Source organism: Solanum lycopersicum, chromosome 1, assembly GCF_036512215.1.
Source record: "Solanum lycopersicum chromosome 1, SLM_r2.1".
NCBI classification, from domain to species: Eukaryota; Viridiplantae; Streptophyta; class Magnoliopsida; order Solanales; family Solanaceae; genus Solanum; species Solanum lycopersicum.
The window spans coordinates 59,543,459-59,615,547 of record NC_090800.1 but is presented as its reverse complement, the minus strand read 5'-3'; the positions used below and the strand labels follow the sequence as shown (position 1 = coordinate 59,615,547).

At 33.1% G+C, this 72,089-nt stretch overlaps 2 protein-coding genes across 2 annotated transcripts; one reads left to right on the top strand and one right to left on the bottom strand.

Annotated features, from left to right (window-relative positions):
* Positions 1 to 29,290: 29,290 nt before the first annotated feature.
* Positions 29,291 to 30,443, bottom strand: LOC101243634 (uncharacterized). Its single transcript, XM_004229064.1, has 3 exons — positions 30,252 to 30,443; positions 29,989 to 30,186; positions 29,291 to 29,428 (listed from the first exon to the last, which is right to left on the bottom strand). Exons 1-3 carry the CDS (start codon positions 30,441 to 30,443, stop codon positions 29,291 to 29,293), a joined length of 528 nt encoding a protein of 175 aa, XP_004229112.1.
* Positions 30,444 to 55,129: 24,686 nt separating this feature from the next.
* Positions 55,130 to 61,983, top strand: LOC104646718 (uncharacterized). The gene is made up of 5 exons (XM_010321036.4): positions 55,130 to 55,256; positions 57,253 to 58,567; positions 58,633 to 58,757; positions 59,657 to 59,692; positions 60,183 to 61,983. The coding sequence occupies exons 2-5, from the start codon at positions 58,415 to 58,417 to the stop codon at positions 60,238 to 60,240; spliced, it is 372 nt and encodes a 123-aa protein (XP_010319338.1). The 5' UTR covers positions 55,130 to 55,256; positions 57,253 to 58,414; the 3' UTR covers positions 60,241 to 61,983.
* The last annotated feature ends 10,106 nt before the right edge of the window (positions 61,984 to 72,089 follow it).

Sequence of the window (72,089 nt, the reverse complement as noted above, 5' to 3'; positions counted from 1 at the left end):
TATTAAACTATTGGACTAGTTTATTCTTTTTAATACTATTCAGTGCACTGGAAAAATACTTCTGGAATAGCATACAGGGAGTTGATTCTGGGTATTGAAAATCATTGGTATTGCCTTTGACTTTAACTCCAGTTATTATTGTAAATTCATCTATACCAAATTTCAGGATACACTTATTCGCATGTCTAATATGCAACACATTAGAGTTGCCTTATTCCAACTCTAACAAAAGCAAGCACTTAGTGATTTGTCCTGAAAATTACATTTAGTAATATCTAAAAAGGGTCCAAAAATTGTAGCCCTAAACAGTTAGAATACATCTCCGTTATAGTGTCTTGAAAATCGTTCAGAAAATTGTTGCTAAAATTGACAACAAACCTTATGGGATTTGTTGGTATCTTTTTTATCTTGTACTTGAGTGGCTGCAATTTGAAAAAAATACAATTTTTAATGATATTGAATATGCATACTAAATAAAACAACAAATCCCTTTGTGATACATGATACCAGTTTTCAAAGATTCATGATACATAAAAAAATATCTGATACGCATTTAATTCATTTATCATTTAATCTACTAAACACTATAACACATTATAACGATATGTATCAAACGTACTATATCTTCAAAACAATTTAAGGAAGAATAAAAAAGACATACCCTAAGAAATGTGGGTCTGACAATAACAGTTGTTGATATTTTTCTCTTTTTTGGGGGTATTTTTGCAACCTTTCATTTAGAAAATTACGAAATATCTTTGTTTGGCTCCTTCCTCAAATTCAAAGATCATGAGAAGAATTTTTTCTATTTTCTTCCTAATCTTCATCATCAGAATCATATATCCTTCAAGTCGTAACATGATCCATATATATGAGAGAAGATAATGATGAATAAGAGTAATAAACTGAGAGGATTTCGGCGTACGTGCAGATGTAATTATTTCGTACAGACGGAGGTAGTTGATGTTTGGAAATTTCCGTGTTGTGGAACTTGGTAGCTATGAGGGTTATTTGGGTAATTTGACAATGCAGCTTGGTAACTTGATTGAGCATTTGGGTAATTTGGCAATGGATCTTGGTAACTTGGATGATTTGGTGGTGGAGTTTGGTAATTTGGTTTGACATGGTAAGGATTTTGTGGAGTTAAATGGTAGGTTTTGGATTGTAAAGGCTTTCGAACATTGAGACCAACACGCCTCTTTGATTTTTGACTCGATTAAAATGATTTAGAGGAAAACATCTTCATATTTCCTCGTTAATGTTTCTGGGGATTCATCTTGGGAAGCCATTTAGACTATTTTTCCGGTCCTAAGACCATCTTCAATACCTTCACCAATTTTGACTATCTCACTGAACTTTCCTCCTAGAATGAGCAACATTCTATGTAGTACTCTATCTCTTGAATGCGCACGAAGACTTCAATAATCTCTCTCTTAGTCACGGGAGAACTAAACCTTGCAGCTTATGGTAGGAATACTCTTGATAGGTTTCAGTAGAATTTTGTTAGATCTCTCCACAGAGTATTGATCGGGAATAAATTCTACATTATAACAAAAAATTTCAATAAAATCTTTAGCCAAAGCGTTCCAACTTGGTCACTGCTTGATTTTTTTAGAAATAAACCATTCCAAAGCTTTTCCTTTTAGACTTCGACAAAAAAGCCGCATTAACAAAGCTTCATCTTTCCCCACTCCAACAAGTTGATCACTATAAGCCCTCAAATGAGACAAAGGATTTTCAACTCCACTAAAAGTGTCAAATTTTTTGTACTTCAAAATCTTCTAGAAGTTCCAAATGTAGATGATGATTCAAATCTTCATAGTTCAACCCACAACATTTGAGGTGTTTTAAAATACTTATAGAATTCATAACTTCCTCTGTGATGCTTTGCTCACTCTTTCTTTTTATAACCTTCCACTCTTTCTCTTTCTTCTCACAGTGATCTGGTTTAAAAGGTATGGTAAATTGAGGGTATGATTCTGATGATGTTGGAACATGGAAAGCAACTTTTTGAGGTATGGGTTGAGTGGTAGGTGGATTTTGGACAATTTGCTGGAGTGGAAAAAAATTATGGATAATGTTGGTATTTGAATTTTTCAGGAGTAGGTAACCTTTGGTGTGAGGAGCTACTATGATGTGGATTAGGGATGGTTAAATCAATGATGGGAGGGTTTGAAATGGTATCAGTGGTTGAAATGTTTGGAAAACGTTCGGATGTTGGATCCGAAGTGGGAAATTAGAGTGAAGGTCTTTCATTTGTGGAGCAGGAGTATTGGAAATGATGGTCAAATTCATCAAATCTCGGGTCTTATTCATTTCAACCCTCATTTTAGCAATCTGCTTTAAAATAATTATGCAATTAACTTGTTTTGTTCAGCAATGGCAGGGTCATTCACAATAATTCCATTCAAATCAGTATTCTCGTTGTTTTAACCATTTTTTCTTTGCCTTTTGACAAACATTGGTCGAAGAAGGAATCTTTGGGGTCTTTGGACCTTGTGAAGTATGGTTGTTCAACCATTTTCTCAATACAAATCAGTTTTGATTACCCGACAAAGAAAAACAACTCGAGGAAAAATGTGTTTATCTGTGTCGATGATAAGTAATAATAAAATATCACACCCTTTATTGTAAACACATAAGAGTTGCTTCATTTGAAGATAAATCAGCTCACATATATAGACAAATGACTAAATAGACATGAATTTGTCTATTTATTTTGAGCCTACGGAATCATAAATGTCGACTTGAGTCGAGACAAAGTCGATTGGATATTTCATTATTGTAATTCTAATTTTTGATTGAGATGTATCTCTAATTTCATTGTAAGAATTGGAAAATATATATAATTCTAAAAAATAGGGATCGAACCTTGAAAGGCTGCCTACGTATCTCACAAAAGAGAATTCAGGTCCTTTATAGTTCGACACACTTAATTTTTTTTCACTTTGACACGATGAGTCTTTTTTCTAATACGATTGTAATAATCGAAAAAATGAAGTTAAAATTTTGTCGTGAAACTAAAGACTCGAAAAGTGTTTGGACGCACTTTCAATAGTGACTTAATATTTGTGCTTAAGGGTTCTAGAAACAATTCAAAGAAGAGTGAGCTAGAATACCTCCAAATATAGCAATATATTAAAACAAGTCGTTATAGCGTATTAACAAATATTATGCATTCTAAACAGATACGTGACACTTTTGTGCCAAGGATAGGCCTAATTTGAGGGATGAATACGTAATTTGAAACATTCTGTTGTCCCAGAATCCCATGTTGACACCCAATTTTGACTAACCTTTAACCATTATTAAGAATACTATTTGATTAAATATGTATTTCAAAATTTAGTTAAAGTTTAGAATTTAGTCGATTTTACTTGAAAAAAATATATATTTTAGTATGTTTACATAATAAAATTATCGTAAATATTATTAAAATATTTTAAAATTATTAATGAATTTCAAATGTTTTAAAATTTAAATGATTTTCAATTATACAAAAAAATATTTTAATGTATGTGGTATTTTTTTATTAAATAGTAATTCCTATACTTTCCTTAAAATTATTTAAATTCTAGCCTATTCTATTATAATTTCTTTCAATGCTAGTCACTCCAATCAAATTTTATTTCAATCATAACCCCTCTTTCATTTCAATTTAATTGCAATTGTAGCCATTACATATTCAATCCAATCTGATTTCAATACATCTCATCTTTTAATCTCATCCATCTATTTTATTAATCGAATCTTAACCCTTCATCTCTTATTTAATCAACGGTTGAGATCAAATCCTTCTTTTTCCTATTTTGAACTATTAAAGATCTAAACCTAAGAAGATTAACATTTTTTTTCATCCTCTCTTTCTTCCCCTATGCTCCAGCGCCCGCCCAACCATTCTCCTCCCCTTCCCCTTCATTCTCTCCATTTTTCCGACGAGATAGCCACTGGCGAGGATGGCACTCGGCGTTCGTCTCTCTACCTTCTCCTTTTCTCCTTCTCTTCCCCTCTCTCCAGCCAACACCCCTCTCTCGCGTCATTTCTCTTCTTTCTCCCAGCCCCTCTCCCTCCTGTCTCTAAATCAGAGTGTCGCCGCCCCTCCCTATCTCTGTGTGCTCTGGCGAAGACGCCACCATTAGAGGCGGCGACTCTCCACTCCCCTCTTCCCTTCTCTCTCTTCGTCTCTCTCTCTCTCTCTCTCTCTTCCCCGCATTTCTTTCCAGTGAAGGCTGCTGGTGGCAGCCGCCGGACAGTTCGGAAACCGCCTCTCGTCTTTTTCTCCTTCACTCTCCGGCCTCTCTCCTTCTTCTCGTTTTCCTCTTCTCCTCTCTTCCCCCTCCGTTTCTTCTCTCTCCCCTTGCTTCTTCTCTTTTATCTTCTTCCTTTTCGCAGGGAACTAGCCAGCTGCGGCCCACCAGCAGCCCGACGAGGAGACGCAGCTCCGACCAAGCGATATCCGGCAAAGTAAAAGGTTTGGATCAATTTGAAAACAGATTTCTTCAGATCCGTCTCCGGTATTTTTTGAATCTATTACTCCCTCCGTTCTTCTTATTTTAAGAGATTCATATTTGTGTATGTATTATGATTTCTTATTATTGTTTTGTTATTCTTTATGATGTTGAAGTAATATACAACTGCTTATGATTTTGGAGTGGTAGCTCGTTGAACCTGCACTACGATACGACTGCTTCTACTGCAAAGTTTACCGATACACTGCAATATATGTCCGTTAGTATTCAAATTTAATTGCTCACAATTTTTTTGTCCCTTAATTGATAATTTGTCTACCTAGCTTAACTGTAGGGTAGATTGTTTTGGCAATTAATCTAATTGATTTGAAGTGTAACTATAGCAAAGTGCGATTGTTGTTTATCTTATTTTTCCTCTTGTTTTTTAAATATAAATAAATATTGCTTTTCCTTATGAAGTGTAGACATATAACAAGCATTATGTTATGAAACCTTCTGTTATTATGGTATGTTTAATTAGTATTTATTTGCATAGATTGTCTTTTTTTAATTGATTCAATTTGCTTTTTAATTGATTCTTCTCTTTTTATTAAGCAAAATATATATTACTTTTCCTAATTCATTCTTATTTGTTAGTATTGGGTAACTTAATAATAATTTAAAATTTGATTTTAACTCTTCTTTATTTAAGGAAAAATATTTTTACTTTATTCTTACTAGTTTATTTTTGGTAATGAAACATTTTAAATATTTTCTGATTTTTGGCTTTCCTTGGAAATAAGGAAATAGTATATTCATTGCTTAATTTATTTATTTTCCTTATATGTTTCCCGTCTTCTACTATATAAATAGACCCCTTTTTATCCTTTTGCGCATATTTACATGTTGAGAAGGACTCACATTCTCTCAACTGACACTAAACTCATTAATTCTCTCTCTCAACACAAGAACTAGACTCCTCACTCTCTCATTGCTCTCTTGTTACTCTTAAAAATAAATTAAGATTCTGGTAAAATATTCAAGTGCTATTATTTGCTACTTTGCTACTTTGCTTTTGTTTGAATAAAAATTGGATCAACTTGTTCTCATTGCTACTATTTTCTTCTTAACCGGTTAGTATTCTTAAATAACATTTTACTATTAGTCAGCCCTCTATTATTTTTAATTTTTTTATTTTGCATTTATTATTATTGTTGTGAGGAAGCACTCCTTATCTTTCCCCTATGTGTGTTGATATGTCTATGCCTATGTTTTGTCCTTTTTATTTCTTACGTGTGTTGTTTATAAATGTACATATGAGAGTAATTGGTTACTATGAATATTTTACATATTACAATCATTCTTCCATTGTATACGTGTTACCTTACTTATTCTAGCAGGTTTTGGACTTAAAGTTCAAGATGAGGAAGAGTGCCCTAAAAGAAATTTCGGACCAATCTTTGTTTATTTTAATATTGTATATTTTCTTCCGTTATTACAATATGTGTGTAATTCTAAACCAACTCTTACATGTGAAGAAATTTGGGGGATCACCTAGGGAGGGGGGATTATCTGTTAATCATTTTTTATTGCAAACTTGTTTGTGTTTAAAAGCATGCCTATAACTTCATAATTTGTGTGATAAATGTTTATGTAATAAAATAAATTTTAGATCTAACCAAATCAAAAATAAATAAAAATAAAGCAAATCATATTCGCTCAATCATTTAATTAATTTTTCCAATTAATGTTGAAGTTAATTCTATCCAATTTGGCATGTTGTGCATTCATATATCATTTGGAGTTAGAAATAGGCCTATAGGTCTTATTTAAATGTGTTGATTATTAAATCACTTAGATATCATGTTTAACTAATTTTAGCATGTTCATAATTGAGTTGTTTTTTTACTTTGTCATTTTAGTATGTTAAACACCTAGAGATCATGTCAATAGACTTGTATATTTTTCAGCATATCAATAACTAAAATAAAATTCGTTGTGCATATTTTTTGACCTTTTGTTAAAAAATATAAATAATACCTATTGATTTATTGCATCTAATAAATTTAATATCTCTTAACATTATTTCTGCATTAATAAATAAATTTGCTATTACAAAATGCTGCAAATTATCTAATTTTTGCATGTTAAACATCGTTTAGAATAATTTCCCTTACTCATTACATTTTGCTACTGCTTCTTTTCTGAAAAATAATTTTCTGAAATAATTTTTTTGCCTAAATAAATAAAATTTGTTATCCTAAGTTTTATTTTGCATTAATAATTAAATTCTCTATTGTTTTAAAAATATGTGTATGTGAATCATACTCTTTGTTACTTGAAAATAAAATAAAAAATCTTTTATGTCACTAATAATCGCTCACTCTAATTTTAGTTCAACACTAAAATGCAATTTATGTCATATTTCTTGCCTTCATAATTAATCTTTTCTTTGTTACTATCACTTTGTATGCTCACGATCTTAGCATGAGATCTTTCACCATTATGTGTTATTTTGCAAAGCATGTCTATTTAAAATTTAGAGGCCAAAATGATGACCGTCTTGTCTTCCTTGTGTGTTTGACTTGGTGTCTAGGAGGGCCTTATATTCTATTTTGTCTAAACCCGCCCTTTAAGAGTCCAATGCCTCTAGGACAATAAAGTTGGGAAGATTAGGCACCTCTTAGGTACGTTATGCATGTTGTGGTTGGGTAGGGGTAGTTGGCCCTACAGAGATGATGACATCGACTTAGGTTTGAAAGAAAAACTTTGGTTTTGTCTTTCCCTATACGGCGGCCTATCAAAAAATAAAAGAAAAGTCGAGTGCTGATAAAAAAAAGTCTCTCAGAGTCTCCCTTCCTTTTTATCCCTTCACTTGTTTGTTTTAAATTATATTTATTTGGGGTAGATTACAATAAAAATAAAAAAATTTATTTGCTTATTTATTTGTCACTTTTCTATCCTCTTGCTTATCTCTTTATTAATTGTTTAGTATATCTATTTTATTATTATCACTTAGTCTCGCATGTTTAAATATTAATTAAGATAATAATGAGCTATTTGATTCAACTTGTTGCTATATCACCCAGTCTCACATGTTAGATTTAATAAAAATGATTTTAATTGTTAATATCTACTATCACCTAGTCTTTATTAATTAATTGGTCAAAATAATAAAATGGTCTCATGTTTTAGACTTCTTATCACCTAGAAAGCATGCTATTTAAATAAACTAATAAATGAAGATACATTGATTGCTACTTATAACCCCCACATAGATTGCATGAGATACGGCCGAGACCCACATTTGTGGACCTTAAGGGATGCCTAACACCTTCCTCTTAAGTTAATTTGAACCCTTACCCTGATCTCTGGTTCGTTGACCTTAGCTAGACTTAGTTAGGCTAGATAGGTGCCCCAACGCGCCTTAATTCGTTTGGTGGCAACTCCAAACTCAAAATCTCAAAAGAGTTGTTAGGTCGTGCACAAAACTCGTTTTTACGAAAAATGGGGCGCGACACCACAAGTTTATATAAACTTTATGAATAAAGCTGAACAGGAATACACAATAGGGAAAATGGGATACAAAATAATTAGTCGCACGCAGGGGTATGACCCTAAACAATGCCCTAAAGAAAGATCCTTCTTCTTTCTTGATTTCGTGTCATCTCTGGGTACCAATTTCTTTGGATGGACTAGTAGTTTGTGACATTATTTGTTCAACTAGAATAAACTATAACCTAATACTTACCCCATGGGACAATGATTTTTCCAAACTACGTATACATCCCTCATATTTAACGACATAAGTATGAACATTCGTTTAGGTCATGGGTTGTTTTTAACTCAAGGTGGTATCTCTAATGGGCCCAACACACCTAGGGTGTTGGGTCATCTTGGTTCAATGCACTTAAAGGAATTTGGTTTAAGCACTACGCTAGTTGACTAAGAGGGGCTTTTGAAAGACCAGAAACCCAAGTGGACAACTTAGACTGGAACTCACGACAATCATTGAACGCATCACATACAAATAAATTATCGATCATTTCGGAAAAGGTTTGAGTATAAAAAATTTGCTTTCAATTTCACAAAATTGTCCTTTAATATACTATACGTATAACATAAAAACCATAAAATACAATGACAATTATAGTAGTTTAAACAAATTAAGCACAAACAAACAATTCAGCAATTAATAACAATTAATACAATAGTCAAATCTTATGGTTAGAACTTAAATAAGTCCCGAACAAAATCGTCACTTCTGTTTTACTCAAAAAAAAATAAAAGAAAGGAAATATGACTAGGGTTTCAGAAAAATCGATTAAATTTAGTGTTGAAAAGAAATCGAATTTCCAAAAGGACAGAGTCACCACTTCAGTTTTAAGTAAAATTCAAGAAAAATCATAAGTTTTCAAAAGGACTTAAACAGATAAAAATCAATTTGAAAAATGGGTTCGAATTTCACTGTACAATTTGAGGAGGTGTTAGGCCCTCGAAATGTCCGCTAACTAGCGATTGATTCACGATTTGACTAAAATGACTTTTCAAGTAACTTTCTAAATATAACTAAGTTGAAAAAAAAAAGGAAAACAATTTTTAGTTGTTACTTTTAGGGGAAAGATGACATAATTCTTATAAAGACAAAATAAATCATATGTAACTGAATATAAATGAAAAAGTAAATAATATATATTTTAAAAATAAGAAAGGCTATCTTGACGGACTTAATTGAATTAAACCATAAAAAAACAAATAAAGTTAGCTAATCAATAACATTGAATAATAATAATAAGGAAAGAAGAAATAATTGGACTTGAATCCAAATGAATTGGGCTTTGGCCCACCTGTCCTGAAGTGTAAAATGATTGTTAATATCATGGGTTTGGCCCATTTTGAACTCTCCTTCGTCCTTCTAGATTTCAAGAGAGATTTGAGCAGATTTTCATCAAAAAAATCCACTGCTGAAATTCCAGGACGTTGAAGGAATAACATTGGTAGCTATTGGGTCATTGTTGGTGAGCTAGAGTTGGGTCGGGTATGGGAAAAAGAGTGGAATAGGATTTTGATTTAATTGCTGGATTATTACAGACTGCAAGAAAAGTTGCTAGAAGAGTTAGAGAAAAGGCACAAAATTTGGCCATTTGATGAGTTTAAGATGAATTGATTAGGTTTGAATAAATAATAGCCCCAAAAAAATTTCAATCATAAATAAATCGAATTCAATCGATGAATTTATCAAAACTTCATCAAGACGGATTAATATAAACTAATTAATGACCTTCTTGATAACGAAATAAAATAATTAACTTAATTATAAACTAAATAATTTAAAATATAAACTATTATATATCTAGAAGAATTAACGAAATATTTGATTAAAACAAATATTTTTGAGACTATTTTTTGATATTCATAAAATATGTTGATTAGTGAATACATATATATTTATGTAAAACATATGTATTATCTAAAAGTTATAAAAAGTGACAAAAGTATTTTATATAATTTGCAAACTTTATATGTTTTCTTAAAATTTTATAAAACTAATTATTTTAAATCCTTTGAAATTGAAGAAGCTTGAAATGATTAATTTATATTGTGGAGGTCCAAAATTAGGTGTCAGCAAAGTGAATTTTCGCAATTGTAGGTTAGTAAATTATTTTTCTTTTTTATCATGTCTACAACCACGAATATCCACTTTGAAATCCAGCCCCGAAAAAGCTATGAAAGTCTAGCCTCGAAATGAAGGAAAAGTTGTGAAATCATAACTATCATGATCTGAAATCGTAAACATAATAAAATAGGAAAAGAGTTTTACTAACCTAAAACCACGAATATCCACTTTGAAACCCAACCCCAATAAAACTATGAAACCCTAGCTGCGAAATGAGGGGAAAATTCTGAAAGCCTAACTATCATGCTTTGAAATCGTAAATATAATAAAATAAGAAAAAACGTTTTACTAATCTACAACCACGAATATCAACTTTGAAACCCAACCCCAATAAAGCTATGGAACATAGCTGCGAAATGACGATAAAGTGTCAAATCCTAACTATCATTCTTTGAAATCATAAACATAATAAAATAAGAAAAAAATATTTAATAACCTACAATAACGCATATCCACTTTGAAACTCAGCTCTAAAGAAAGATATGAACCCTATCCGCGAAATGAGGAGAAAGTTGTGAAATCTTAACTATCATACTTTGAAATCATAAACATAATAAAACAAGAAAAAAGATGTACTAACCTACGACCATTAATATCCACTTTGAAACAGAGTGATGACTGCATGATTTGGACAAATTTAGGGCAGTATTTTGATAGATTTAGTGTCCCTTGAATGTATATTTTGTCTCAGTAACTGATGAAACGCCATGAGTTTCAAGTATTTGGATGTGAAGACAAAGCATAGACACTATTGGACAAAAATAAATAAGGCGACTAAAACAACGTTGAAATGAAGGCCTGAAGATCGCCTAATCTATAAGTCCAGTCGCCGAATTGCCTTGATCCCGCCTAATATTCCAATGAGCTTAGTCCTGAAGGAGAAAATCACTTTGGCGGTGGAAAAGAGCAGTCTGCATGTCTCCGAACAATTTTACCAAGCAGTACTATATCGCTTAATGATCCAGAATGCAATATTAAAGGCAAAAGCAAAACATTGATGGAATATACCAAAGGGTGGATCGTCGAGTTGGCTGGTGATCCTGACTAACTGCATCGAGTTATACTTCGCAGCATAAATTTTTGAAAACTGTAAGTACTCATTGAGATTTGTAGCTTAGTATCAAATTTTTGATCTAGACATTGAGTATTCAGATAGATAATTGTAATTTTATTTCTTAGAGATTTTGGGAGACATTGTTCTTGTGATTTGAACGTTTCAAGGTTTATAACTTCAGGAAATTGCAACTGGGTATTGAAGAATCTTTATCCTAGACATGTAATAAAGTCATTCTCTATCGTATCGAATTGATGGAAACACTTTTCGGTATCAATTTCTATCTCTTTACCATGCCTAGCTAAAACCCTAATTCATGGGGAATAATTATGTGAATATGAATTGAATTTATTGTTGTGTCTTGCTAATTAATAGATAAGTTGTTGTTTAAATGTTATTCATTCAGTAGTTTTGTATGAACTTAATGGGATTATAGTTGCAAATATGATTTCTTCTTCGTGTCTTTGGCTTGCTCAAGAAAGAGGTGTTAAGACCAAAACTACTGAATCAATAGCCGGTGGTTATTGGGTTGTCATGGGTTAGCGAGAGAGAGTGAGTCCTAAACCTTGTCCCATACATTTTAGCTTGAGAGAGTAAATGGGCTAAGGTGAATGTTGGAGATAATTTTGGCTTATCGGTGTTTGAGATAAACCAATTTGACTCGAGGTAAATTGCTCGAGAGAGAATTCACCCCCACTAAAGACTAGCTTAGTTACAAATTTACAACGGTGTACTATCAATAACATGTACCTAGTTGTTTATATTAGCTCATATTCATATCACATCCCAAGAATCTCGTTTCCACATTTATATCTCTATTTTTGTTGTTTTAGCTTGATAAGTAACTACAACCCCCCCCCCCCTTTTGATAATAGACACTTGTGTCGCCCCTTGAATTTATTATGTTTTATTCATAAATGTCTTTTAGCTATGACTAACTTAAATTGATTTGTACTTGACAGTTAATTATAGAAAACCACTCCCTATGGGAATGATCACAACCCTTGATTGGGTTATATTACTACTCCTGATCGTTGGTACTCAAACCGGAAGTAGTGTTTTAATAATCGTGAAAAAATCAAAAATAGTGTCTCTACCATGGAGTGGTGTTAGTTGAGAATTGTTAGCTAAGTAGAAGTTTTCTTCTTGTTATTTATAGGGATACTTACCTTATTTTTAGTTTTGTATTTCTATGTGTTGTTGTTTTTAAGCAGATATTTTGAACATGGGTGATGAAATTAATATCCAGGCGACTAAGCCTGATCGGAAAATGTAAAGGGACCCCTCTTTGGTCCACCATTAACCCATTTAGATAAATTGGCTAAGAAAACACTAGAGGTAGAAATACAGTGCATTAGAAAATAGGAGGTACATACCCCCTTAAGATCTACGGACAATGAGAGTAGACGTGTCAAGTATACGTTGTTGATCATTGTCTAAAAGCTCAATGAGCAAGATAGAGTGCTAGTAGAGATAAAGGAGAATGCTGAAGTGCTAAATCAGATGGTTGACTCTCTCTCCAGATCCATCCACCTAATTGAAACACTCATGGGTCACATGTTCCCTCATCTCTACCCAACTAAGCAAGAGGGTTCACCTAGTGGCATCAAGGTCGACCCTAAGAATAGAACATGAATGAGGACGTGCATCATGCGAGAATGTTATTAAGGTTCTTCTTGGGAGGAAACCCAAGGTTTTATAGCTTTCAATTTTTATGTTAGAATAATGGTGTGTTGATTGTACAGGTTAAATTGTGGAAAGTTTTGAAAAGTGTAGGTTGGCGAATCGCTAAAATTGTTGGCGATCCCGACCTACTCCATTATTTTGAACCTTACTATAATTAAAGGTCCTGTAAAACTCCGCGAGGTAAGTAATTATTCGGCGGGTCACTAAATGGATAAGAGACCTAGACTAACGTCATCAAAATGGATAAAAATGGACGGTTTATCAAAACCCCGTGGTTTAAACTTCCAACTCATTCGCTTTTCCTAATTTTTCAACCTCTCAAACTCTTATCCGCATATTATCCTCCATATCTCATGCATTATTTAAGTATTTTAGTTTTTGAAGTTGTGTTCGGAGTGGACTACAGTGTACCCTAGCATTTTTATATTTTGTATTTAGCATCAAAGGTTAGTTTTTCGAACCCTAAGATATTTTTATGAATTTCGAAATAATTTGCAAATGATTATATTGTGTTTCTGTGTGCTAGGACTCTCTAATTTGATTAAAATATTTAACTATTAGTTGTATCTCTTAAATCTTATCGTAATGCATTTAATGTGTGAACCCCCATCTTGTCGTGTTTTATATTTGGTTAGATTTTGTGGAGTTGTGCTTGCTTGTCATGTAACGTAGTTGGGTGAATTTTGTGTAGCCCTTATTTTTACCAAACAATGTAATTTTCCCAATGATAGAAATGATTACATCATTTTAAAGTGTAAAAATCATCAATTAGCCAAATTTGGCAAAACCGGGGGAAGTTTTAAGTATTTCGGGGTATGGGGTGTTATAAGTCTTGTGCAAATTTGACTAGTGTATGGTTTGATTTTTTTTCGTAATTGTGGAGTTGAATTGGAAAAGATAAGTTGAAACCATGAACTTCAGGTCATTTGGAGAGCTGGGTGAGCTCGCAGAACCACTCGATGGTTTGCCTAATATACCCATCTCACTTATAAGTTCATGTTGTATGTGTTGCTTGCCTCTGTAACTTTTGGCGAGAAACCTAATGTCACTGAAGGCACTCGGCGACTCACCAAAAGTCTTCTCCGTCGCCTTTTGATGTGCACTCCTGAACCATTTTGCCACTGTAACTTTTAGCGGGCTATCCCTTCCTCGCCTAAAGGTATCGGCGATCCACCAAATGGACCTTAGTTTGCCAACTTGTCATAGTATTTGAGTCAATCCTTTTGGCGAGCCCGATTTAGATTGCCAAGTCCTTTTGCAACTGCTTTTCAGTAAATGTGATTAACTTATTCCTAATTTTTTCTTAATATTTTTTAGGAATTGTGAGGACAAACATAGATGAGCCACCCCATAAAAGAGTACTGGGTATCACAATAAATGAAGGATGACCAAATCCTCCAAGAAAAGGAAGTGAAGAACCACCACCAGGTGACAAAGTAAAGGCAAAAAGTCCCATGAATGATAGGTCTACTGCTATCCCTCAGACTAATTTATTGGAGACTAACAATGACCAGCTGCTACGACCCCGGCATTCTGAGATCCGGGCTAGATCTCATTCCACATCTACCAGAGCCTCTACAGTTCCCACACCACCACACTCAGTGCCAGCCCAAGCACCTTTTGTGGCTCTTGTGCCCCCTGTGGTGCCTCCACCTATGCTCCTTAGCCGGTTGAAGTGTGATGGGCTATGAACTATTTTTAAGGAGAAACAGTTATGGACAGAAGGCCTTTCAGGAAAATACTCCAATGTAAGAGACAACTCAACTTCCATAGATTGGGGTACTTTACCAGGCACCGAGGCACTTATATTCCTTCATGAGTCTAAGAATTTTATACGTCATATGGTGATTCGGTCCCAAAGAGAAAAAATAAGGCGAGTGAGTTCAAATTGGTTAAGTTTGTCCTGGTGGATGATAGGAAGTTCAATGCAATAGTGAGTACATCAACTTCTTACATGAGAGATTGCATGACTTCGACTACCCCAACCTAACTACCACTAAAACTTCATTGGATTAACTTAAGGGCTGGCTGGCCCCTCATTTCAGACACCGCCCCGAGGTAGATCGAGGCGGGAGTCCTAATTGAGAAGAGAGACTTGAGTGTAGCTGCGTTATTGGTATAGATTTATCAGCAACTTAATTATACCATCTCAAAATAAGTCTGCTTTTCGTCTTCCCAAGTAAGCATGTCTAGGGTCAATTATTTCTTGGAAGAGAATTCTATGGGGGTTCTTATTTAGCAAGAGATGGTCATAAGGGCCAAACAGATTCAGACACCATGTCATTCCCGATATTGATCATGGAGCTAACATCTGGCATATTGAGGTCGAGTATTCTAGAGAAGAGGGTGATAGCAGAAGGAAAACCTCGATGGATACATCTCTGGAGGTAGATGTTGATGATTGAAGATACCATAGTAGCTACAGTGAATCCCCTCCGTGCTTCTATTAATGATCTAACTTCTAGGGTCAAAACTTGTGAAAGAAGTTAAAGGGACACTTTTGAGGTTTCGACTTTGAAAGTCAAGGTAGAAGACATGAGGAATGTTGTATCCTATCCGACGTCTACAAAATTTACTTCATTACTGGAGGCTGCAATTGATTTAGTTGTCCAGAGACTTCAAAGATTCCTTTAGCCACAACCGAAGAGATACATAGGGAGGAGGCTACAGTTGATGGGTCGGATACTGAAACCGATGAGAGGTAGATAGAGATACGGGAGAAGAGCATATACAGAGACTGACCGGACCATAAGAAGGCTGAGAAAGTTGTATATAGAAACCTGCTGAGACAGAGGAGAATGTGGTGATGCGGTTGTGCGGGCTTTCCTAGCAGATACAATTTTGTTGTATCTAGTAGATCTCGTACTTCTAAGGTGACTCCGGGCACTGATGCCTAGAAAGATGGAGCGAATGATTAGACATGATCCTCTCTTTACCTCCTTCTCTGTCTTACTTAATTTCATTTTTTGGATACTTTTCTTTCATTTTCACTTCAGAACAAATGATTTTAATTTGTGGTGGGGTGAGGACCTCATTTTGTGTGAATATTGATGTTTGATGTTGTTGAAATATTTGGGTCATTATGCCTAAATTGTGTTTTATACTGCTTTTTGTGGATGTTTGAGCTTGTGGCTCCTTATGCTTTAATTGTAAATGATTTGATCTATCCGAAAAATTTTAGCCACCTCTTGTACGTACTTGAATTTGGATCTTCTTTGGAATTTTTGAGTCTCGATTTTGATCAATATCGATGACTTGGATAGTGCTCACAATCAAAAGAACATGAATGTGAAGCTACGATGAGGCCAAGTAAAGTTGTATAGCAATATGGGAACTTTTTGCATTTCGTTGTGATTAGCCAAGTATCAAATTGAGTTTCTTGTGATGAACATTGCACAATAGCAAAAGTGTGAGTCTTGTTTGACTTTGATGTCAATGCCTTATCGGATAAGTTTACAAGGAACCATGCATGATGACACCTATAATTTTTCCTATTGGTTTGGTTGACTAAGTGGTGTTATCTCATGATATGATCTTTGGCAAATTTGAAGAGTGTGAAAAAATTTGAAACATACCTCTTTAGTGGCCTACCTTGTGAGTGTGTGAACCTCTTTTGAACACCCCTTGAGTCTCACCTTTCTTTGGAAGAAACTTGAGAAACACATGACCTTTCTTAATCCACTACTTATAATCCTCTTGATTTGTGGTTGGTTGAATAGACAACTTAGGCCACAAGCCTAAGTTAGGGGTGTGATGAAAAGAGAAGGCAAGTCAAGAAGTACAAGAAAATCCTCCTTTAACCCATCGTGTTGAAAATAATAGAACCCCTACATACAAAAAAAGAAAGAGGAAAAGAGAAGAAAAGAATGAAAAAGAAAGACAAGAAATAAAATTATGTAAATGCCAATCCATCTAAAGTGAATAATGGGATGAGTTATGAGCACGAAAGGAAATGATGAAATAAGAGGAAAGAGAGTATTGTGAGCACCACATTTCATGAGGATAAAAGTCACTGAACCTAAATGACCATACCTTTACACTCAGCCCCATTACAAGCCTCTTGAGTGAGCTGAAACAAAGGTCGATTGGAAAATGCTGGCAAACCTATGTGTTAATTAATTAATTGTGTTCATCTTTGTGAGTGTGAGCATTATATTTGATACCAGAACCATTCTGTGAAGAAATAGAATCATTCTTTATGTAAGGGCATTTGATCACTTCCGTTGAGCTTGAACTTACAATTGAAGCAAGTATCATGAACTAAAAAATCTTTGATAATGATGTGTCACAACTTGACTCGTTGAGTACAAAATTGATCCTTGCATGATTAATTTCAGTCTTGTTGTGTATACTCATGGTTGAGTCTTGTATATCACTATTTGAGATATTCTTTTGGAATTGTTGAACTTGGGTTTTACTTGAGGACAAGCAAAAGTTTAAGTTAGGGGTGTTGATGAGTCCACGATTAGAATTCATTTAGGGCTATATTTTTATAGATTTAGTATCCTCAAATGCATATTTTGTCTCAATAGTTAATGAGAAGCCTTGTGTTTCAGGTATTTGAATGTGGAGACCAAGCATGGAAACTTTTGGGCGAAAAGGAACAAGGCTGCTGAAAGAAAGAAGAAATGAAGGCCTGAAGATCCCCAAATCCCTTAGGCGAGTCACCAAATGGCCTTGATCTGGCCTAATATTCCACTGTGTTGAGCTCTGAAGGATAAAAATTTGGCGGTGGAAAAGAACAGTCGGCATGTCGCCCAACAATGTTTTTATATCGCCCAATGATCCATAACGCGAAGATATTGAAAGCAAAAGCAAAACGACGATAGAATATACTAAAGGGTGGATCGCCGAGTTGGTCAGTGATCCCGACTAACTGCCGAGTGATCCCTCGCAACACAAATTTTTGAAAATTATGAATACTCGTTGAGATTTGTAGCTTATTATTCGGTTATTAATCTAGAATTAGAGTATTCAGATAGATAATTATAATTTTAGTTCTAAGAGTTTTGGGGAGACATTGTTCTTGAGCTTTGATATTTAAAGGTTTCCAACTCCAAGAAATTGGAAGTAGTATTGAAGAATCTTCATCCTTGAAGTGTGTAAAGAAACTTCCTATCATACTCGATTGATAGAAACACTTTTCGGTATCGATTTCTATCTCTTTACCATGCCTAGCTAAAACACCAATTCTTGGGGTGTGATTTTGTGAATATGGGTTGAATTTACTTTGAGTCTTGCTAATTAATAGTTACTTTGTTGTTTCAATGTAATTTGGTTCAGTAGTTGTGTATGAACTTAATGGGATTAGTTGCAAATTAAATGTGATTTCATCTTCGTGTCTTTGTCTTGATCGAGAGAGAGGTCTTACGACCAAAACTAGTGAATTGATAGCCGCTGGTTATTGAGTTGTCATGGGTTCAGCTTGAGAGAGTGAGTCCTAAACTCTCTCCCACACATTTAGATCGGGAGAGTGAATGGACTAAGATGAAAGATAAGCATAACTACGACTTATCGGTGTTCGATAGAAACCAACTTGATTAGGGGTAAATTGCTCGAGAGAGAATTTACCCTACTAAAGTCTAGCTTATGTAAATTTACAACAAATTATTATCAATTGCATGTGCCCTATTGTTATTTTAGCTCATATTTCTATCACATCCCAAGAATCCCATCTCCATATTCGTATCTCTATTTTGTTGTTTTAGTTGATAAGTAACTACAAACCCCCCTTTTTGATAATTGACACTTATGTCACCCCTTGAATTTTTTATGTTTTTATTCCTAAATGTCTTTTAGCTATTACTAACTTGAACTGATTTCTACTTGGCTGTTAGTTTTCGAAAACCGCTCCTTGTGGGAACAATCCCAGCCCTTAGTTAGGTTATATTACTACTCTTGATCGTTGGCACTTGAACTAGAAGTAGTGTTTTGATATCGTGAAAACATCACTTAGCCTTGAAGAAAGCTATGAAACCCTACCCACGGAATGAGGGAAACGATGTGAAATCCTAACTATCGTGCTTTGAAATCGTAAACATAATAAAATAAGAAAATACCTTTACTAACATACAATTTTTGAAAATTCACTTTGAAACCCAACAACGAAGAAAATTGTGAAACCCTAGCCGTTAAATGAGGGAGAAGGGGTCAAATCGTTTATGGAAAATAATTAAATGAGGAGAGAAAAAAGAGTAATTAGGATTTAGGGATTTAGTCTATGTGACAGTAGAATCATATTGGCATGTAATGTGGCATCCACATGGCATTTAACAATTTTCGTTAATAAGAAGGGTATTTTTGACCTGATAGTTTGACAGGAAGATAGTTTTGAGTCGAAATATAATTTAAGAATAAGAATGAGCTATTTCGAATAGTTTAAGGGTATTTTTGAACCTTCTTTGTTTAGTCTATGTGGCAGTGGGTACCCTATTGACATGCAATGTGACATTCAGATGACATTTAACAACTTCCATTAATAATAAGGACATCTTTTACCCAATAGTTTGATAGAAAGGATAGTTTTAAGACGAAATATAGTTTAATGGTAAATATAATCTATTTTGTATAGTTTAAGGGTATTTTGACCCTTTTCCAAAATGAAATTTATAAATTTGTAAATTAAGTAAAAGGTATTAGAAGTCACAATAATTGATAATTCATAAACTTGTTTGAATCTCGAAATCTGAAGTGTATCACATAGATTGAAACAAATAGCATACTAATTTCAACCAATTGAGCACGTCTAGCATATTAAGGTGTTTTGTGGGAGTAGAATACAATTCTTCAAGGTAGTGTTTTTGAAGGCCTGCAAAGATCCTTTCCCAAATGTAGTTGTAAGTCAAAAAGGGTAGAATGTAAGTCCATGTCTTGGCACGAAAGCCAAGAACCGCGTTTTCAATAATCTCATTGTCAAACATACTGTTATTTCACCTGCATTGCCAAACAAACCCTCAATGACCCCCTCAATGACAAAAGTTATATACTTTTAAATAAATCTGTGTCAGCCAACATATTCATCTTGACTTACTGTGTGAACTCAACACCACAACATGCTTTGCTATCATATTATATTAGATTAAGGAAAAATAGAAACACAAGAGACAGTGAAAGGTCAAAGAATTTGTCCCTAGCCTTCAAATGAGAATCAAATGCAATACATTATTATTTTACTTACTGCATAAGGATTTATTGTGTGTATATATATATATATATATATATATATATATATATATATATATATATATATATATATATAATATATATATATATGTATGTATGTATGTATTTATGTATGTATATAGAGATGAAACATGCTGAGCATATATAGTCTGAAACTATAACTAATACTTTTGCATATTATGTCATTCATCAATGTATCTATATATTTTTAAAAAATGAAGATGACTTTGGTCAATTTGAAACACCAGACAGCTAGAGAATATTCAGCAGAAATCAATTAATAATAAAAGCTGCACTTACCATATTTCTAGCTAAGAACAACCGCCAGACAACCACACATAGCAAAGAATCGAGACCCCGATGCTTGTCTCAATTTAGTCGGAACTTCAACGTAAACAACAAGATATTTTTTCAAAAATTTGTCTTGCCTCGCCCTATCCTGCTAAGACACTTAAATTATCATTTTTCTAATTTCATATTCAAACTATTAAGAGTGTGAATTTCATACATATACCATTACTTATTAAGTTTGAAAAACGCACCTCAATATTGTGTAATATTCTCTCTTTTATTTGACAAAACCTTGACATATGACATTTCACATAAAAAAAAATATTTCACATCGATAAAAATTAAATAACAAACTATTAATATTAATTAAAAAATAAAAATTAATTTATTACTATCCAAAAAAGTACAATTATAATTATTTTCCTTACCCCACCGTCCCACTCCACCACCTGCCCCACCTCCCACCCCCACCGCCCATCCACCCACTCATTCCCCCAAAAAATTTGATATTATATTATTTTACGAAAAATAATAAAAATTCTACTTATGAATTTTTTTTATTTTTGTACCGAATATAACAATTGATTTTTTTTAGAAAAAAAAAGTTTGGTCACATTTTACATTTAATTATTGTATTTGAAGAGAAAGTATTTTATGAGTCATTTCTATATATTTTTGCAGGAAGCTAACGTATGAGTATATAGACAACAGATTGGCTTCTAAAGTTGAAGGAGAACTGTTTACTTTATTTTAATAAAAATAACACCCTATACACATTTAAGACTATATATATCGAGTTATAAATATATTTTTTTAAAATAAATTATTTATACCAGATTATTATCGAGTTATAGCATATTAATTTAAATTATATTTAATTAAAATTAAACCATAAATAATTATTTAAATACTAATTAATATGTTTAAATATTTATTTTATTTTTAAAGTTACCTTTTTTTAAAATACTCTTTAAATTTTTAAACAAATTATAAGTATTAGTAGTTTACATTTACCTATTTAAAAATAAATAATAAATTAATATTAATAGTACAATTACCTTTTTGAAATCAAAAACTAAATTTTAGAGATTTGATTTTAATCAACTTCCGTTTTTGTAGTTGTCCAATAATAATCCACCCCCATCACACCCTATACACGATCACTATTAATCTTCCCAAAACGCCTCAATCATCACCCATTACGCCTCACAGATCACTTTCTTCCCCAAACCCACAACTCAAAGATCCATAATTGCTCTTCCACAATGGGATTCAACTATATTGTACGTTTTAAGAACCTTCATAAAGTATTTTCTTTTAAGTTTGTATATAATGTCGAAAAAAATTAGTGGAACATCCCGTAAAAGTCGAAGATTGGTTGAGGAGTCATCATCTGATGAGTTTCATGTTCCTTCGTTTAATGTTTTGACTCAAACTCAATCGCACAAATTCACTGAAAAAGAGACGGATAGTTCTGTTAAATCGAAGCTTCAAAAAATAAAAAAAATGAGGCAAAGGAAAGATGGTATCCAAAGAAAGGGAAGAAAAGGAAGGGAAAAGCTATTCGAACATTTTCAGAATTTGATTCTGACTTTGTTGATGAAATAAAAAATAAAAAATCAGAAAAATTAACAGATGTTAAACTTGGTCGATCAACAAGAATATCATCAAAAAAGGAGTCAGATATACAAACTACAAAGAAAGCCAAAAATTATTAAGGTCGGTACACGATTAATATAAAATTTGATTAAAAGTTATATGTAGGTGAGTTTAATTTTTTATTTTGTTTGACAATCATATTGTATGAAATTTGTATGAGTTATGTCCGAATTGATTTTTTAGTACTGTATATGAATCTAATTTTTTATTTATTTTGTAGTTTGAAAGTCACAAAGTAGATTTTTAACAAATGTAGTATGTATTATTATGATTGTATGATTTATGTGTGCATTGATGTATGAATTGATGTATTAGTTTGTACGACTTGTGTGTAAATGTTGTATGAACTGAGATATGCATTGATGTATTAGTGTTGTATGAAGTGTGTATGAAAGTACCTTACAATTTCATTTAAGCTTTGTGTATGAATTCATGTGGTTGTCCCTTGATATGACAGTGTATGAATGATATTTGTATGAAATTATAAATTTCGTTAAACGTCTTAATTAAGTATTACCAATTATTTAGGAGAAGAAGGTTCGCGCACAATGATCGTCATGTAATAGCATGAGCATGTTCGCTGATCTGTTGACCTTCCTCGGTCAAGACAGGTTTCAACAATTTCTGCAAGAAATACCATTTGACTTTTTTTATGAATTACATAACATAAAAGTTCAATGTCAATTATTGCGTCATATTTTTCTTCTTGAATCTAAAATGTCAGAGATGACATGTTTGTTATTAACGTTAATTGTACAGAATTACACTTTGGATTAAAAGAATGTCACTATAACCAGTCTCAAATCTGGACCACTTTTTGATTTTGTTTTGAATCCGTCTATTTCAATTATACTCGAATGATTACATTAAAAATACAACTTTATTTAGTTATCATAATATTTCTTCTTTTATTTTTTACAGCAATTGTGATATGTACACATCTCTTTTTGTTGAATACATCATTAATGGTGTTTTTGATATGTCTGATGTTGATATTGATGCAACATACCATCGACAAAGGTATGCAACAATATTGTGGTATTACGGAAAATCAAAGAATAAAGAGGGTACAATGAGTGATAGTGAAGTTACTGGTACGGTCGCTAGCAAATATAATGGACCTCGCACGCCAAAAGAACATGATCCGAACACCACCAATTATCCGACACCAAGACCACGGACAAGAAAATAGAAATAGTTTATTGCACTTTCATAAATTTACGTAAACGATGTTACATTAAAAACACCATTTACACAATGTTTTAATGTAGCATCACTTATGTAAATTTACTTTATTACAGATAATCTCATCACAAATTATGTCATAGAAAATTAATTATCTGTTGAAAATTAAAAAATTATTCACTGTATTAAAGACCGTTTAAACTCAAACCAAAAGGCAAAAACTAAAACTTCATCCTTAAAGCTTTAGCCAAAAAAAAAGCAAATGAAAAGCAACACAAGCTAAAATCCAAATGGTGATATGACGATAAAATATGGTATATGCCTAAAAATCATGATACTAAGTTTGGTGACTATTCGGTTGATGGATGTCGTGAATTTGTGAAGAAGGGTAATGATGGAACTAAAGAAGAAAATGTTTGTGCTAATTGTGGGTGTTTTAGGAGTTTTCATCGAATGAATAGTTAGTCATTGTTTCTTCATATCATATATATAGATATAGATATAGATATAGATATATGTATGTATAAATATATACATGTTGTTTTATCTAAAAGAGAAAAAAATTTATTTTCTAGGGGTTTTTCGACTTTTTAGAGTCGCCACTTAATTTTTGAGGAAAATTAAGAAAACTTGATTTTTCAAAATATTAAACAGAGAAAAATCAATTGAAAACCTTTTAGGGGGTTCGGGATTCATATTAATTTCTTAGGAAGGTTTGAAAGCACCTAAGACATTCCGTTAACCTAAGGTTTTCCAGCAACTAACATAGTTGGCTAAAAAATTAAATTTGGCTTGAAAAATAACCAAAATACATCGACAAATAAGCGATTATTTACAGTTCCCGTCGTCATATGGCTTATCACTTATTCCTAATTGAGATTGGCATTGATTGCATTTAAGATAGACAGGGAGGAATAAATTAATATCGGACCAAAACATAAACTCATATAACAAGCTACCAGGCTATTATGTTTAACTTAACAATTTTAACAAGATATATGATAAAACAAGATATTATGTACATTATGCTTAATGTCAGTATGCTCATACTCCAGACAATCTTAATGATGAAATTTTAAATTAGTATGACTAAGACACAAGGCAAAAGAAAAAAAAATTTCAAACAACTTTTAACATACAATTCTAGAAAGCTTTGAGAACTGGCAGATAAAACAAGGAAATACACATGTTTATATTGAATCCATAGGCAAATTTAATCACCATTTTCGACTAATGATCAAATGATATAAAGGCCCAACTTGATCCAAACGAGTTAACAAGCATTAAGATAATCGAAACGCTCATGAAATAGGAAAAATTAAATCGACTAGAATAAAACACGACTACATCGGCATGAAGAGCTAAGAGAACAGAGTATGGCTTAGAGTAACTCATAGTATTGAAAGAAAAATCATGTTACTGACTGACCAGTGATATATCTCACTTACTACTCCTTCATAATAAATATCACAATCCGACGCTAACAAATTTAGTACATATAGAGCATTTAAACGAGGACGATTTAAGAAAAAACCAATACTTAAGTCAAAATCACCCCCACATGAGCAACACTATAGACACATCGAAGAGCAGACATGCACTAATTTTATTAGGGAATTAACCTTTATACTAGAAAGTGAATACTGTATTATCAATAAGGTCCAATTCTTTGTCATTCTTGAGATATCGGCCTATGAGTCCAACTTAACAAAGAATCTAAGCACTTAATAATTTAGAAGGAAAAAAAAACTTTTTCAGTGAACAACAAGACTTGAGATATGACGCCTTGCATAAACGAGCTAGAACTTGACACTCCAAGAAAGACAAAATGGTTCGCGACTCATGCATTTTAGAATCAAATATAGATATATATTGGTAAGAAATCTTGATAAACAGTGATCGAAATTGGATCAAAAAAGACTCACTGCATTGCTAGACTTCAATGATTCATTTATTTTTATTATTTTTTTCTTTTTATTTTCCAAAAAAGAATCAGCCAACTTTTATTCACTTCTATTTGTAAGAACTTTTAAATGCGGAGATTTGCAACAGAAAAACTACGGTAACAGTAGCGGTAAGAAATAGGAATGTTAACAGCAAATGCGGCAAAACCATAAACAAAATCTCTGTCAAACATTGAAAGCATAAATAAATTCAAATGAGACCAAATGAACAAGATGGCAAAATCATTCGCGTCACACGATAGTTACAATAATGCTGAACTGAACCAATTAGGGGTAGACTTAGTGATCTAAAACTAAATCTAAACTCAAGGATGATGGGATAAATCTTTTCAAACGTATCCAACTGATAAAAGAAGCACAAAAATCATTTTTGACACAAAGGAGAAGATACCATCATGTCAATATAGTCGAGTAAATAGCAAAGAAGAAACGCCACGAACTAAAAATTAAAATAAAAGACGGACTGAACTGAGTCACCAAACTACCTGAAAGCGAAGCGCACGTTACTCATTTTATAGAAGTAAGATGAAGGAAATAATTTAGACGGAACACACTCAGGAAAATTTATCAGGTAATCGCAAGGAAATACATGTTCAAAAGATATAAACAAACTTAAAATTAAAAGAAGGTTACCTCTTGAGGGCAGTGAAACTGAAACGACAAGCTAGAACTGACTTCAACACGAGAAACTCAACACGAGCGAAAGAATGGAAGTCTGGATAGCAATTTATTTTTTCTTGTTATGTAAAGAACAACTAAAGATCAAAACAACTTTCTTCCTGTATTTTCATCACTTCTTCTCTAAATTCTCGACTAGAATAAAAATCTTTCCTAATTTTCCAACTAAAAAAAGAACCAAAACCCTCTCAATAATTTCTCAGGCTTCTCCCATAAAAAAATCCCTTCCTAGAAAGAAAAAGAGACTATATAAAGGCCAAGAATTAGGGTTTTTTGCCAAAGGGAGGGAAAGATGAGGAAATTCCAAAACTTTTCGGCCCATTTGGAATTCAAATTCCAAACCTTATAAAAAATGAATATTCCCTCTATTCCAGGCAATTCGAACGGATTTGAGGGGAGGTGGAAGGTCGAGATCGACCCTTCGTCCTGGGCAAGCGACGTGGCTCGATACTACAACAACAAGGACGATTCTGCATGTCTTGTGTGCTGTAGAGGTCGTACAGATAGAGCAAAATTGCAGGTATCCGTTACTGCCTAATTTCCACGCGCGAATTGGAAGAGGGAAAAGGACGAACGCGTGAAATTGGATTTCATACTAGTTGAAGCTGCAGAAACTCCTGGGTTTCAATTTGCTAGGGAAGAAGAACTTGGGCGGTGGGGTCGGTCGGGAGAAAAGGGATGATTTGGGGGTTTTTCCGTTGGGCTAGGAAGAGGTAAAAGAAGTGTTAGATATAAAATAAAAAGGGGTTGGGCAGACTAGAAATAACTTAAAGTTGGGCTGGGAATGTTAAGGTTTGCACGGGCTGACGGAAAATGGAGGAAATCTTAGGCTGGAATTATTGGACTGGGAAGGTGGGAAAGAGAAATTGGGAGGAGTGGGCTGCTGATAATAAAAGAAAAGCCCAAATTTGGTTGGTCCAAATAAACTTGAAAGATAAAAAAAATCACTATGAATTAATTGCATAATCCTCTTAACTTTGACGAGACAAAATAATCAACGTAATTAAAATAATTAGTTCCAAAATAGAGAGTAAACTATTGCATAACTAGTTAGTAAAATATTCAAACAAAAAAGAAAATTTTTAAGACGATTTTCACACATTCTTAAAAATATGCTTACATATATATGTTTTGAAAGGTATTTTTGAATTTCAAAAAATATCTATTATTTTAAATCAATTTGAATATTAAGAAGCTCGTGAATTAATTTATCGTAGAGAGCCAAATTTGGTTGTCAACAACTGTCCCTCATTTTACTAGGATTGGTGCCATCTATTCAAAGAAAATGAAATTGACCAATCCAATTTTGACCGACCACAAATTCATCTTTTCAACAAGATTTGAAATGGATTTCATAAATTATGGCCGAACCCTAGCTACGAGTTTCCTACATGTCTCAGACTATACGAAAACTCAGGCCACTTGTAGTTCGATATGCTTGATTGAATGCACAATTTTGAAAAAAATTCAAAAGTCATCCTAATACCGAATTATGATGGCACCGAAATGCTTAAGAATAAGATTTAAGATCAAATGTTGGAATACAGCCGAGTTTTAACATTGAACTCGCCTACATATCCTTAAACTTCAGGAATCAGACTGTTTTTAGTTCGACTCGATCGGTTGAAAAAGAAATCTATTATGCTAGATAACCTTTGGTTTTGGATAAGTGACAAATTAAACGAGTATGAAAAGGAGGCTTGTAACCTCTTAGCCATGAATGTAGTGCGTTCACATCCATAGGTAAGAACTTACACGGACATAATTTCCAAACTCTTGGTGCATTGTCACTCAGATTGGAAATTTTCCTCCGGCAAATACCAAAATTTTAGGATGCGAGACCGAAACTGACAAAAACAAAAAAAAACCACATCCCTTTTAATAGGGGTGTGGCTTGATTGTGGTGGAAGTCGCTCCTTTGCTCGCATCCTAAGGGTTTCACAATCCTCTTTGGACTATGTCCCAGTTCGTTGCCAAGAAAAGTTCCACGTTGTGCTGCATCCCTTTTGATGTCGTCCGCACCTTGTCGACACTGAGTTGTTCTCCTTCTCATTTGTCATTAACTCGATTGGTTTGACGTAAAACAAATAAAGCTTATGTCTTGTGTTTGCAATATAATATTCAATGTATTCTTCATTTGATGTCAACCTAAAGGAAAGTTGATGTTGTGTGCTAGTATTTCTCTTGACGTCGTCTTTGATGCTCTTCTTGATATTTACTTTTATCAAAATAAAAGAATACAGTTGATGCCGATGGATAAATATTTCTCTTGGGATGCACGATTTCCTTTTTAGCCGTTCATGCCTTCTTGAGGGGCATGAATATCTTCCCGCGATACGTAAATTTTTCCGAGGTATGAATCTTCCCGTGATGCATAACTTTTCGTGAGGCATGAAATCCTCTCGCGATGCATAAATTTCAACGAGGCATGAAATCTTCTCGTGATGCATAAATTTTAGCGTGGTATGAAATCTTCTCGCGATGTATAAATTTCGACGAGGCATGGAATCTTCTCATGACGCACAAATTTCTGCGAGGTATGAAATCTTCTCGCGATGCATAAGTTTCAACGAGGCATGGAATCTTCTCATGATGCATAATTTCTTGCAGGGTATGAATATCTTCCCGCGAGACTTGAATATTACCTCGTGATGCATGATCTTCCGCGATGTATGGATATTTACTCGTGATGCATGATTTTCCACGATATATAGATATTGACTCGCGATGCATGATTTTTTGCGATGCTTGGACATTGACTCGCGATGCATAATTTTCATATCGTCTCCAATGATGATAACGGTAAAACGACCTCCAGATAATACATCGCCTTGATCGATAATAAAATAAAAGTTTCCTCTGGGTAATGCACCGTCTTGATCGATAATAAAATAAATGACCCCTTCGGGTAACGGCACTATCTTGTTTGGTAATGTGATGCAAACAGCGTCCTTTACGGAAGCCGTAAACTATCCCTTAAGATTTTCGCTTGATTCACCTTTGAATCTAGCTAGACGTTCTTTACAAGTTTCATGTTGTTGGAAATTGATTGAAATAAAAAAATCATATTCCCTAGTCTTGGACAAAAGTGACATAAGATGATTCTAGGACAGCTTTTACCTCCTCTAACATCTTCGTATTCATTCATCGGAAGAATTTGCCGATTTCAAAGCAAAGCTATAAAACTGCGTCCACAGAAAAATTGTTAATTGTAAAAACGAACTAATCTGTGTCGATTTCTTCAGTTGTCTGCTCCTGGTCCTATCTCCGGTTGGTTTTCTGATCTCCTGACTTTTAAAAGATAAGACGAAGTATTTTATGCCAAAACAAATGAAACATAAAAGCGAATTTAAAAGAAGTAAATTTTCGAGAGATAGTATCTTAAAAAGGTCACTACCAAGTCGTGTCATATCAGACTTAACAAACTTCTTTGAGTCTGATGCTTTGAGGTCTATCCAATTATTCTCTAGGGAGTTTTAGAGTCACTCCGGACTCGTAGATAAACCCATGCTGAAATTTTGAGGCCATCCTCAAAATTTCTGTCCCAGTTAACTGTCTTGCTTATCTTTCCACCGTAACTAAGCAGATCGCGGAATTTTGAGATCTTCTCAAAATCCATTACCAGTTGCAAATCTCGAAATATATTCTTTCTTGACTTGCTTAGAAAGAATATTTTTTTTGGAGATTTTTTTAGTCCCTCTCAAAAATTATGTCCCAGTTTCTATTGTAAAGAAGAATAGAAATCTTAACGGGAGATATGACTGAACCCTTGTGGTGCCTTCTTATCCCATTGAGGCAGGAATCAGGTCAAACGTAGTTCCCCCTCCTCAAAGGTTGACAAAGTAAGAAAAATTATAGAGAAACCGACAGAGACCGACATAGGCCACCTACGTATCTCATTCTTGAGAATTCAGGTCGAACATAGTTCAAATACAAGAAAATATTAAAAGGGGTAAATGGGGTGACCGAAGCCTACAAAAGGCCGCCTACGTATCTCATTCTCGAGAATTCAGGTCAGACGTAGTTCATTACAGGAGTGATAAGAATTTAAGAAAAACGAATACAAGAAAACATAATGGTAACAAGTAAATAACAGAAATATAAACCGCAGCTCCAGACGTAGTATCTCTTGACGGCATCTGAGTTGATCGGTTTCGGCCATACGGTTCCATCCATCTCCGACAGGACCAAAGCAGCTCTAGATAATACTTTACGAACCATGTAAGGACCTTGCCAATTTGGTGTAAATTTTTGGTATTCGTCTTGATGAGGAAAAATGCGCTTAAGTACCAATTGACCAACTTCGAAAACTCTTGCTCTTACTCTCTTCTGAAAGGCATGAACCATTCTCTGCCTATACAACTGACCATGACAGACGACAACCATTCTCTTATCATCAAAGTTAATTGATCAATACGCTTGCTCACCCATTCAACATTACTCAACTCATCTTCCTGGATGATTTTCAATGACGGTATCTCAACTTCAGCAGGTATGACTACCTCTGTTCCATATACTAGTAAGTAAGGCGTATCACCAATCAATATTCTGACAGTCGTGCGGTATCCCAATAAAGCATATGGTAACATCTCATGCCAACCTCGATGCTTGTCAATCATTTTCCTCAAAATCCTTTTATATTCTTATTGGCAGCCTCTACAGCTCCGTTCATTTGGGGACGATAAGCAGTTGAATTTTGATGAGTAATCTTAAATTTCTCACATATATCTCTCATCAAGTGACTCTTGAGATTTGCACCATTATCAGTAATAATGGATTCTGGCACCCAAAATCTACATATCAGATTGTTGCGAACAAAATCAGCCACCACTTTCTTTGTTACTTACTTGTAAGAAGCTGCTTTCACCCACTTAGTGAAATAATAAATGGTGACCAAAATGAATCTGTGTCCATTAGAAGCTGATGGCTCTACCGTACCGATGACATCCATTCCCCAAGATACGAAGGGCCAAGGTGAACTCATAGAATTAAGTTCGTGAGGTGGCACTCTGATCAAATCACCATGCACTTGACATTTGTGGCACTTTTGCAAAAATTTGCAACAATCATTCTCCATAGTCATCTAGAAATACCCGGCTCGTAGGGTCTTTCTTTCCAAAGTTAGCCCATTCATATGTGTACCACAAACTTCAGCATGTATTTGTTCAATAAGCTTCACAGCTTCAACAACATTACTACATCTTAAAAGACCCAAATCTGGAGCCCTCCTTTAAAGTACTTCTCCACTTAGAATGAAATTGAGACCCACATGGCGTATAAACTTCTTTTGGTTGGCCGTAGCATCTTCAGATAAGTTCCAGATTCCAAATACTTTTTTTATATCAAAATACCAAGGCAAACGTTTCAACATGGGAAAAATGGACTAGATGTCCTTTCAACTCTATATCCAGAGGATCAATATAATTTGTGTTTGGATGTTTAATCATCAAAGAGATGGTTGCAAGAGCATCGGCCAATTCATTATGTATTCTAGGAGTATGTGTGAACTTGATCTTATGAAATCTTTTGCACAACTTCTGCACGTACTGTACATAAGATATAATCTTTGGGTTCTTCACAGTCCATTCTCCTTGGACTTTATGAGTCAAAAGATCTGAGTCTGTAATAACTAAGAACTCATAGACATTCATGTCGATGGCCATTTTCTAACCAAGAACACAAGCTTCGTATTCGGCCATGTTGTTCGTGTAATTAAATTGAAGATTAGTCGCAATGGATAGTGATGACCGGATTATGACACTAAGACTGCTCCAATACCTTTACCTTGATGATTCGCCGCTCCATCAAAGAATAATCTCCAACCTGGATACTCTTCGGAAATATCCTCATCCACAAATGACACTTCTTCATCATGAAAATAAGTCTTAAGCGGTTCATACTCTTCATCAACAGGATTTTCTGCAAGATGATCAGCCAAAGCCTGTGCCTTTATCATTTTCTGAGTCATATACATAATGTCAAACTCACTCAACAAAATTTTCCACTTAGCTAACTTTCCGGTCGGCATTGCCTTCTGAAAGATATACTTCAGTGGATCCATTCTGGAAATGAGGTATGTAGTATAAGAAGACAAATAGTGTCTCAAAATCTGGGCAAGCCACGTTAAAGCACAACGCATTCTCTCCAACAAAGTGTAACGAGACTCGTATGGAGTAAACTTCTTGCTCATATAATAGATAGCCCTTTCCTTCTTTCCTGTCTCATCGTGTTGATTAAGTCCGCATCCGAATGCGCTATGTGAGACAAACAAGTACAACAACAAAGGACTCCCTTCTCGCGGAGGAACCAATACCAGTGGATTTGAAAAATAGTTCTTGATAGCGTCAAAAAAAGTCTGACACTCTTTAGTTCACTTTGTCGGGGCGTCTTTCTTCAGCAGCTTGAAAATAGGCTCACACACCACGGTTGATTGAGCTATAAATCGACTGATGTAGCTTAACCTTCATAAGAAAATCATCACCTCTTTTCTCATCTTTGGCAGAGGTAGCTCTTGAATTGCTTTAGTCTTAGAAGGGTCGATTTCAATACCCCTCCCGCTGACTAAAAATCCCAACAACTTCCCGGCTGGAAATCCAAAAGCGCATTTGGCGGGATTCAACTTCAAGTTGTAATGACGCAGACAATCAAAGAATTTGTTTAGATGTGTCAAGTGGCTGAACTCTTGCGGGACTTGATTATGAAGTCATCCACGTACACTTCAATTTCCTTATGGATCATGTCGTGAAAAATGGTCGTCATACCTCTCATGCAAGTGTCACCCGCATTTTTGAGGCCGAACGATATCACCCTGTTGTGATATAAACAGACAAAATTAGGAAAGTAAGCTATAACAAACAACTAAATAAATAAAGTTAAAAACAAAGAGGCTATAATTTAAAAAAAATGCAAACTTTGGCCATGGCATGGGCCATGTTACCTTTTTTAACATCATAATGAACCTCGAAAATTTGAACAATTAAGAATATGCAAAAATGGTGGGTCTCGGGCCTCTCCGGACTACCACCAATTTTAATGTGCATGAAATGACGCCTTTCCACAGAAGAGTTCGGGGTATCAGGATAGGTGTGGAGGTCCAGTTCCACAGCACCTTCCCTTGTTCAGCATCGCGAACACCAACTAGCTTGACCTCCTCCTTAACAACAACATCAATTTCCTCGAATAGGTCACAGATTCCTTCCCTAAGGTCTTCATGTTCGGCACACTTCCAGATCGGAAAGGATAGTTACAAATGTGGGATCGGTTTAGCCAATGCTTGATAGTTTTTATTCTTCATCTTCAGGTCATCTTCTGTAAGGATGTACCCTAAACCATATTTGGATCCCTTAATGAGCACCAAAAAAGGCTCAATAATTCCTTGGGAATCTCTTCCCAGTCCAAACCCTGGCTCAAAACCATTCTGTAGCATCACAGTGACTATCATCTTGTACACGTAGGCATGGGGGTCTGTGGGGCCAAGTATTCGCCGGTAGCATTTACCAGCCCACTGTGTAAAAGTTTGTACCTCGAGATATCTCATCAATGATCGGCACCTGCCTGCCAATGTGACTCCCCTCGCCATAAATAACCAACTCTTCATTCTTCCACATGAGCTTCATCATCTGATGGAGAGTAGAGAGGACGGCCTCAGCCATATGGAAGAACGGCCTTCCCAGAAGCAGGTTGTAAGTGGTATCGATATCCAATACTTACTTGAAATTGCGCGTCAAATTCTGCGGGGCCCATTTGAATGGTCAAATTCACTGCTCCAAACATATCTCTCTGAACCACATCAAAGGCTCTCACATTGACCTGGTTTTACTCCAGTTTCCCAAGGTCAAACATTAGCTGCCTCAACGTCGACAACGGGCAAATATTCAGATAAGATCCATCATCTACTAAGACACGGTTGACAACTTTTTCTCGGCATATCACAGTGATGTGCAGCACATTGTTATGTGACCTCCCTTCAACAGGCAGCTCATCATCACAAAAGTTGATTTGGTGCCCTCGAATAACCTGATGAATCATGGAGGCAACGTTATCACTACTTGTACCTGCAGGTACGTACGTTTCATCAAGATCTTTCATTAAGGCCTGCCTGTGGAATTGAGAGCTCATCAGCAAGTCCTATACGGAGATCTTAGCCGGGGTCTTTTCCAAATTCTTAACTATGGAGTAATCTTTTGGTTGCATTCTCCTCCAGAATTCCTTCGCTTCTCCTTCGCTTATCGGCCTTTTAGCCTGATCCTTCTTCTGTCCTCCGAGAGAAAGCTCGTCAGGAGTTTAACACCTTCCAGACCTGGTCATGCCTTGAGCAGCAGTTTCAATAACAAATTTAGGCTTGACAAGAGTTTTTGATGGCACCAAGGCAACAACCTTTGAAAGTGTCAAAATAACAAACTCTCTCTTCTCTTGAACGCTTAAAGAAGCGACAGCCCTTTCCAAATCATTGTGAACGATAGGAGTAATTATCTTCGTTCCGCACCAGTCTTCATCTGTCTTGATCATATTGACATTGTTGCCTCCATGATTCGGCAACGGGTTTGTGTTGACATTTGGTGCCACCAGTTGGAGAGAGACTATCTCCTAATCAATCAGATCCTGAATTTTTCGCTTGAGGTTGATACAATCTTCAGTATCGTGCTCGACGCTGTTGGAATGATAAGCACATCTTTGACCGGGTTTGTAGAACTTTGAATTGACATCCACGAGTTTGGGCCCCATAGGTTGGATGTATCCATCCGCATCCAATCCCTCATATAGTTTGGTACGGCTTTCAGCTAGTGCAGTAAAGTTCCTTGAAGGCCTTGTTGAGGAGGAGGCACCTGTTGATAATTTCTAGTATTTGGACGGGGAGCTTAGCTTCTTGGATATGTATTTGTTTGGTAATTTGGAGATAGAGCTTGGTTATTGGGCGGAGGATGATTTGGGTAAATGGGAGATGGACTTTGGTAATTGGGGGGTGGACTTTGGTATACGGAAGCCTGAACGTTTTGATAAATTGAGGTAGTATTCTGATTATTGGGATGACTAGATTGCATGTAACAAGATTGGTAGGATTTTGGGGAAGGCCGGGAACGACCTTGCGAATATGATGAACTTCTGGGGGTTTTCCTTCCCACGTACGAAATAGCAGCTCTTCTCTTTTCTTTATCAATAACCCTGAAGATCCAGGTGGTGCGGCTACACGGGCTATCTTTCCTCATTTTATACCATCTTTGATAGTCTCACCAATCTTGACTATCTCGGCAAACTTTGCTCCAATGAACAACATGATTCTATCATAATATTCTGGCTCTTGCACACGCATGAACACTTCAACAATTTCTTTCTCAGTCATGGGTGGCCTTACCCTTGCCGCTTCTTTTCTCCACCTATAAGCGAACTCCCTATAGCTTTCGGTTGACTTTTGCTTCATCTTTTCCAAAGAGTATCGATCGGGAACAATTTCTACGTTGTAAGCAAATCGATCGATAAAATGTCTGGCCAATGCATTCCAGCTGGGCCATTGTCTGGTTTCATGCGAGGTAAACCATTCGAGAGCTTCTTCCAACTCCCACGAGATGGTCACAGTAGGCTCTCAAATGAGCCATAGGGTTGCCCACTCCTCCGAAGGTGTCAAACATCAGAATCTTGAACCTTTTTGGAAGGTCCAATTTGAGTGAATACATAATTCCTCGTAACTAAGACCGGCAAAGTCGGGGATGCATTGTATCTCCTTCATGGTCTTCTTGATCTCCTCTTTTATATCGACCCTTACATCTTCCTTTACCCTCCATTATTTTTCTTGTTCCTCGTAATGGTCCAACTCAGAATCGTGCACATTGTGCTCGGCAGGGACGGGAACTTGGAAAGTGGCTCTCTTTGGCAGGAATTGAGCTACAGAGGGACTTTGAGTGTTCTGGGCGGTTTGGTATTTCTGTGGGTAGGCCTGAGGATTGGTGTTTTGATTTAGATGGTGATGAGGTGTTTGGGGATTGAAAGCATTTTTGTTTTGATTTTGATTTTGTGGCAGTGGAGCGGTTTGATGGTGAGTATTTTGAGGATGGGGTGAGATTCGACAATGTTTTTTTGAACAGGAGATGGAGTTTGGTAGGATGCAGAAGCATATTGGGGATTTTGGGTAGTTAGATATATAACTGATGGATTATGAATAGGTGTAGATGGATGGTTCTGAGTTGGATCCATATTTGAGGAAGGGAAGTAGATTGGAGGCTTCCTATCGGCGAAGTTAACAGCAAATCCTGCGAAGGCAGATCCTGTCTCCGTTGCATTTCCACCCTCATCTCTGCAATCTACTACTACATCAGCTGCATAATCAACTCATTCTATTCTGCTATGATGGTTTGAGCCACCACAACATCAGTAAGACTCACTTCTTTATTATTATCCCCCATAACTGTCTTTCCTCTGTCTGAGCTTTGTCTAGGGAAGGAATCTGCGGGACCTTGTGATCTGCCAGTTGTTGATCAATTTCAAAGTACCTGAGAAGGAAAACAACTCAAAGGCGGATTTGTTAGTGCAGATTCAGAGTACCAAATGCATGATATCACATACAGAGCAAATAAGCATACAAGTTGCTTTGTTTTACGATATCTTTAACCCACGAGTGAGAACTGAAACACATTATTTAACAAATAGTAATTTGTTTGTTTTAGTTTTGATGCTTGTCTCAGTAAGGTTAAATCATGTTGAGCTACGGTCTTCTTCCAGCTGCTCTTTGACGTTTGTTGATCCGGTCTTCGTATCTTCTCGTAACATGGAGGGGAAATGAAAAATTTTTAAGATAGGGTCCGAGCCTAGGAAGGCTGCCTACGTATGTCACAAGGAGAATTCAGGCCCAACGTAGTTCTAGTAGAAGATAAAACGTTTTCATTCATTCGTTCATTACGATTACAAGGAAATCGAAAGGCAACAACAGAGCTTTTAAAAGATGAAATCATATTCCAAGTTAGTCATTTCTCTTCTTGTTGCAGCATTATTTTCTTATTTTTAGACGACTTAGTAATGGAGGCTTGTAGATGATTTCCTCGCCATCATCCACCTCAGTCACTTTAGGGTGAGCTTTGTCGGGACCACTATTGGCTGCTCCTTGCTCATAGGCGGAGTATTTTCGGCCCATCAGATTGCTATGGACTGTCAGTTCCTTGTCAAGTAACACACTTTTAGCTAACAGCGCGGCGGTCTCCGAATCTATCCTCGCCTCTCTCGCTTCTATTTCTTGCACTTTCAACCGAAGCGTCTAACTTCTGTTTGAAGCCCTCTGTCTTCATCTAAACATCTTTATTTCTTTTCATCTGTGATGTGAGATCCTCATCCAACGTCACAGCTGCAGCTTTATAAATTGTAGTGACCATATCGACTCTAAGCCCTTCTTCCTTGGCTTCTCTAATTTCCTGACGAGTGATCCGTTCGATCTTTCTCCGTAGTTCTTCTTCAGTGAGTTCCATATCGACGTGCTTTCCCTTTTCCATAGAAATAATTTGCCTTTCCTGAGACGGTAGAAAAGTGTTTTAGGATTTGTGGTATAGGAGGAGGTCTTTTGAGTGAGAAACTTAAGACTTGAAAACTTTGGTCGGACATTTTGTAATAGTGGCTTCTATATATTCTTTGGAAATTTCAGGGTAGAAGTGAGTTAACGATATCCTCATTTATAGAAACATAACACATAAGCAGTTAAACACACAAATATCACATCCTAATCATGCATGTGACCCTTTTGTGCCAAGGGTAGGCCTAGCGATCTAAAGGATGTATTGCATCATTTAAACAAATATTTGTATCCCAAAATAAACTTCACTAAATATCTTTGTGTTCATTACATAATTTTAAATCAAACGGGGTACATTTAGGGAGGGGGATGTGATGAAAAATACAGATAGAAACAATCCCACGCACGGAGGTTAAAAGGTTGATGGCTCGGCTCCTCTTCTGGCCTTCTCTACTTCTTCGCGGATGATGCACTTGCTGGTGAACACATACGGCTCAGCGAAAACAACTTTGGAAGATGTTGGCACGGCTTGTAAATTGTTCATCTGCTCGTCCAGGGTCGTGTCCAAACACATCAGATAATCCCTTTTGTCGGCTAGCTCTTGTGATGTCACACCTAAAATTCTCTCTCTTTCTAACTCTCGAAATTGGTACTCTCGCTCATTTTGTTGAAATTCTTGCTCTCTCTTCTGAAATTCTTGCTCCCATTAGTCCCATTCCTGCTGAAAATGGTATGCATGGATCTGAAGCCTTGTCTGTACGTCTTCAATTTCCTGACCTGTGTGTGGTATCTGATTCACTACACCATGCAGATCATTCTGCAACCTTGTCTTGTATTCATCGACATACCCAACATCATATCTATTCTTGTCCATATCCCACTTCATGTTGACACGTATGGCCCATTCCTTGAGGATGATCTTAGCGAAAGGTATTTTGCCGTTCTTGTCGTAATCGACAACAAAAGAGCTAGCATCCCCTTGGACGGGTACGACTTGTGTTCTACCAAATTGTCGCATCAATCTTGTCGGGTTGTAGGGACGCAATCCTCTAATACCAGGAAGGAATAAAAATGGAAGCTTCGCCCCTTGTGCCGCTATCCTCTCAGACTTGAAGTTCGGTAACATCCACTGTATATCTCCTTCTTTCATATCATAAAATACCCTCACCTACACATCCTTAGTGGTATGAATTGGAAATCTGCGGACACTTAGATAGAATTCATAATTATCAAGAGGACTCCTAAGCTCTGTTTGGCCAACTCCTGTGGTGGGCGCCATCCCTCTTACAGAGATGCTCAATCGGCCACAATTGATGTAGAATGTTGCAACCCTGGAAAAACGGGAACCCATTTTTACACAGACTTAAAGATCGATAAATGTCGGCCAAAATGAACGGGGCCAAGCTACAGTTTTTCTTTTCTTCTTGTTTTCTACCAATTCCTCTAAACATGGCATCCACTACCATCACTACCCGGGTGTCAATTTCCTTTCCTTCATCTTTAGGGAACACCATAGTTCTTTAAAGGCACGCAGAGAAAGCGATAGTTTGAGTTTGCCTCCAGGTGCTGTGATCGTGGAATTCATTCGGAAATAGTCTGAAATAGCTGTCATGTACCCATCTCTCGAAAAATCTCATTAGGGGTATATCTTGGGCATCCAACCAGTTCGCATTTACTAGTAACAATATATTCTTCAATTCTCGCTAGTTTCCCTATCTGGAAGAAGTATGTCATGATTTGGACATTTTTTTCCTTTTGCCACATGTCCCGATAGAGTCCAGACAATCCTTAATTACCTCTAGTGTTGGCGTTATTTCGACATCTCCAAATCGAAAAACCATCTTCTTATCGTCCCAGAATCGAGGAATAACCTCGATAAACGTGGGCCAAACCTTAAAGTCCATTATCGAACGTAAGTGACCCAAGTGAATCGAGATTTCTCTCTTTTGACAATCTTTGAGGTTATCCCACATACGCAAAGAATGTCGGGTATCTTGGTGACCATGTTGAAATGGACGAATTCTTTCGACATCTACAAAACATAAAACAAGTTAATTGTCATTCCCCACGACACAACAAACATTTAAATACGCAATACATCCTTTAGATTTATCACACAAATATGATCGTTCTATCGAGTCGTGAGCTCTTTGGATTCAAGGCGGTCTTTCTAATGGGATTGGGTTTCTCTCTATCTTAGTTTAACTAAGAGTGGGTTGTATTTAAAGTGGAAAGGGTAACCCAAACTGACTACTTGGGCTGAGACAGTTAACGATCGTTGACTATCAAGTAGCCAACTACACTCGTCTGGGTACACCGAGAAAACTTTGGGTTAATGAAAGATTATGAACCCGAATAATCATCCTTTAGTAGGAATGAAAATAATTGTCGTTTGACGGAAGATGTCATGGCATGAATGAAACAGTTTAATAAAGCAATAAACAGATAAACAAACACACACATAGCCAAATAATGTTAGTTTTAAGGTTAGAATCCACTACAAATTCCCCAACAGAAGTCGGCATTTCTGTTTTATCGAAAAGAGGAAAAACATTTATTTTCGAGGTATTTTTTACTTTTTAGAGTCGCCACTTAATTTTTGAGGAAAATTAAGAAAACTTGATTTTTCAAAAGATTAAATAGAGAAAAAACGATTGAAAACATTTTAGGGGGTTTGGGGATTCATATCAATGTCTTAGGAAGGTTTGAAAGCACCTAAGACATTTTGTTAACCTACGGTTTTCCAGCAACTAACGTAGTTGGCTAAAAAATTAAATTTGGCTAGAAAAATATTTGGAAAAGTAAGAGATAAATTACTAACTTATTATCTAAGTAAATTATTTGCAAAATTTATTGGATTAAGCGGATAAAGCATTTAAGGAGTCTTAGGGGAATTTGGAGTTTTCGATCCTTAAACTAATGACGAATAAAATAGATGAGTATAAAAACACATAAAGGGATAGAGAGGGAAAGAGATTTGGATCCAAATTTGTGTTCTGTCCGTCTTGACTGGAATGTGGACCCACTTGTTTTGGATCCTTAACCCGTTTGACTTTCTTTCGTACCTGTCCTAGACTAAGAAAATATGAAATAAATATAGAAAAATGAAAAAAAAACGCCAGGGGCTTATGCCCAAATACAACGCGATAAGGAAAAGAAATCAAATAAATTGGGCCTCTTTTGGCCCAACTTCTTCAAATCTCCCGATTTCTTGACATACTTTGGATTCTTCAACTCTGGAAATCTATTCGCCGGTTTATATAAGGTGACTCGTTGTAAGAATTAGAGCCTTTATGACTCTACGAGATGCGAGGGAAGGTAAGAGTTCATAGTGAACTCAGATAAATTTGATATGCAAAAAATAAAAATAAAAAAATTATAAGAACCTAGTTGAGTCGCTGAAAATACTATTATTGATGACGAAATAAATTCGTATCTTCACACCAAAATTTAGCAAACTCAAATGGCAATAAAATACGAGGAGACAAACAATAAGAAAAATCTAGTACTCCGCCCGAGGGAAAATAACCAAAATACATCGACAAATAAGCGATTATTTACAGTTCCCATCGTCATACAATTGATCACTTATCCTTATTGAGATTGGCATTGATTGCATTTAAGATTGACATGGAGGAATAAATTAATATCGGATCAAAACCTAAACTCATATAACAAGCTACCAGACTATTATGTTTAACCTTACAATCTAAACAAGATATATGATAAAAAAAAATAGTATGTACATTATGTTTAATGTCAGTATGCTCATACTCCAGACAATCTTAATCATGAAATTTTAATTTAGTAAAATTCCAAACAACATTTAACATACAATTCTAGAAAGCTTTGAGAATTGGCAGGTAAAACAAGGAAATACTCATGTTTATATTGAATCCATAGGCAAATATAATCACCATTTTCGACTAATGATCAAATGACATAAAGGCCCAACTTGATCCAAACGAGTTAACATGCATTATCATCATTGAAACGCTCATGTAATAGGCAAAATTAAATCGCCTAGAATAAAACACGGCTACGTCGGCATGACGAGTTAAGCAAAAAGAGTACAGCTTAGAGTAACTCATAGTATTGAAAGAAAAATCATGATACTGACTGACCAGTGATATATCTCACGTACTACTCCTTCATAATAAATATCACAATCCGATGCTAACGAATTTAGTACATACAAATCATTCAAACGAGGACGATTTAAGAACAAATCCATACTTAAGTCAAAATCACCCCCCACATGAGCAACACTATAGACACATCGAGGAGCATACATGCACTAAATTTATTAGGGAATTAAACTTTATACTAGGAAGGGAATACTGTATTATCAAAAAGGTCCAATTCTTTGTAATTCTTGAGAAATCGACCGATGAGTCCAACTTAACAAAGAAGCTAAGAACTTAATAATTTAGAAAAATAAAACTCTTTCAATGAACAACAAGACTTGAGATATAACGCCTTGCCTAAACGAGCTAGAACTTGACACTCTAAGAAAGACAAAACGGTTCGCGACTCATGAATTTTAGAATCAAATATAGATATATATTTGTAAGAAATCTTGATAATCAGTGATCCAAATTGGATCTAAAAAGACTCACTGCATTGCTAGACTTCAATGATTCATTTATATTTATTATTATTTTTCAAAAAAGAATCAGTCAACTTTATTCACTTCCATTTGTGAGAATTTTTAAATGCGAAGATTTGCACCAGAAAACTACGGTAACAGTAGCGTTCAAAAACAGGAACGGTAACAGCAAATGCGGCAAAACCATAAACAAAATCTCCATCAAACATTGAAAGCATAAAAAATTTAAATGATACCAAATGAACAAAATGGAAATATCATTCGCGTCACACGATAGTCATAATAATACTGAACTAAACCAATTAGGGGCAGAGTTAGTGATCTAAAACCAAATCTAAACTCAAGGATGATGGGATAAATCTTTTCAAACATATCCAATTGATAAAAGAAGCACTAAAATCATTTTTGACACAAAGGAGAAGATACCATCATGTCAATATAGTCGAGTAAACAGCAAAGAAGAAACGCCACGAAAAAAAAATTACAATAAAAGACGGACCGAACAGAGTCATCGAACTATCCTGAAAGCGAAGCGCGCGTTACTCATTTTATAGAAGTAATTTAAACGGAACACACTCAGACATATTTATCAGATAATCGCAAGGGAATACATGTTCAACTAACATAAACAAACTCAAAATTAACAGAAGGTTACCTCTTGAGGTACACCAAAACAGAAACGTTGAGCTAGAACAGACTTCAACACGAGAAGCTGAACAGGAGCGAAAGAATGGAAGTCTGGATAGAAATTTGTTTTTTTTTTTGTTATGTAAAAAACAACTAAAGATCAAAACAATTTTCTTCCTGTATTTTCATCACTTCTTCTCTAAATTCTCGACTAGAATAAAAATCTTTCCTAATTTTCCAAATAAAAAAAAAAGAAAACCCTCTCAAAATTTCTCAGGCTTCTCCCTTAAAAAAAATCCCCTGCTGGAAAGAAAAAGAGACTATATAAAGACCAAGAATTAGGGTTTTTTACCAAAGGGGGGGAAAGACGAGGAAATTCCAAATTTGGGAGAAGTGGGCTGCTGATAATAAAAGAAAAAGCCCAAATTTGGTTGGTCCAAACAAACTTGAAAGATGAAAAACACACTATGAATTAATCGCATAAGCCTCTTAACTTCAACGAGACAAAATAATCAACGTAATTAAAAAGAATTAGTTCCAAAATAGAGAATAAACTATTGGATAACTAGTTAGTAAAACATTCAAACAAAAAATAAAATTTTTAAGACGATTTTCACACATTCTTACAAATATGCTTACATATATATATTTTGAAAGGTATATTTGAATTTCACAAAATATCTATTATTTTGAATCGCTTGGAATCATAAGAAGCTCGTGAATTAATTTATCGTAAAGAGCGAAAATTGGTTGTCAACACATGTATATATACATATATGTATATAAATAAATATATAGATGTAAACATATATATATATATATATATATATATATATATATATATATATATATATATATATATATATTCCGTGCTAGAGCACGGACCCAACACTAACATATAAATTATTGTTCTAAAAAAAGAGTAAGTAATCACATAACTTCTAATCGATAAATTTTTACATGCATTCTATAGAATTAAAAATTTCACTTAAATCATATCCTCTGCCAATGTTGATTGTTAAAAAAAATCAATTATAATTAGTGTAAGAAATGTCTGCAAAGAAAAGAAAATGCTAATGAAGAATCATTAATGTAATAAGCAAAAATGTATATGTAAAAAAATGTTTTCTTCAAGTAGGTTTGCAGTGTAACTATTTATTACCAACACTTTCTGAAGACACCTTATTTACCCAAAACTAATTGTCTGAACATATATCGGGGAAATACGTAAAATAATAATAAAATATATTTAAATCCTCAATATATATAAATTGAGAATAGATTTATCCAATTGAAGCAGAATATCATTTTTGGGTCACTCCTCCAATACATCAATCATAGTCCTTTTAGAATTTCACCCAGCGCATTTATCCTTTCTTTAAATTATGTCTTGTCAAAATCATCAAGAACAAGGACTAAAAGGTCACAATAAATTAGTTACGATTTACTAAAAATATAGTTATAAGAATGTTACACGTTCTCCTAAGCAATGAAAAATAAGACAACACGTGATCTAAATGAGTTACTTCTTGCCTAGAAATACCATAAGTTTCTCCTTTTGATGAGGACACATCAAGTTTACAAGAACTGACAAAATTATTGTTTACTACCACTTACAAAGGCACAAGTCATTATGAAATCAAATATTCAAACATATAGTGCAAAAGTTGAATGTAGAAATACCCAAATACATATGTATATACATATATGTGTGTATATATATACATATGTATACATATATTTATGTATATATATACATATATACATATGTATGCATATATGTGTGTGTGTATATATATATATATACATACATATATATATATATATACACACACATATATATATATGTATGTATGTATGTATGTATGTATGTATACATATGTATATATATACATACATATATGTATACATATGTATATATATATATACATGGCAAAAGTCATATGCGGCTACTCAAAGTTGTCCCGATTATTCATTTAGACACCTCAACTAGACGTACTACCTATTGAACATTTCAACCATTCCTAATATGAACCATTTCAACATTTTTTGTCTATGTGGCACATTGTTTGTAATCCACACCCTTTAGGCGCGTGAAAGAATTAAATTGGGCCTTCTTTTATTTTTGGAAAAAAACTATTATTTCTTCTTGATCTTCTTTGACACTCTTCCTCCATCACACCACATTTTACTACTATCACCGCCGTTACACACCCCTTTTTCTTCCTCTTAATTTCTCCTTATACTTAACTTAAACTTTTTGTTTAGCTCGATTATTGTTATATTTTCGGCCCCATTGTCATCCATATTAGGATTGGTTGCACCACCATTCCACTATTATTACCTTCATTTTCTTTCATGTTTAATTTGTAAAGGATTTAAGTTTGGAGTTTGTATCTTTGCTGTTAATTTAATAATTTGGTGTTAAATTGATGTCTCGTTGTTCGAATTTATTGGAGGATTTTTCTATCAATTATATACTTTGCTCAAATTTTTATTGAAGTTTTTAATTTGTTGTAAATGTGTTGTTTTGACTTTAAATTGATGTATATTTGCCTAATGTAAGGATGTTTCTTCATCCAAAAAAATTAATCGATTATGAAACATAAAAAAATTAAAATAATTCCATTTTTTGGACAATGACAAATGAAACATATAAATTTTTCGGAGAGATTTTTTTCCCCATCTTTCTCTACCTAAAAAACGAGATGAAGTAAAAAGTTATAATTAATAAAAAAGATGATGAAAAAAAAATTGCCGGGTTGAAGATGGAACTGTACAAGGATGGGATGGTCGCCATTAGTAGAGTTAGAGGGAAATGTATGTTTTGGATTCTAGTTGAAGGCAGGGAAGTGGGTGTTTAAGTTTTAGTTTTTTTTCATTTTTTTACTTTAAAATATTTTTTTATTTTTATTTTTACTTTATAATATAATGTTTAAATAATTTTTTGGATTAAAAAATAACACATTTCATTATTTAATTGGTCAAATTGACATGTCAGCGCGAGTGTATTTCACACATCCTCTATTTTTTGTTTATTCTCAAAAAATGTTCAACTGGTTCGAATTCAGAATGGAAGAAGTGTTCAATAGGTAGTACGTCTAGTTGAGGTGTCTAAATGAATAATCAGGAAAAGTTTGAGTGGCCGCATATGACCTACACCTATATACATATATGTATATACATATGTATACATACATACATACATACATATATATATATATATACACACACAACACACACATATATATATATACATACATATATATATAATATATATGTACATATATATATATATATATATATATATATACACACACACACACATAGAGAAATTAGTAACAAAGAGAGAATATTGGAGAGAAAAGAGCGAGTAATTTAGAAGTACTTGGACAACTAAAAAATGGAATGGAAATAAAACCGTAAGAGTGCCTTCCAAAAAGCATAAAGTTATTCTTTACACAATGATACAATAAACACGAAAATCAGAAGCTAAAAATATAGAGTTATCCAATGATATGGTGATGATTTTTGAATTTATTAGATAATTTACTATATTAGATTCAAAATTTTATCTGCAAATGGAGTTGAGAGTATTATGTATGTGTCAATACCAACATCAAGGACCACAAGTAACGTGAGAGGCATTGGAGTAGTCAACTGCAAATACCATATAAAAGTGATAGTCCTCATCGATGGTTGTAAAAATGAAGGACACAATATATATTGAATAAGTTGAAAATAGAAAATCAACATGATTGACGAACTTTATCAACATATTGAAACAATACTTTCCAAGAATTCAAAAGTCAGTGAATGAACTTTGATTTAAAGTTAAAAGAAGCCTAAGAGGGAAAGAAAAATTTTCATATTCACAGGGGCAACTATGAACTCCAAATGCAAAGTCTATTGTACTAAAGTTAAAATTTGCATAAAGCTTGTAAATGATTGTGATATTGTATGCCATAATTGTGATATTGTTTTCCATGATTGTAAGTTTTTTCTCGAAAGACTTCACACCATAAAGAGATTCTATATCTTGTATGTAGTTTTCAATCTTTTCTAAAGAGATGCATTATCTCTCTAGATTAAGTCCAATAATGTGTCAATACGACCATAATGAACAAAAAAAGATACTTATTTTGTGGCTCTTAGTAGATTTAACTAATCACAACAACCTTCTATATCTTAATCCCCATCTGTAAGCATCTAATGAAAAAGCGAATGAAGTTTTTGTTCTCCATAGGTATTTAGTACTCACTTTCTAGATGACCAAACCTTGTAGATTAATACCAATGCAACCATTATTTAAGTACATGAAGTGATGTACAATCTAGAATAAATATGAACAAATATAGAAAAGAGAAGCTCACTGAGGCATGATCATCAAGTGCATATCGTTCTGGAACATTGAGAATAAAGTATTTCACTGTACCTTAAACATACCATATCTCACACAAAGATGAAGAAACATGCTCTGAGTCTCACATTACTTTGTTTTGCTCCATTTTACAATGATCCATCAATACACATCCCCTCAAATTTTCTTGATATTTTCGATAATAATAACCCTACACTATATAAATCATGTAAATATCAAATGTATAAATGAAGAATTATATTTGTAGGGAAAAGAAATGAAGAAGTCTTTTACTTGGTTCGAAGATACTATTAAACACCTTTGTTGCACCAATTCTTAAATTAAGTTAACCATGAAATATAAATATTAACGGAAGAACACAAAATTTGTTGTACGTCTCATAAGATTGCACCTGAATAACTCATTCAAACATGAATATTCAAATTCATGGAAACAACCCAAAAAATAAACGACGATATACAGTTAACCAGAGTGCGATAACTAAACAAAGATTGCTTTAAAACCTAAAAAAACATAATTAAATAGCCAAGAAAACAATTCACCTTTGTTGGTGCCATGCTTTTCCAAGTAGCTTTCCATGGACCCTTGAAACTTTCTGCCCATCTCAGATAGACTTCGATTAATGAAGTAGAATGAAATTTGAGAACCATTAAAAAGAAAAAATTTATAGTTTTAGAGAGAGAAATTATGTGAAATTGGAAATCAATTGAAGAAAACAGTGTCACTAAGTGCTTGCTCTTGTTGAGTTGGAACAAGGCAACTCTAATGTGTTGCATATTAGACATGCGAATAAGTGTATCCTGAAATTTGGTATAGATGAATTTGCAATAATAACTGGAGTTAAAATCAAAGGCAATATCAATGATTTCCAATACCCAGAATAAACTCCCTGTATGCTATTCCAGAAGTTTTTTTCCAGTGCAGTGAATAGTGTTACCAAGAATAAACTAGTCCAATAGTTTAAGATGGGCAACTGGGAGAACGCTCAGGATGCATTCCAAATGTATATGTTGTTCTTTATTCATACATTCGTCTTAAATCTTCATAGTATAATTATATCTATTGTGAATTTTCTAATGGTTCCATATGGTAGATGTCGAGATTATCCTTGGGGTCAGCTTTCATTCTCAAAGTTCATCAGTTCACTTAGACAAGATTTTGATGTTATCAAAAAATTGTATCAATTATATGGACTGTCGTATGCACTAAACATATGGATATACGAATGTGTATCCCAGTTAAATTTTGAAATTGCTAATGAAAGAATGGAATGTCATCCCAAGAATGTGTAATAGGAGAAGTGTGTAAGGAAAAGTTTGAAATGCTTATGTCTAGCATTTTCCAAGAGGTAAAATTAAATCCTTTTTTACTGTGAAAATTAAATATTTCAAGTTTGTCTTATTAATATCATTATTTTATTTGTTGTGATACATTGTGTTATGTCTTAATCATTTTCTGTGTTGTGATACATTATGTCTTGTCTTAACATTTAAATATTTTGTGTTGTGATACATTCAAAATGCATGTTCAAACATTGTCCCAACAGCGGAGGAACTTGAAGCTTTTGACTTAGTGTGAAGTTGAACATGCTCCTCCTTCTTTACCACCCTTAGTACAACCAAATGACGAAGTTGATTTTGATGATTTCTCCACCAAAACACCTGAACAGTTACTGAGGAGATCTTCTAGAGTGTCTGGAACATCTTCTCCACCACCCCTAAAAAGAAGAAAAAAAGTGGTTAAACATAAAACAAAGGTTTCAGAAGCCAGTCAGTGTGATCAATCAATTGTGTCTACGACCCCGACTGCTGATGTACATGTTTTTATTCCAAACGTGCCTCCGACCACGGCTACTGATGTACATGGTCCTAAAGATTCTCAAAAAGTCAACTATATAATTCTAAATATTGAAGGGTTGAAAGATCATTTGAAAAATTACGTAAGTTAATTATTTTGATATATTTACCCATATGTAATTTATATTTATCCTAAATGTATTTATAATTCACGGTTGACAAGAAATTTAAGGATTTAGTTATATTGATAAATGAAAATCACTCCCACTTGATGCAATCTTGACGCAAGGAAAACATCAATGTTGAGATTGATTCAAGCACATTTCATTTTGAGAAACAAACATCTCCACAAATACGAATTTTGTGTGTGTGTGTGTGTGCGCGCGTGCGTGCGTGCGTGCGTGCGTGCGTGCGTGCGTGTGTGTGTGTGTGTGTGTGTGAGAAGTTTTAGTTTTAGCCTTTTGGTTTGAGTTTAAACGGTTTTTAATAGTGTGAATAATAGTTTAATTTTTAACACACAATTGATTTCTATTGACATAATTCGTGATGAGATTATCTATAATAAAGTAAATTTACGTAAGCGATGTTACATTAAGAACACCATTTACACAATGTTTTAATATAGCATCACTTACGTAAATTTACTTTATTAACAGATAATCTCATCACAAATTATGTCATAGAAAATTAATGGTCTGTTGAAAATTAAAAAATTATTCATAGTAATAAAGACCGTTTAAACTCAAACGAAAAGGCAAAAACTAAAACTTCACCTTTAAAGCTTTAGACAAAAAAACAAAAAAAAAACAAATGACAAGCAACACAAGCTAAAATTCAAATGGTGATATGACGATAAAATATGGTATATGCCTAAAAATCATGATACTAAGTTTGGTGACTATTCGGTTGATGGATGTCGTGAATTTGTGAAGAAGGGTGATGATGAAACTAAATGTCGTGGTCATCATGATGGTCATGTCATTTTAAGTACGAGTCGTAGATAGCTCTCGTAGGTGAGTCTCAACCTTAGTAAAAATTTTAAGGGTCAAAGTTATTTCTGCGGACTCTAGAAAAACCTACAAATTGTAAAACTGTTCCGTCAAAATATAGGTGAAATCATGGTCCTAGTACTTAGTCTACGATTGACTAATATGAACCGGAGAAAGATCTACAGCCTGTAGGTTGACTCGATAATTATTTTTAAAAGGCTTTTTCATTTTCTCCCTAATTGTTTTAAATCAAACTATGTCAGTTTTCCTTCTACCCTAAGCTCTAGTATAATGTTTCAAGCCCCAATTTTACCTTTTCTCTATCAATTCTCCTAAAATTTCCTAAACAACTCCCCAAATTCTCTCAAGGCTAAGAAAGAAGGAGAATAACTAGGGTTCCATTGAGGTCTTCAATTCTCTATCATTTTTTGCTTAAGGGATTAAGGTTTGTGGGTATTAATCCATGGAGTCCTTTCCTCCATGGGTCCCCAAGGTTTTCAAGTTATCCTTTCAATTTCAATTGATTTAAATTAGGATCTCAATTTAATATCATGCGTTCCATTCTATTATGATATATTATTGTCAATTAAGTCTTCTAATGCATAACTCTATGTTAATTCATAATGTTTAGTTGAAATTATGTTGACCCATGTATGATTCATGATTTTTTATTAAGAACTCATGATAAAGGTATGAACTATGAGTTGTGAATCTATGAAGACATGCATATTTTGATGAAGTTATTATAAATGATTTAATGATGCTTTTAAAGGAAAGTAAATGCTATAATGAAAAGTTTTCTCAAATGTTATTATGATCATGAATGTGAAAGGTATTTCTCAAAAAAGGATTCACATTAATGAAAGATTTTCATCCATCTTGAATTATGTTTAAGGATTTATTCTATGTTTTGACCTTGAAAGATGTTGAATGCTATTGGTGATTTACTTTCCAATGTTAAATTGATAATTGACTTTTACCTATTTCGTTGAGATTTATACTAAGCATCGAGAGAGCTTTGAAGTGGAAACTCAAATGGTATAGTTCCTAGTAGCAACCTCGAGTCCCAAACTACGTGCCCCTGCATGGTGTCTTAAATGACCTAATTAAAAGATTCACTTTAAAAAATGGTGATGTATATGGATTCTATCTTTGAAACTAGTTCCCCTTCTTTCGATATGAGGGATATATCAAATTTCAGGATATAGCTCTCATGGTCTTATTGTCGGCTAAACTAAAATCCCACAAATGACTATGCTTTTTAAGATTTCCTTATGTTCTTTATATTAATGTATTAGGCTATGTTTTATCATCTTCATGACATATCTTCTATAAAAGCTTTTAAATGTTTCATTGTGGTCATGCCTACACGTTTTAAGTCTTTTATGTTATCATGCCTATGTTTATGCATATTTTCTTCTGAAACTTAGTTCATTTCATGTACTAATACACACTACAACAAAAAAACCTCATATACCAACAAAAAGATTCGTTGTTAAATTGACCAAATTGGTTGGCAAATTGAGTTACCAATCAAATGTCAACTTATATTCATCTGTTGCTAAAAAGCTTGTCGGTAATATTACCAATCAATTTTAATTTGTTGGTAAACTTACCCAAAGATGTTACAAAAAAAACCTCATATACCAATCAAAATCAGTTGGTAAACACCCAAAGATGTTACAAAATTTTGAAACATGACCCATAAATTTCTGTTGGTAAATTTACCAACTAATTTTTGGTTAATAAATCGTTAGTACCTTTACTAACAAATTAAAAAGAAGTTGGTAAATTTTTTTCTTCATTTTTCGATTCATACATCGGTAATTGGTTGGTAATTTTAGTAACAAAAAATTTGTGTTGATACTTTACCAATAAATTTTAAATATTTTTTAATTATTTTTTATTTACAGCAGGTGTTCGGTACCCACATTGGAGCCCGACTAAATCTGGATTCACACCGGAAAGTCCCACGTTGGGCAGTAAAGCACTCCCTAACAAAAATGATATGTACCTAGACGGAATCGAACCTGAAACTCTTGGTTAAGGATGCAGCTTGCAAGGGTACTTACCACTACACTACAACCCTTGTTGGTAGTAAACTTTAAATACGTTAGTATGATTATTTATTTTTCTAATATGATTGTTAGTTTATTGGTAATGTATCATTCATGTTCAATGTTAGGTTAGTAATTGATTGTCAATATGTTCAAAATATGATGAACTGAATTATTATTTATTACTAAAATATATATTAATTTATTGCATTTAAAAATCTAAAAACACAAATATAAATCTAAAAATATTAATCAATTTTATAAATCATATTTGAATGTAACCATTCAAAATCTATGATAACAAGTTAAATTAGTCTCAACATGACACATATCATTATATCATAAAATTTAATTTGAGCACGTTTACCAAAAATATTGACCGAATCTAAATTTTGGCAAAAAGTTAAAAGTTAAAACACCTAACAACACAAACAAAAAATGGAAGCTTCAAAACATGAAACAACCAGCTTAGTAGATATAAAAATTACCTTTAGAAGCTAATCGCACTAACAGAATTTTCATCAGAGCACGTTTAAAAAAAATATACTAAGCAAAATGAAATTTTTGCCAAAAGTTAAAAGTTGAATCATCTAACGGTATAAATTGAATATGAAAACCTCAAAATTCGAACCATCCATCCTATAAATCAGAAAATGACCTTCTAGAGCTAACTGAGCTGACAAAATTCAAATTTGAGCATGTTTCCCAAAAAAATTTGACCTAATTCAAACTTTAGCCAATAGTTAAAAGTTAAAACTCTTAAGGACACAAATTGAAAATAAAAGTCTCAAAACTCGAACCAACCATTCAATAAGATCAAAACTGAACTTATGTGGCTAACTGCGCTAATAAAATTTCAATTCGAGTACGATTATCAAAAATATTGACTAAAGTAATATTTTGGCCAAAACTTAAAACCTTAAATCCCTAACGACATAAACTAAAAACGGAAGCCTCAACACCCAAACCCTCTATCTTATTACATCAAATATGACTTTTCCCATTTAACTGCATTCACAAAATTCTTATCTGGGCACGTTATTAAATATATTGACAAAAATTAATTTTTTGCCAAAATTTATATGTTAAAACACCTAACGGAACAAAGTAAAAATGAAAGCCTCAAAACCCAAACCAACCATCCTACTAGATAAAAAAATGATCTTCGGAGTTAATTACACTGACAAAATTCTCATCTGAACACGTTCACAAAAATATTGACCAAAGTCAAAAACTGGCCTAAACATAAAATTTAAAATACATAATGGCACAAACAAAAAATGAAAGTCTCAAAACATGAATCAACCTTCCCGTTAGATAAAAAACAACCTTTTAAAGCTAATGACACTAACGGAGTTTTAATCTAAGCACGTTTACCAAAAATATTAAACAAAGTCAAATTTTGATTAAAAGTTAAAAGTTAAATTGCTTAATGATACAAACTAAATATTAAAGCATCAACAATAGACACTGATTTACAAAAAAAAATTAACTTCAATTGGTAAATTTACTAACTATTAAAATATAAGTTAGTAATTAATAATTTACCAATAAATTGTATTAGAGTTGGTAATAGTTACTACTCAACTAAACATTCATATGTAATATTATCAACTAATAATTAATATGCTAGTAAATTTTACCAATGGATTAGTGATCGGTTGGTATATTACCAACTATTTTAATGATGTTATTAATTTATCAACTACAATCTTTATTCGTCGGCAAAATTTTCAACTAATTTGATATTGGTTGGCATGTTACCAACAAATTACATTTCGTTACTAATTACTAACACATTTATATTTGGTTGGTAAATTTAGCAACACAATCTTGTCGTTAGTAAATGTTTGGTTAGTAATTCATTGATAATATGTTACTAAATTATATAAATAATTTTTCTCATATTTATCAACCGATATATAATTCGTTGGTAATATTATCAACAAAGGTGTTCGTTAGTAATATTTCTATTGGTAATCCATTGATAGAATGTTGCTAAATTTCGCGCCATTTATTCCCGCCCTATTTACCAACTAAAATACTTAGTTAGTAAGATTTATGTTGATTAAAAATATATTGATAACTTGTTAGTAGAATACTAACCAACTTAAGTTGTTAGTAAAATTTGTTGGCAATTTGAGGTTTTTTTGTAGTGACATACTTGTGCCTACATTATCTCATGAATGTAGGTCCGAAGTTCCTATTTCGCACACTCATGGCTAGACATCGATTAGGTACTTCATGTGATTGGTAAGTGGTGTGAGGCCAAAAACAATGTACTTTATTTGTGGGAGTAAATTGATGTAAAGTTAAAGAAGTTTGGAGCTAAAACGAATTAAAGAAGGAAGTGAGGAGGAAAATCAAGCAGATATCTTAATGGATTTAATTCAATATAATCTATATATATAGAAAAGGAGAGGAGATAGCGCCTACATGTCATCACCACAAAAAAGCATTATTTTAAAAATTAAAAAATAATATGATTGTAAATTTTAAAAAATAAAATAAAAATTATATTTAAAAAAAAGTGATTTTTTTTTATAAAACTATATAAATTTAAAAGAAGAATAAAGTAAGGAAAAGAGAAAAGATTTTTTACTCATCTTGAAATATATTCAAGATCCATAGCTCTTTCACAAATCTTGTTTACAACGAAGGAAAACCCGTTTATTTATAGGGGAAATCTTATTTGGTCACCAAATAGGATTTCTAACCATGTCTTACAAGACTCCACACAATTAGACATTCACTATAATATAAGTATCTTTATATATATATATATATATATATATATATATATATATATATATCCAGGACTTTCTTATTTATAGAAAAATAATTGTAAAATAAAAAATAATAATAATATTTTGAAATAGTTAAAAAAATAAAACTAAAAGAAAATTAAAAACTGCAAAACTTGGGAAAACACGGTAAAAAAATTGAAACCAACTGTCAAAATAACAGTATAATAATAATAATAATAATAATAATAATGATAATAATAATATTTAAATATAGTTAAAAAATAAAATTAAAAACTGCAAACTTACAAAAAAAATTGTAAAACACGGTAAAAATAATATACATTAATAATATATTAATATTAATAATAATACTATATTTAACTAACACATAAAATTCAAATAAGCAGTTTTAAAACTTCCTAGGAATATTTTACATTCCTACTTATATACAAACTCTAAAAACTAATTAATAAAATATTAATTATTAATTAATTAAAAAACGAGATAGAAATTCAAAACTATTTCAAAAAGTAAGTGACAATTTTTCAAAATTAAAATATATAAACCTAATAAAGTTGAGTTCATGTAACTTCCATTTTTCTTGTCACTTCTATATATTGGTTTTCTCTGAAACTAAAAACTTCATTAGACAAGTTGTTCACAAAATAGATTATACAAATTTTCCTCCTTAAGGAGATTTTGTTTCTTCTTTCTACAAGATCATCATCGAATCAGGTAATTACTTTTTTATATATCTTATATTTCAATTGTTTTTATATCATGATTTGATATTAACATAATTATGATAAGAGAGTAGGAAGAAAATGTGGCATATCATGGTTTGATATCGACGTGATCTTCGATTTTCAAAATTCTCAAGTAGGTTGAAAGTTAAATTATGTTGATATCAAAGTGAATAGTGTTGTTTAGAAGAAAGTGCCTCACAAGTTCTACCATTAATGTAATGGTCATTTTGAAATGTTACCAAATACGTTATTGGTGTTAAAAGTCATCAAGCAGGATCGTACTAGTGCAATTTGCAATACAATAATTAATTTAAGTATAATTATGACCTATGAACTTTCTTTCGTATTTATCTTCATTTCATTGTAGATGATTTATGAAAAGAGGAAAAATCGATCATTTATTGTTAATTGCAATTGTAATTTATGTCATTATCATTAAGATTTGCAATGAAATAATTCATTTAAACATAATTTATGACTTATGAATTATCTTTTGTATTCATGAGATATGTAATTCAATCATTATCATATTTTATTTTTATTTTTATTATTTTATGAATATTAAAACAAATCCACAATAAGAAATTTACCTGTAAGTTTTTTTTGGTTATGAGATTTATCAAAAAATTGAATCTTATTATATTGATTTAAAATATTTATTAAAAGTATGAAATATTCAAATTTGGATGTGTTTGTTAGTGTTGAAGTCGTCAAGCAAGATCGTAATTCGTAACAGTACAATTTGCAATAAAATAATTAATTTAAGCAAAATTATGACTTATGAATTTTCTTTCGTATTTTTCGTAACAGTCATTTATTATTTATTGCAATTTTGATTTATGTCATTAGCATAGCAATTTGCAATGAAATAATCCATTTAAGTAAAATTTATGACTTATGAATTCTCTTTTATTCAGGAGATAGGTAATTCAGTCATTATCATAATTTACTTTTATTTTTATTATGTTTTATGAATATTAAGACGACTCCACAATAAGAAATTTATATGTAAATCTTTTAATATGAGATTTATCATAAAATTGAATCATCATTATATTGATTTAAAATTATTTTTTTAAATATGAATTATTCAAAATTGGATATCTACTTAAAAGAAAAAAATACTTTTAAATTTTAAATCAAAAGAAGTACAAGAAGATAAAATCAGAAAATGAACGATAAATATGGGGCTATAATAACTATTTCATGCATGATGAAGTGTTTCAAAATATAATTTTATATTTAATTAATAAAACTATTTTAAAATTAGAAATTAAAAATTAAAATTAAAATTATTTTAAAGGTAATTTACATACATGACAAAAAGTGATATGTTCCATTTCATTTTCATATACCTAATATGATATTTGATTGTATCAAAAAATAAAAAAATTACAAATAATTGAAATACTTTTTACTTCTAAACAAAAAAAATGATTAAGATAAAAGCATAAAAGTTACAAAAAGAAAAATGTTAACTAACTATTTTCAAATACATGGCTAACGATGGTCTTCTTTAAAAAATTAAAATCTAATGTTAAGTATTCTAAATCTAAAAATCTTTATAAATGAAAAGGATATTTTTCGATTCCAAAAAAAGAAGATGATAAAATCAGAAAATAAACAAAAAAATATATTAACTAACTAAGTATCAATATGGATTCTTCTTCCATGTATTTTTGTCTTTTTCTTTTTGTAATATTTGTAGGCCTAAAATTTAGGAATTTATGTTTATTTAAAAATAATAGTGTTTGGCCTTACTTTATTTTATGTTATATGTAATATATAATTAAATAAAAATAATTGTGTACTTAATTCTTTTAATGTATAATTTATGACATTTTATTTTTAAGGCTGAACCCATCGGTAACTCGTTAAACTTGACACTAACTTTCACTTAGCCAGTTTAAGTAAGTCTTTATTCATTTTAAACTCCTAAAGTGGGTTTTGATTGTATCATTTTGACATATTTTTTATATTTTCAGGTTTAGCTTGGGCGCGTTGGACAAACACTTTTTACGTGAAGAAATAAATGAATCTATATGTGACACGTGAATTTATTTTTATTTTTTAAAAAAACTTCATTTTCTAACCTGGGTCCCACCCCTTTCTTTATTTTCTTTACATGTCTTCTTCTTCTAAAACTCCACCACGAACAGAAACAGGGAAAAAGTACAATTTGTATTTTCTCTTATCACATGTCACTATAGTTGCAAAGAAAGACACAAATCTCCTTTGAAATATACATCTTTATCGTAATTGCTAAGGATATTAATTATAAATTCGAAAATTAATTATCTGATATGCAACTTTACATAATTATTTATTTGATTTTCTAGTGAATATACAAACATTATGGGAAGAAAAAAATTAGATTGAGATTAAAACGAAGTAAAATTTCAGGGAAATGCTTCTATTTTGAAACTGTAATCATTTTTTTGTTTTGATGTTCAATAGGTCTGCACGCTTAAGAGAAAATGATTAGTAATAAGCGATTATTATCTAACAAAAAACTATGGATGAAAAATTAAATGTGAGATCACAAAAAAAAAAATTGGTTCTCAAGAATGAGGCAGAAATTAAGTAATACACTAACCTAAAAAAAATTGTATGATGGTGAAAAGTGGAAGAGAAAGCATGAGAAAGAAGAACAAAAAATAAATAAATTCAAGAGGGTGGTGAAAAGAGAGAGGAAAGTGAGGAAGAAGACGAAAAAAAATTCTTAAAAAAACTTTTCAAACGCGCTCAGAATTCGTACAACACACCTATATTGCTGAGTCAGCGAAAAGTGTCCTAATGACACAATAAAAGCCTATTACAAGTGTTCAAAATAAATAAAATCTATTTAAGGTGTTTAAATGAAAGTTAATGTAATGTTTAAGGGGCTATCGATAAATTCCCTCTATTTTTAATATCAAAGTAAGATATTTGTGACATAGAGATGGTTTCATTCGAATATCACTAATTGTTACAGGGATATAATATTATTTCAATTAAAACATAATTCATAGTAGTAGTCCAAACATGTAAAAACATGTAAAAACATATAAAGTATTTGCTTGTGGTTGAATCAAACTAAAATAAACAAAAAGTTAAAAATTCGGGTAATGCACGGGAACATATACTAGTAATCGTTCTTAATAAGTGATGGTCCTTCCATCCAACCAAAACAATGAAAAGTCATCTGGCTATTTCTGTCAATTGTCTTTTCTGCATCAATTCTATGGCGTCTTCCATTGTTATCCACCATCTCCATCTGCTCTCTCCTCTTCTTCTCTTCTCCATCATAGTTGTGTCCAGGTGAACATAATTTTCACATGATTCTACAATATTGCATAAACCTTAACGCCTCCTTTGACGTGCAGCACCGCCACACGTCAAATTCGGCCGACCAGCAAACAATGTCATCTTCGCACCTCGGTTCTCCTCTCCTCTTCGCTCGCTCTCAATTTTGCACGCTGGTGGAGTCTGCCGCTGCTTCCTATATCAGGTGAGTGTCTTCCACACAAATTTCACGGGTGTTTATTTGATTTTGATTCCCTAACTCGGCATCTGCCATTTGATTTTGCAATGCTTCTGTTATTTGCTTGCCCGCGAGGCCTCTTTGAATTTTCGTTTCAACTTGACTTTGGGCTTCTCTATATTTTTAAGCCTTTCTTGACTCATGCATTTTTGTATTTTTGCGCTTTATCACATATCGACAATCATCATGTGTAAGATTCTAACTTGAACATTTACTGAGCCTTCAATTTTTCCTATAATTTTCTCATTCAGCTTTTAAAAGAAGACAATTTTCTCTCTACAAAACAATAGATTTTGTTGAAATTTATATAATATAGTGTGTAATAAAATTATTCTCTGAGCCTTTCCATAGCTAAGGTAACAATTCACTTTGATTTTGTTAACTTCATCAAACTTTCTCTGCAAATTTCTATTGCTACCCGACAATCCACATTTCACTGAAAGATTGTCAGCCTGCAACTCTTCAATAGTTTTGAAGAAGCAAATCTGAAAATCAATCATGCCATGGTATCTCAAAGATAACATTTTTATTCGATTCATAGAATTGACAATAATGTTAATTAATAAACTCATCAAGTAATATAGAGATTTCAGTTATGCAAATCTTTCTGGTATGAAGTAGTTGCGAGAACACAAGGATTAACAAGTACTCTAAAAATGTGATACTGTATTTTTGCCCTCATTTCATATCCATATGTAATAGAATTATTATGAGTCCGAATTAAAATATAGTGGACTTTTTAAAACCTTTACCCTATTGAAAGACTACCTAAAGCACACAATAACACTAGATATGTTGTTTTCAACTTATATGAATAAGTGTGCAACCTATTTAATGTTTTTGTATTTCTTCTACTTTCTTTGCAGTGAGTGCAACTACTGCTCCACACAAGGGACATGCAGGTCAGTGTGTACTGGGAGAAACCTACTCTTTTTCAAAATACAACAAGATAAGTTTGAACAAGATGTTTTGATCTAACCTTCATTCCTTGGCACATGATTCACCATTCTAAGTTGAAAACCGAGAATACAATGGCTTTAATCGTGTTACATATAAGCTAATCCTTTTTTATAGTAATCAAAATAAGTCCATTCAAGAGGCAAATGTTATTTATCAGTGTGTTATTCGTCAAGTTGATAAACCATCTGTTTTCAATGGTTAATCTGCTCCTTGATCATCATAGCTCTTGTCTTTACTATGTGCCCATAGATGACCATGATAAGTATTGGGAAATAATACACAGCAAATTTTTCACACATCATTGCTAAATTTGTGAGTTTGTAGATTGAACCACAAAACCAATGAATACATTTTAATCTCATGTAGAAACAATAAAAACACTTTCTCTGGAGAAAATTTATGCTTAATACATCTTCACTTGCATCTTTGCAGGGTTACCAGTGTTAGGAGTTTATTCAATGCAACAAATGTTACACTTTGTACATTTTAAAACAATACGCTACAATCCTTTTTTGCCGCTCATTTCCAAAATGGTCGTTCCCAAACGAAATACCTCCTGCAGACTAATCAAGATGCATACTCAACTCAATCACTAAACTGCCCGCTTTAATTATGAGCATAATATATTGTAATAACCTTTTCGGTAGTTTTGTTTTTGTGCCCGGGCATTCTTTACTAGTATGTAATGTATATGGTGCTAGATTGCATATTGCAACGTGCTAATTGCGAATCAGCTAATGGGAAATCTAATTCCGTTTGATTGAGTTTCTAATTTAATTTAGACTCAATTACTTTACTTAGGGTTGCTTACTCTATAAATAGTTAATAAAAATAATTATTTTGGAGGAGACTGAGGTTTTTTTATTCTTCTTGATTTCTTAGAGAGTAGTAGCTAAAGCTTTTATTTTGGGGTAGTAGCTACAAATGGATTTATTAAAGACTTGTTGAATTAACTTTTAGTTGTTATTATAAGTTACTTTTATGTTCTTATTTTAGTATTTAATGCTTGATCACTATAAGAAAAATATATTGTCTAATTTTAAATCGAGAGAGGAGAGGTTAGATACATCAGAGTATATAAAGAGCCTGATCGACTCATTAAGTTGAGATGATTTGTATTCAAGAGTAATGTCCAGACGAACAACTCGCTTGGTTATTAAACAGGATGAAATATAAATGCTTGTCAGTTAGTCTATTTCTTCCTACTCAACGATGTAGTTAGATAGTTAACTGGGGTCGATGACTAGATGTCTTAACCCAACTCGTACAATTAACCCTGTAAATCAGTAACTTGAGGACTAAAATTAATTCTAAGACAATATTATGATACATGAAATTCAATACATGTTGCAGCCCTGGGATTTTCTAAACTATAGCAAGTAATTATATAATTTTATTTCTACATTTTTTTTGGCATTCTTAAAAAAACAATTAGACTTGTATAATTTAGTAAAAAATAGTTAATTGACAAGTCCTTTGGGATTGATAATCTGGTTCTTTTAAGATTCATTGTATTACTTGCGCGATCACATACACATGAACTTAGAAATTAACTAATCTTATAGGTTTACTTTTCTTTTTATTTATTAATTTACTTTTTATAAAAAGAATTCAACAATTATTTTTTTTCTATTTTTGAATTATTTCGTACTCTTATTGATATGTATGGTTGAGATAAATCCTGATTGAGTGATGCAAGTCTTTCATGTCATATATGTGGCCGTTAGTATATTTACTGGAATGTTTGTCCAAGAACTTATTCCCTTCCCTCAAATCCCTATTATAATTCTTCTGTTATTTGTGATGTTGGTAGGGGCGATAAAGCAGAGAATGCAAAACAATAGGCGCTTCAATGTACATACATGTTGAACAAGATTAATTCAAAAATCACTGGACAAATATTTGAATGAACAGAAGGGTACAAAGAAATCATCGAATTAGAATATAAGCTTGATGTTCTTCAATCAAAAATTACAATCCAAGCTGAATTATAAGAGGTTGGTGCCCAACAAGGAGAGAGTTATGGAGAATAAGAATAATGAGTCAATATTGGATATATGAACGAATTCAACTTCTAAAGATTGAAGAGTCTACCCATCTGATTAAAGAAAAAAATAAGCTCACATAAGAAATTGATCAATTTGGCTTAGATATTCATGACTTAGAGGCTCACTTGAACAAAAAGATTGACGAGTCTAAAGCCCAATTATCGATTGTTGTGTATTATGACCAACTAGTGGAGCAAAAAGAGGAATTTTAATCATTCAACTACACCTTATTCCTTAATATTGAGGTTGAGAAAGAGTACAAAAGTGAGAATGTTGTAAATAATGTTGCTTTGGAGTTTAGGCATTTTGAATCTCATGTAAAACACTTTTGTATACAATCTAAACTAATGGATGAGTGTATTGATGAGGAACAAAGCTCACATATCCTAAAGTTTTTTAGTCCATGTAGACAAAACGGCACTCCTCACTGAAGGGAAAAAAAGTGCAAGATACAACATATATTACTTGATTTCTTTATCTTTATACTGACACCCCTTGAGAGGCGCAGAAAATTTGATGTAAAGTCAGAGGTGAAATGCATAAGTTCAAAGTGGAAAGAAAAGTGGTAAATTTATTTGAGTCCTGTCGCGACGTTAAATTAAGCGTTTATTAGAGGCAACCCAATTTATAGTGTAACTTCTTAGTTTTTATTTTTTTAGCGTCATTTTTTGTGTTGTTTTTACAGATTTTAGAGAATTCTGAGTATCCAACATTTGGACTAAGAAGCATGTTTGAGCTTAAGTGTGGGGTTACGATCTTTGATGAAAATTGAGAGAACATGCTACTAGCTAGACCTAAAGGCCTCAGGAAGTTTTTTAACCATTGGTTCAAATGTTATTTGATGCTTTGGGGACATAACGTGTTTTTAAGTGAGAGGTGGAGGAATGAATTCCTGAATTCATAATTTTTACTGGTTTATTGCGTCCTTTTTGTACAATGGGTTCCTCACATTTTGTTTCTTGTTTTTTTTTCGAGGATAGTCCCTTTGAATCGAGTGTCTTTTTTTAGGAATAAATAATTATTTTTTTATATTTTTTTTGAGAGAAAAAAGACCCTTTTGAGTGTTGTGATACTTGCTATTTAGGTCTAATTTGTTTTTGTAAAACTTTCTTGTGAATGCTTGATAAAACAATGCAGACTCTTTGACATCTAAGCTCATAATGGTGACCTTGTATATAACTTATTTCATATTGTAGTTTCTTATTATCATGTCCTTAGAAGCGCAATTGATCCATCTTGATAGATACTTATTCCATGTGTGGCGAGATTTTGTTTATTTCATGTTTTTTATCTTAGTCTAGAACTTAACCTGCATATTATTGAAACGAAATAAAAGTGTTGTTTTGTTCATGAGGTGATAATAGGCTTTCTTTGATTTGTATGGTAATTTTACCCTTTTCACTAGTGATTAATAGGATTATATCACTAGTTAGCCTTTTTAAGCATGTAGTCTTTAGTTGGTAGCCATATTTTTTCGTTGACTATTTTGTTGAATCCCTAGTTTTTGAACATTAATTCCTTGAACATTATAGCATAGACTTATTTTGTATTTAAATGTGAGAATAAGGGATAGTTGAGGTTATCAATGGTAACTACAAAGTGCTTAATAATCCTCTTTGAAAGAATGTGATGTGAAAAAAAAAGAGATGAACAAAAGAAGTTATTTTGATGTTGGCCCTGGTCCTTACAAGGACATCGTGCACCTTTAACGCATGAAATAATTGCAAAGTGCTTAAGGAAGTGTAAGTCACTATTATATAATTTTCCTACCCGTTTCTTAGCCTACATTATAAACCGTTAAAGTCCGATTTGATTCTATTCAAGTATGCTTAAATTAGTGGAGATGTACATAATGGGCAAACATGTGGTTCTTTGTGCATACATGTTAATTTTCTCTGTGAGTGTAAGAGTTATTCTTGATGTGAAGTCCTTAATTTATATTCAATTTTTGAATTGAGTGTGTGGACTATTTATTTTTTACAACACTTGTTTCATGATAGATAAGTGATTTTATTAGCTTTATTTGAATTTGAAGTCTCTCCTTGAGGTTAGGAGGTGAGAGGTTTATTATTTATTTGGATGTCTTGCATAATGATTGAGAATCGTACTTTATGTTTTCAAATTAAGTGTGGGTGCTGATATGAGGCCAGAAATATATATTTTTAATTATTATTTTTCTCACATTTAACATTTTTATTTATCCTTTTTGAATATTAATTTTATATATAGTTCTAAATAATATATTTTATTTGTAGGAATAAAATAGTGTAAAAATTAAAAAAATTTAGAGCTAAAATGAATTAAAGACGTAAGATTAAAGAAAAAAAATCAAGGAGCCACGTTAATGAATTAAATTTAATATAATAATATATAATATATATGGTACAAAGATTGCATATTGCAATTTGCTAACTGCGAATCAGCTAATGGAATGGTGCCACGAGGCAATCTGTGAAGGCAGTAGCCAATTAATTAAAGGCGCAGAATTAAGGCGGTTGGACAAATCATGCGTACAACTGGGAAATCTAATTCCTTTTGGTTTTGAGTTCCTAATCTGTATTAGATTCAATTATTTTACTTAGAATTGCTTACTCTATAAATAGTTTATAAAACTAATTTTTGGAGGAAAAGAGGTGAAGATCAATAATAGGAAGTAGAAAGTTGTCCACTTTTTAAAGGTTTTTTTCTTCTTTTTGTTTTCTAAGAGATTAGTAGATAAAATCTCTAGGCAGGGGTGGGTTAACCGTGTAAAAAAAAGACAAGCGTCTTAGGCCTTCAAATTTAAGCGGCCCCATTTTATATTATAATACGTTATACGTTATTATTTTTTAATAAATATTGAATGCTATTTGTAGAAAAAATAAACTTTTTATGAAAAATGAAAAATTTATTAGAATAAATTTGACATATTTGGAATATTGTATCTCGGAAAAATATTTCAAAATAAGAAAGATTATATTATCAATTGAAAAATAGAATAAATCAATCATATCAAAATTATTAACTATTCAGTTTAAGGCCCCGTTTGATTTTTCTTTTAGGCCACTAATATGCTTGAGCCGCTCCTGGTTCTGGATTTGTAGCTACGAATGAATTATTGATTATTAAAGGTTTGTTGAATTAATTTTTGGTTGTCATTATAAGTTACTTCTATAGTGCTATTTTAGTATTTTATGTTTGATTACCATAATTGCCATAAGATATCTGACACTTCGCACCAACAACATGTAGCAGGTAATTTGTCCGACAGAACTAAGACAAATGAGAATATTCAGCAGTTTTGTTTTCATTGAAATTTAAACTGGAGACTTTGGTTTCAACTACTTCATTGACTAGTAAGATATATCCCTCGGTGAACTAAATTCTTGTTGTTAGTTCAATTTTCATGCAATCAACGTTTAAATCCCTTAAAATCATTTTCTCATGTATATATACATTAATATGTTAATGTCTCAATTTCTTAGCTTGCATCTATGATATTAGTCTTGATAATTAAAACTATTTAAATTAATTTGAATTTTTTTGCTATAACCTAATCATTTTATTGTTTTATCACGATAGAATTATATAATAATGTTGGTTAGAGAGATTCCAAATTTAGAATTGATCATTTTGAAGTGTGGAATTAAAATAGAAATGAATCTAAAATTGAGAAATAAATTTATATAAAATATTTCAAAGAACAATTCAAGTATTTCCAAGAACGTATGTTCTTTTGAAACTAACCTCTCTATTTGGGTGTCCTTTGGACCTCTTTAAGGTTGAACTTTTTAACCCAAATAAAGGGAAAAAACTAATTTAGTCAAATACAAAATTTAAATTTCAAAATTAAGTTTGAGTTTTGGTAGGTTTGTAAGTAAGGTTAAGTCAACTATGGTCAATTATTTTTCCAAAAAGTAGTATTATTTAACTCAATCAAGTTTAATCAATGAAATGGTCAAATTATAATTAATATGTGAGTCAATATTAATATTATTGACTATATGGTATGAAATTGAGTCATCAAGAAGGTATTTTAATGTTGAACACACCAAAGTTGACTAAATATTTATAATATATTTACCTATGTTACGCTAATGATTTTCTTGTTAAGATTATTAATTATTTTTGAAGGTTCTTAAGATTGGTAGATTTTGTTAATTTTGACTTCTATCAAATCTAAAATAAATCAATATATATTTATAGAGAGAGAAGGTTATTTATAATATTTCTAAATATTTTCTTGTAAAACCACCACATACCAACTAAAAAAGCCTTCTTTTGTTCTGTATTTTTTCATCCCTCAGCTGCATTCTATATTTCTCTATACACGTCCCCAACTTTGGACACTATATTTAAGCTTTCTTTTCTATCATCCAAAAATATTTTTTTTAGATTTGTGGACCAAAATCTAGAATGCAATAGGGAGAATCAATCAACCAACACTTTCAACTCCCCTGACGATACTACTTGAGGGCTCATATGTGAGTCCCCTTGAGCTTTTTCACATATACACAGTTATTTGCATTCATGTCTCAGTTTTCTTTTTCCCCTTGTATAAATATGTATGTTTGTTATTTTCTGTACGCACTCTAATTCGGAATTCGCACATGGTCTTTTCGATCATAAAATCACTAAAATAATTATTTTATGCCTCAATTTTTTAGGCCCACAATATATGTATATATTCATTTTTTAATTGAAAATTTATACTTTTGACATGCTTACTTCATAAGATTCACTGTCGCGCCATGAGTCTACACACTGGACGTGGACGACACCCAATGACCATCGCTGGCATTGAGCGAACCCTTGGCCTGACATACTTTACTCAGCGAAAGACTTAAATTCACTGAATCATAAAACTGGGAACATTCTCATGAGAAATACATTAATTTATTATCTTGGCCAAAATGACACTTAAGTCTCAAAATTAAAACATCTGATATGTAAGACAAAAAGAGACCGAAAATCGGACCGTCTGACAATCTATCTGTCCATGAAGCCTCTACTAGTACTAAGATGGATGTTAGGACAAACCCTACAACATTCAATAAAAGAAATACGGAAAGCAATAAAAGAGTCCCCCGAAATATAAGGAGGCTCACCATTGACTCTTGATGCTAAAATTAGATCAAAGAAGCACTGCGTGCTGATCCTGGATACCTGTATTTGCATCATAAAACGATGTAGGCAAACAGACATTAGTACATTGAATGTACGAGTATGCGAGTTGGAAAGCTAAAACCACTCTTAGGCTTGAAAGTATTAAGGAAAAATACTTACCTTGGCTCTTCTCAACTCATGATTAACTACTCATTTCTTTATAATGCAATTTAAAAGTAATGAGCAATATAAATAAAATTGTCTGAAACATGTTGAAACTCTGATTGTATGCAATATACAATTAACTATGACATTTATATAAAAATACAAGTAAACTAATGTATATGATAATACACAAAACTTCTGTGTACAAAAATACGTTAACTTTTGTGGGAGATTCTCTTAACCGACAACCATCACTATGAGCCTAAGTGATGGTACAACGTTATACCTCACGCTGCCATGGACCATCATATATCTCGCCATCGATTTAAGACCTTACTTAACTTAGTTGATCCACTAGCTTAACTTACGTGATCATCTAAAAAATATGACCCGTTAACACTCATGATGACTACATGATTTACATGGGCACTTGAGTTAATATGAACTTTTATCCCCATATTGGTGTTCAATACTACTCCCAAAATATGCTCTAGCTCATACTTTTAGAATAACTTCCTTTCTTTTGGTTGAGATAATTTGCTCAAATACTTTAGCTTTACAAAATCTCCTTTAGAATCAATGTTCACCTTTCTTGTTCAAAACTCTTTTGGGAAGTCTTAGTTCTCTCTTAACATAAATGTAAAAACATGTATAAACTTTCTAGGGAATACTTAGTTCCCTTATATCTTTTGAGAAATAAACTTAACTCTTTACTCTTTGCTTAACTTGAAACTTTTGATCTTGATCTACTCTTTAGGGAATACTTAGTCCCTTATACTTATTTGAAGGAATGACTTCAATTTTTACTCTTTGTTTAACACAAAACTTGAGTCTTAAGACGAAGTTAAAAAGTTTAAATAAGAGTCTTGGAATATTTAAAAAACTTTATTTTACTTACTTCATAACTTTACACTTAACTCCTTAACTTACTTGACTTTGATCCTAACTTTTCTTGAATTGAATTATGTATTCAAGGTTCATGATTTCATTTTTATTAATTACTTCATGATGTTTATATGTACCTTAGAGTGTTGGAATCAACCAAGGAATGTGGGTACATCACTTAAGAACTAGTACGAAAGGATAGGGAAGGAAGAGAGGATCCGGATGACCTTGTCGCTCTGAGAGGCACGCAGAGACAGAACCTGTTGGATAGACTGTGGTCTGAGGCGCTCTAGCTGATGTGGCGCGCCATGTATTATCAGACAGAGCCTTCCCTGATGGGCTCTGGCAGGCGCGGTTCCCCAAGGCTTGTTGGACGGGACTTCCGACTTCTCTTTTCCATTTTTCATCTCTAAACCTTCTAAATTTCAATGGATCTCACCCACAAAAACTTTGGATCACTAAACACCTCAATACCCAGTAGTTTAGACTCGTAAAGTAGCCCGGAAACACAAATCAAAACAACTAAAGGTATGCTACAACTCAACCAACAAGAATTCAACAATAATTCATCAAGAACTTGAATATTCATCAATCATTCTATTCAAAACTTTCTAAGTTAAATCTGTTGGCGTGTGGGTGAACGAACCAACACAGAAAGATCTCACATACCTGATTAGGGATCACTCTCGACGAATTCCACTAGAATTTCTTGGCATCCTTGGTGAAAGCTTTTAGGACATAAAGAAACAACGTTTAGTATGCAGAAATTAGTTAATTGAGGGCATTTTAAAGTAGCAAATTTTATTTATTAATGCAGAAATTATCTTTTAGGACACCAAATTTTATTTATTTAAGGCAGAAAATTATTTTGCGCGACTTGATTATTCACCGCTTGGCTTGATATCCGGATAGCCTCATGGAATTCATCATTGTTGGCTTTTCCTTGAGGTTGCACATTCGGTGCATTAGGTACCTCTAACTCTTCGACAATCCTTCTGGCTAGACGAACTCTTAGTGCTCTTCGTGGAGGCATGTTAATCTGAAATATGCATAAGCACGAATTAGAGAAAGACTTTCAGTGGTAAAACTCTAATGCACGAAAGGAATATGAAAGAAGTGTAAATTCCTAAACGTCATAGCCTCTTAATCATAGATGTGGTGCACTTCACACCAGCGACAAAGAATCTACAGACACTGCTTCATAGACTCCCTAGGACTCTTAACTCTGTTCTATGATACCAAGTTTGTCATGTACAGAGCCTACACCCTGGATGTGGCCGGCACCCAACGATAATAACTGGCCTTGAGTAAACCCTTGACCTAGCTTACTTTACTCAGTGAAAGACTTAACTTAACTCAATCATAAACTTGGAAACATTCTCATGAGAAATACTTTAATTTATTATCTTAGCCAAAATGACACTTAAGTCTCAAAGATAAAACATCTGACATGTAAGATTAGAAAAAAGATACAAAAAAACGGACTGTCTGACTATCTATCTTTCTATGAAGCCTCTACTAGTACTAAGATGAATGTTGGGAGAAACCCTACAACATTCTATGAAAGAAATACAAAAAGCAATAAAAAAGTCCTCCGAAATATACGGAGGATCAACACTGACTCTGGATGCTCAAATTAGATCAACGAAGCATTGCGTGTTGATCTTGATTAACTGTATCTGCATCATAAAACGATGCAGACCAACTAGCATTAGTACATTGTATGTACGAGTATGCGAGTTGGAATGGTAAAACCACACATAGGCTTGAAAGGAGTAAGGAAGAATACTTACCTTGGCTCTACTCAACTCATGATTAACTACTCATTTCATTATAATACAATCGAAAAGTAATGAGCATTATAAAGAAAATTGTCTTAAACATGCCGAAACTCTTATTGTATGCAAGGTACAATTAACCATGACATGTATAAAAATACAAGTAAACTGATGTAACTAAATAGAAATAACTTCTATGTGCAATAAATACATTAACTTCTCTAGGATATTATCTTAACCTATGATACATCCAAATATACACTTCAAATAAAAGTGTAAACGGTCACTGTCAATTTACAGAACTCAACTAGAGTTGAGATCGTCCCACAAAGAATTTCTTTACAAATAATTTTTTATTGTCGCTCTTATATGATTATTGTTATTTCTTAATGAATTCAGACAAGAAGTAAAAATTGGTTAAGAATAATAAGTGCCAATTTCTAAACTTAAATAGATAACTATATATGGGTTGTTCCGTTGATTAAGAGAAACCAAGTTAGTGTTCACTATGACAACGATTGTGAAACTATTATGCAATCTGAGATTCAAGATATTATAATTCCACAAAGCTTAAGCAAATAAACTTTATCTAATGCTCCTGAGCCTTATTATATAATAACCATTTATATTGTCTCAAACTACAAATGATCCTTGCATTAAGAACTCGCTTCAATGGGAATAAGATAAAGTTATCTTCTTTGAACTTACTTCAATGTTGTAAGTAGATCTTTGCTTTCTCGTAACAAGTGTTTTTCCCTCAAACAACCACTTGATTCAGGATAGCCTAAAGCATGCACTCATTAGACCAAATTATCATCAAAGCTTTAATCTACAACATGTTAACAAGAATTGCTCTACACTCATTTTACAAAATCAGATCCCCTGTATCATCATAGATCCCACACACCTGATTTAAATTTTTAGTGCCTCATCATTCCATGTATATAACAACTAACAATAATTGAGAACATAATTTTGTATACTTACAAAAGTAAATTGCACTTCAAGAACCACTGTGATAATCTAAGAGTCAAACTTCCTCTTGTTGCTAAGTGATTCGAAAACTAGAATGACACAGAAATCCCAAGTTCTGTCGTACCTCTTTCGTAAAACATTGAATGAACCACTATCCTCCAAAAAATGAACTAAAGAACAAAAATAAAATGTTTTAAAAAGAAACATAATAGAACTAGGATTGCATTATCGACCCTTTCACGACTACCATCACGTCATGTGGAACACTTCATGGTCCGTGAAGTATTCCGTAGTCTTCCTTTAGCGTGTCCGAAGATTGAATCTTCTAGATTCTGTACATAGCTCGATAAACAAGCTCGCATACTGTATGCGAGACAATGGTTCATGAAGTTTTCCGTGGTCTTGCCTTTAAATTTCCAAATTTCAGACTTTTAGCTGCCCTCTGGAATCTTGTTCACAAACTGAACCACTGATCGTCAAAGTGATTACCATCAGTGTAGAAGTCCGTGGTCTTCATTTCAACTTCCTTAAACTCAAAAAACTATACTAATCTTTGGAATATTGTTCAAGAACTGAAACACGAACCGTCAAAGAGAATATGGTCCGTGAAGACGTCCGTGGTCTTTACTTTAACTTTCTCAAACCTTGGTCACTTACACTTCTCTCTAAGATCTTTTTAACAAGCTGGACCACAGACGGTCAAAGTGATTATGGTCCGTGAAGTTTTCTGTAGGCTGCACTTCAACTCTCTCAAATGTGGGTCTTCGAAATCCAGCTACTGCCATCATAGTTCACGGTAACTTTCATGGTCGGTGAAGTGGACCACAGATCGTCAAGATGACCGTGATTTTCTATTTCTTTTCTTTTCTGCCTAATTCTTTCTGCATCATCAACAAACACATCAAATCATACAAAATACACTCAACTCTAATACTAGTTCTTTATTTAAAAGTGTTTACTGTACTCAGATATCTCGGTACTTCAGCCGACAACCATCACTATGATCCTAAGTGATGGCACAATGTTTTACCTCACACTGTCAAGGACCATCCTATACCTCTCCATCGATATACGACCTTACTTAACTTAGTGGATCCACTAGCTTAACTTACGTGATCATCTAAAAAGTATGATCCGTTAACACCAATGATGGCTACATGGTTTACATGGGAACTTGAGTTAATATGAACTCTTATCTCAATATAGGTGTTCAATACTACTCCCAAAATATACTTTAGCTCATACTTTTAGGGTAACTTCCTTTATTTGGTTTGAGATAATTTGCTCAAATACTTCATCTTTACAAAATCTCCTTTGGAATCAATGTTCCCCTTTCTTGTTCAAAACCCTTTTGGAAAGTCTTAGTTCCCTCTTAACATAAATGTAAAAACATTTATAAACTT

What these genes read in the sequence shown, in the direction of transcription:
- LOC104646718 (XM_010321036.4), top strand. Translation starts at nt 58,415, where the DNA reads ATGGTCCTTCCATCCAACCAAAACAATGAAAAGTCATCTGGCTATTTC. An exon ending in TCCATCATAGTTGTGTCCAG is followed by an intron (nt 58,568 to 58,632) that starts GTGAACATAATT and finishes TTTGACGTGCAG; the next exon opens with CACCGCCACACGTCAAATTC. An exon ending in TCCACACAAGGGACATGCAG is followed by an intron (nt 59,693 to 60,182) that starts GTCAGTGTGTAC and finishes GCATCTTTGCAG; the next exon opens with GGTTACCAGTGTTAGGAGTT.
- LOC101243634 (XM_004229064.1), bottom strand. Translation starts at nt 30,443, where the DNA reads ATGATTGACAAGCATCGAGGTTGGCATGAGATGTTACCATATGCTTTA. An exon ending in AGTTGAGTAATGTTGAATGG is followed by an intron (nt 30,187 to 30,251) that starts GTGAGCAAGCGT and finishes TGTCATGGTCAG; the next exon opens with TTGTATAGGCAGAGAATGGT. An exon ending in TGTCGGAGATGGATGGAACC is followed by an intron (nt 29,429 to 29,988) that starts GTATGGCCGAAA and finishes GATTTTGAGAAG; the next exon opens with ATCTCAAAATTCCGCGATCT.